The sequence below is a fragment of the Mustela lutreola genome, chromosome 12 (assembly GCF_030435805.1).
Source record: "Mustela lutreola isolate mMusLut2 chromosome 12, mMusLut2.pri, whole genome shotgun sequence".
In the NCBI taxonomy this organism is placed as follows: Eukaryota; Metazoa; Chordata; class Mammalia; order Carnivora; family Mustelidae; genus Mustela; species Mustela lutreola.
The window spans coordinates 57,770,177-57,842,265 of record NC_081301.1 but is presented as its reverse complement, the minus strand read 5'-3'; the positions used below and the strand labels follow the sequence as shown (position 1 = coordinate 57,842,265).

The window sequence follows — 72,089 nt, the reverse complement described above, 5'->3', positions numbered from 1 at the left end:
ATTTATGGAGCTCCATTATGCTGGAGATTGTAATCAGGTTGCAGCAAAGAATCTTCCAGATTTTGAAAACATTATAGTTCTGATAAAAAAAAACAAAAAAACAAAAAAACAAAACAAAACAAAACAAACAAACAAACGAAACACCCAGATAAAAGAGGGATAGGAAGGCTTCCATCTAAGACAAGACAGTAAATAATAACTTTAAATAGTATTAGGTATTTGGAATCTGCATTTTCTTACACATTAGAAAATATATGCTCAGAATAAGATAATTTATAAGCAATATTAGAGTCGTACTTACTCCAAAGAAAAAACCATTTCTTTTTTCTTTTTTTTTTAAATTCTGTTTATTTATTTGACAGACAGAGATCACAAGTAGGCAGAGAGGCAGGCAGAGAGAGAGAGGAGGAGGAAGGCTCCCTGCTGAGCAGAGAGCCCGATGCGGGGCTCGATCCCAGGACCCTGAGACCATGACCTGAGCTGAAGGCAGAGGCTTTAACCCACTGAGCCACCCAGGTGCCCCAAAGAAACCATTTCTTCACTTGAATAAATTCACTTGAATTTATTGTATAATAAATTGTAGTTACCAGGTAGGAGCACTTACTATAAGGACACACAATACACCAGAGAAGTAGTTGTTGATATCATTACCTTCATTCGTTCACAAGAAAACTAAATCTCAGGGACATCTGGATGGCTCAGTCTGTTAGGCATCTGCCTTCAGCTCAGGTCATGATCCCCAGGTCCTCAGATCAAGTCCCACATTGTCTCCTTTCTCAGTGGGGAGACTGCTTCTCCCTCCACCTGACACTCCCCACTGTATGTGCTCTCTTGCTCTCTCTCTCTCTATCAAATAAATAAATAAAACCTTTTAAAAAATAAAAGAAAAGAAAAGTAAAGTAAAGAAAAGAAAAGTAAAAAATCTAAAGCTTAGCAGGACCAACTAATTTGCCCAAGTAAAACCTGGTCTTAGGCTTCACAGTAAGTGTGTTTAATTGCAATGTAAATGTTCTTACTACTGTTTTTTTTTTTTTAAATAGTATTCTAACACTGCCTATTTATCAATATCTAAATAGAACTATAATCTGTATATTCATTTTTTACTCATATATGCAAAAACTATGTTGAATATATTTGATCTAATTTGATACTGTTTGTTCTTCTTTCGATTATTTATACAGAAAATGTAAATATAACAAAATGTGCAGTTGCCTTTTTTCTACAATACTGTACTTTATAAATACATTATAGATAATTATGACTAGTGAAATGTTATTTAAAATAGTTAAAGGTGACAAATAATTCAGACCCTTGTCCAAAAATTGGTGTGGAGTAGATCCAGTGACGACATGAAGTAAGTTAGGATGGTGACATATGGACTGGGACAAAGCCAGATAACCACCACACACTCCAATATGATTGAATGAAGGTGACAGTCATTACATAGCTTGGTGATTGAAGAGGGGAGGAGACAACAGCTACTGAGGATTGATCCGATTCCATTTCAACCAGTTCCCTCTTTCAAAAACTTAGAGTAGTGAGAATCTGACAGACATTGATTTCTATATAGTTGTACTTATGTACACACACACAATGTATAAGGATGAACATATATTCAAATGTTGAAAGGAAAGGTATTGAAATAAGCAATCATTAAAACACTGTCAGTCCTCTGACTAATTACTCTCCTTGGTAAACATTCAAATACATTTCACTATGCAATTAAAATTAACAACAAAACTTTCTCCAGACTGTGTAGTATTGGAAAGAACATGGGATGTAGTAATAGTAAAGCTGGTTGACTGCTTGGCATGCATGCACATTGATTCTTCTGTAAAACCAAAAGGATCACATCAAATATACTGTATCATGTAACTACAAAATGGGATCCAATTAGACTAATTGAATCTAGATCCAGCTGTTAATCAATATTACCTTGGATGCAATTTCATATTCTTTGCTTCTAAATTGGCAATAATTGTTGTTCATCTTCCACAGGCAGGTATAAGTTTAAGTGAGACAATTTGTTATACACTGAACACATGACTGGCCTATATTAAGTATTCAATAAACATCAACAAATGTTATTATAATTTTGTGATTACCATTCTAAAGAACCAAGACAAATAAACAAACAAAAACAAACCCCAAAACAATAATTACCCTTAGATATATTTGGAAATTTTTAACCAAGGAGAAAAAATATGAAAAGAAGCTTAACACCTTATTTTTGACCAGTATTGTCATTTATACTAAGGTCATTAGTATTTACACACTGCATAGAACATGTGTTGAAATCTAAATCATATTAATAGATATATGCATATTTAATATATAAATAGATATGTATTAGTATTGCTGAGCCTTTATAAGAGCTATTAAACAATGCACCTAATTTTCAAGAATATTCAGTCAAGGGGCACCTGGGTGGCTCACTCGGTTAAGTGTCTGCCTTCAGCTCAGGTCATCATCTGAGGGTACTAGGATTGAGCCCTGTATTGGGCTTCCTGCTCAGGGGGAGCCTGCTTCTCCCTTTCCTGCTCACCCTGCTTATGCTCTCTTCCTCTCACTTTCTGTCAAATAAATAAATAAAATCTTAAAAAAAGAATAATCAGCCAAAAAGCATCAAGGGTTTTCATAAAAAGAGTTTAGTTCATTTGTTTGCATGAAAGAAAAGAAAAGATGAAATGTATCTCTTCAAAAATCAAATATAGTTCCAAAGAGCATCTAAATATGGAGAAGCTTATCTTACCTGAACTTTCGAACCTGTTGAAAAATTCCTCCTGAGAATCTTTGTTTCTCTATTTCTCAATCTTTGAAATATTGGTACTTGCGATCCTCGTTTTCTTTCATTTTATTTCATCAAGGATTGCATACTTCATTTTTCTCTTATACGAACTTCAAATATATCTGCTATTTATTCTTCAATAGCATGGCTCATCTGCTTAACTATAGTGACAGGAAGCCTGCAGAATTACTGAAGAGATAGGCCCTAGTTCAAAACAAAATGAGCTTTTCACCCATAAGCCACTGATTATATCTCTCCTGATTTAAAAAAAAAATTTTTTTTTTTTTGCTCTTATCCACTTTAATGAAGTACATTTGCCCTTGGAATACCTTCTTACCTTTTTTCATTACCTTTGCTACATATGAAATACGGTAGCTGGAATCTAAATTGACTAAGGAAACAAAATACAGCAGGTGGAAAAATAATTATGTTATTAAATCACTTTATCAATTTGTTTCATAAAATTCTGTCCCTTCAACTTTCCTTAAAATTGTTCAGTGATTATTGGGAAGGTAGAAAACAGAGGTTGGTGGAAGGAATTAATAGCCTTTTAAATACATGCTAAAACCTTGCTTACTGTATATTTGAATCAAATGGAAAAGTTTCTAAATGAAGGGACTGATTCTGCTGTTGCCCGAGTGGGCAGGTGGACCCTTCTCTCCCACGTTTATAGATCTGTCTGCTCAATTGAAAATGCCTATCTTCTCTGATTGAAAAAAATAAAATACAAGACAGAAAACATCATTTATATCAATAGATGAGACCAATTCAATTAGTCCTATTCCTTTATAAAATAGCTTAATAAGTTGAGGAGTCTCTACCTATGTTTCTAACATTGTGCTCAGACATTTTCAATGAGAGAACTAAGCTAGAAAATGACACAATCTGTGTGATCTTAAATAAGTTTTTTAACTTTTTTGGAAGTTGTTATCTTCAGTATTGTATGGGTTTCTCTTTGTCCCCAATTTGAGATTATAAAATAAAAACCTGGGTATGTTCATTATAAGTGAAGTAAGTATGGTTGAGTTTAATTTTTCATCTTTGAATAAACAGCATAAAATTCACCACTTAAAATATATTAAGATGCTTTAATAATAAGCATCCCACTCATCTAGCTGTTAGCTCTGTTACTAAAATACTCTCCCTATAGCTGTAGGGATTTTTTAAAAGATTTACTTATTTATTTTACTTGAGAGAGATAGTAAGAGGGGCAGAAGGAGATGGAGAGAATCTCAAGCAGACTCCATGCTGAGCAGAGCTTGATCTCCCAACCACAGTGCCTGAGCAGAATACCTGAGCGGAAACCAAGAGTTGCACACCCAACTGACTGATAAACAGAGGTATCCCTCTTTAGCTGAATTGTTAAGTATTTGGTAGATCCCACTGAAATTAAGATCCCCTTCACAATGCCTGCCATTGTTTAAAACTTACGAAATACACAGCATTGTGCTAATTGCTACAGGTAAGTTAGTACTAAAGAAGGAAACTCCTTGTAAAAGGGTGACTATGTAATTTACCATCCAAGTCTGTATATTTCTAATAACAAAAAGAGCATTATTAATAATCATACTAGGAAAACAAGTTTCATCCGAGATTATCCTGGGCAAATCAGGGCATAAGTTCACCTGTATTTATGTTGTAAATATTTGTATGAAAAAGGAGTAAAAGATGTCTGGACAGGTAGGGAGACATGAATACCCATTTTTAGGTGGAATTAAAAACAGTGGTGGAAAGAAAATCACAAGCTTATCATTGGTTACAATAGAATAAATTCACTTATTTTCAAATTTGAAGTAACTTAAAAAATTTTTAAAAGGCAGTGATTTTAAAATGTTTCCCAACAATCTTAAGATGTAAATAGTAAATGTTTCACTTCTCAATGAGAACATTGAAGTGAAAATGTTGAAATAAACATTGTCCAAAGACACACAGTAAGTAAGATACAAAGCCAGAACCAATTATTTGCACCACACTGTCTTCTGATTAAATTTCCTAAGGAAAGAGTTCTTGTGTGAGCATCATGGGAATTCATGCTCCTCCATTATAGTTAGGGCTCTCTTGACAATTTCAATTATCAGAATCGTGCCCCTAAGGAATTCATAAATTAAGTAAGAAGAGCATTCTACACACCCATTACTAGAACAATCCTTTTTGGCATCAGTCTCATAAATATTGTGCAACTGCTCTTCCCAGTTGGAAAAGAACAATATCTAGTATGTGAAAATGATAAATATTTTACCAGGTTGGAGTCCATGGTTTTCACTGAAGCTCATAGAAATATGATATTAATATATATTTAAGTGGACATAAAATGAGAAAAATGTATGTGAACTACCAATTATTCCTAAACTATGATTGATATCATCTTTGTGATCAAGAGATGGTTTGTGACCATGTAAAAATGGTAGTATATTGTATGATAAATGGTGAATCAGAGTGAGTTTTCTCTCTTCCTTATTGTATGTTTGGATAATACATACAAATTTAGAAGAAAATCTAAAAGTAGCAATTATTACAATATCTTATGATATAGATATTCAATAAATTGGTCAATCTAATATCAGATCATTAATCATGGTTGACCATGTTGAGTAATACAAGCGCAACCCAGTTACTCATAGTTATTAGGTTTCATCTGTTATTTAAAATATCACTATTGTTGGGATGACTGCATGGCTCAGTCAGTTGAGCATTTAACACTTGATTTCTGCTCAGATTATTATCTCAGGGTCATAAGATCAAGGCAGGTTTCCCATTCTAAACTCAGCAGGAAGTCTGCTTGAGATTCTCTCTCTCTTTCTCCCATTGCCTGCTCCCCCTGCTCCCACTCTCTTCCTTTCTCTCTAAAATAAGTAAATAAATCTTAAAAGAATTTTTTTAAAAATACACTATTGTTTTTGAAGTTGTTTCCAAAATAATTTCTAGAAATACCATGTATTGGCCAAGTACAATGCGTCACATGTTCTAAATATGGAGAAATATGTTTACTGGCTAGGTATGTAAAATAATAAACTAGAAACACAATACTAGGCAATCATTTGTTCATTTAGCCCATCATCAAATATTTGTCTAGTTCCTATTATGTTCTAGGCATTTTATTAAGCACTAGAATACAGTAGGAAATAAAATAAGTTTTTTTTTCTTTATAGGGCTTAAATTTTCTTGAGAAGTTAAATATTTAATAATTAACATGTTTTATGAAAAAAAGTATGGGGAGTAAAGGGATATGTAACCTTTTACTATGTAACAAAGTTATGAGTTGTGACTGAGTGTGAGAGGTCAGGGAAAGTGTTTTAAGATTTCAGAAGTTCCTGGAAATTAACCAATCAGCATTAAGAGTCTGCTTGGCAAACAAAAAAGTAAAAAGTGAAAAAGCTATGCAAATATCCTGAGATAAAAACTGGCCTTTAAGAGAAACTGAATTAATGTCAATGTGGGTGGCACTATTTTGTTTCCAAAAATTTCCACATTGCAGATCTTTAGGTGGCAGCAGTCTGGTTGAAGGATAACCTGCAGCCAAGGATGTTTCTTGATACTTCATTAACACAAGAAGCACATTGCTTTTAACCATACTGTGTATTGAGAGTATCACTGGGGGTAAAATTCCTCCAAGTCAGCTTTTTTTTTGCTGAATTAGTAGAGAAAAATAAGAAGAGAGTGGTGAGCAGTTTGTGAACAAAATTTTAAGAGCTCACGACTTAATGTAGCATTTTTTGGAGGGTAAATAGTAAGGTATTGAATTACTCTTTCAACTTTAACATTTTTCTGCATCGTTACACATGAGTGTATGGTTTTAGGAATTAGCTATTCCAGAAAAGTGTCTCTTATTTTATTAAGAATTCAAGTATACAATTAGAATGCTATAAGCAGGAGCAACACCATGGGTTACAGAGAGGCACATGCTGTCTGGATATCTCCCTGTTAGGGACCGCATTACTGACTGTTGGCTGGGAGGGTCACGGTCTTATCCTTCTGTTGTAAATTATACGTTCATTTTAATATCAAGCAAAGAATTTAAACTTTGAAACTATGGAATCAGGAGAATATACATTTTGCCCAATGATTAATCCAAAATTAAAGAAAATACGTTTCCTCAGACTAAAATACTCATAAGGCTCCAAGCAGGGCTTAAAAAATAAAGATATACTTTTGTCCATATTAATGAGACTCCAGACCATCAAACATTAAAAAAAAGAAAGAAAAATCTTGAAAAAGAAATAGGAAAAGAGAAGGAAAGACACAATGGGACAGAAAGTATTTTAACAGCCAAATTCTCATCAGATTCAATTGACCCCAGAAGAAAGTAAAGTAGTATCTTATGAATTTTTATGAAAAATAACTTATCAATGTAAAATTGCATAACATCTAAGATGTCATTTAAGAGTGAGGGCAAAATAAATGTTATCATCCATATGTTTCAATGACAGAAAAACTTATGTATACTATTCATTAGAAATGTTACTGAAACTACAACAGAAAACACAAAACTAAGTTATAGTTTGGACTTTTGTAAGAATGAGAGGAAGCTATCTTTCCACTTAAAGTCAAATGGAAAGTGACCCTTTGAAACTGAGACAGAGTGACTCAGCAGAGAGGGCCCCCGGACCAGCACTGTTACTTTTGGTGGATGGACTAAACTGGTCCTTGGCATCTCTGCAGAGAGGGAACTAGAAAACAAATACTGTGACCTTAATTTCCTTACTCCAAGTTGGAGGACTTAAGAACTCACTGAGGGAGTCCACATAGTTCAACAATAAGGGACAAAGAAGGGATGAAAATGGTTGAGAGTGAATATTCAGGGATGCCAAACAAAAATAACAAATATCCTAATAGCATAGCCTTGCTTTTGATATGCAGTTCTAATATTTATGTGTCCAATAACATCTATTACTCAAGGTCTTTGTGAATATGCATTCACACATACTGTTCCATCTATCAAAAGGTAAAAACAAACAAACAAAAAAACCCATCTAAATAGTTGGAGAACTCAAAGAGAAAATAGAAAAAAAAAACAAAAAACAAAAAACAAAAAACAACAACAACAAAAAACAAAACCAAGGAAAAGCAAGTGCATATGAAACAACTTTCAACTTCTCCCACTGAGATGTATTTGTGAATAAGATTTTAAAAATTAAGTGGACATGTATCTTAGAAAATTCAAACACATGTGAAATAATTGTCAAATTCATTATTAGCAAATTATTCTAAGTAACAATTAGATACTATTTTATTTCAAAGAATTAAACTGTTAGGTGCTTAAACTTAATGCTGCTCAGTTTGCAGTATTAGTAGCCATATTACACACGTCTCTTAAGTATACATGAGACAGAAATAACATGGAAACTACATAGACAGCCACACAAAATCAGTAACTCTTCAAGGAAACTAAAGGAATCTATAAAGAATGGTCACTTATATATAAACATTCACTGTTTGTTGTACTGTTAGTAAGGTGAACAAGAGTAGAAGACAAATACCAAATGATTTCATTCATATGCAGAATTTAAGAAACAAAACAGATGAACAGGGGAAAGAAAAAAAAAGATAGGGAAGCACATTGTAAGAAACTCTTAACAATGGAGAACAACTAAGGGTTGATGGAGGGAGGTGGGTTGAGGATGAGCTAAATGGGTGATGAGCACTGGATGTTACATGTAAGTGATGAGTCACTAAACTCTACACCTGAAACCAATTTCACCATATATGTTAACAACTAGAATTCAAATTAAAAAATTGAAATTTAAAAAAATGAACAATAGTAAAGTATGAAATCTTCCCAATAAAGGAATTTTGCTAACAAAAATTATTAAATGAAATGTAAAAATTCATATGTAATGTATAAAGAACAAAATTAAAAAGTAACCATTATGCAGAGAAGAGAGGAAACATAGCAGAGGGTTATAGTGGTTGAAGTAATCAGATAAGAGAAAATCAGTCAAATCTGTCCAGTCAGAAGGTCTACCTAGATGTCTGGACTAAAGTTTTTGAAAATACACATAAACACACATATATAGTCAAAACTTATGTATGTAAATGTACAGTATAGAAAATCTCCAGCAGTGCAAAAAAAAAAGAAAAGAAAGAAAATGAGCTTGTTCATTTATAGTCACACCTTGGATGTGTGTGTGCCTATGTTCATAAGTATATGTGCAACTTTGTGTTCTTCTATGTTAAGGAGTTTATATTACCTATATGACATTTTATATGGTGTCAATTTTTCTTATGTCATTCAGAAAGTGCTTGGAATTTTGTTTGCATTTTTTTCTTTAATGATCAAACTAAACTTCATGAACAGAGAAACAGACATTTTCCCCTGTAATATGGAAAAAAAAATAGTTTTCCCTCATGTGTTGAATCTCTTTTTAAAAATCCATTACAAGCCAAAATACCATTAGGTAACAGTTCCATTGTTAAGAACATCTGATTCTTGTGGTGGACATGGTATAATGATGACTAGGAAACCATCCATCTTCTTGACAGGTGACCTATTTTAGAATCAGAAAGGCCATCATCCAAAAGACCCATGTTTGCTACTTTAATTGTGACTTAAAATCTACCTGGATGGTTTGTAGGACAAGGGCTATTTTATTTTCCTTTTCTAATTATATTCACATACTTGGAGATATATTATTATTTTTGTTAAGAGAAGATGGAGAGGAGAAGTGAGTTGGGGGAAATCGGAGGGGGAGACAAACCATGAGAAACTGTGGACTCTGAGAAACAAACAGGGTTTTGGAGGAGAGGGAGTTGGCAGTTGGGTGAGCCTGGTGATTGGTATTAAGGAGAGCATGGAGCATGGGGTGAGATGCATAAACAATGAATTTTGGAACACTGAAAAAATTAAACTAAATTTAAAAAATAACCAATTTGGGCAGTATAATAAGCAGATAGTAAATTCAATGAATTCATCAGCATATATTATTTTCTGTAATTTTATTTTTATTTAGAGGCTATCAATGTTATGTTTTTGTTTGAAGTTCACATGTGCAAAACACTAGAAAGGAGAGATATATTTTAAAAATACCTAGTCACTTGTTAAAACCTTCAACTGCTTTATTTTCTATTTGTTATCCACAAAGTTTCTAAAAATTTTCATCAATCTGTTTCATGATAAATGATTAGTCAGCAAACCATTCTCTTTTGAGATCTATATTTACATTAATTGCCACAAAACAAATGTAATTGCACATCACAAGGGTCCTTGGTGTTCTGTTATTGATGTCTTAACTCTAACATAAAGGTTAATTTAGCATCACGCTATAAATAGGAAAATATAGGGGATAACATCTTGTGTTTTTAATATTACCTTCAGGGTAAAGTATGACATAACCTAATTACAGTGGTGGAGATTTCACTGTAGGGGAAATTATTATTTCATTTGACAATCAAGTAATTAGCTTCTCTACTGGATGGTTTATTGTATGTCTAATTAAGCTATCCACTGGAATAAGAGTTTACTTAAAAATTAGTGAAGACACTGCTGTTATATCATTAAAGAAGATAACACAATACAAGACAAATTCATATTATGTGATTTTTATCAACTAAATATGTTTACATTTCCTTCTCTAGGAAAAGTTGCAACACGTTCACATGGGATTTCTTTTTTTTCCCCCCACATGGCATTTCAAGGAAGAGCCTAAATCATCCCAAGAACTACATGTGTTGTAAGTTATTGAGTATGAGGAAAAAATAGTTTTTTTAACCTTTGTGTTTTAAACATGAAGATAAATTTCTAATATTTGTCAAAATGCTAAATTTATTAATACCAAAGAGTTCCTTGGCAGTGACTACTTAATAACATTAAATCCCATATTTTTTTATATTCTTTTAACTAATAAAATTCGGTGAACAATTTAATATATTAATATAAGGCAAATGATCTAAGAGTATTCTGATTTATAGGTTTGGGGGTTAAAACTCTAATTCTTCAGAATGCCAAGAATGATTTTGCAACTAGCAACTATAGCAAACACCTGAACATCTTATAATTTATTGTGTCATGAACTGTGGAACCAGTGACCATGATTCTTGGTATGGAGCTCTCATATATCTACAGTGAAAGACAGACAACAAACCAAGTATTAAAGTTCATTGCATGACTTTCATAAGTATAAGTTACACAAAGGAGGGTGTGCAATGGGGGGTGAGCAATCGGGATGTGATACGGTTTTGGTGGTGTCAGGAAGGAGCTTCTCTCTTCTAGGGCTTTGTAATCTGAGAACTGAAGAATGAGAATGAGTTAGTAAATGTGGGAGGAAGGGAGCATCCCTGCAGAAAGAACAGCAGGTGCTGAGGTCTAGAGGGAGGATACAATATGGGACACATGAACTAAAAAGAAGAAAAAAAAAAACAGTATGACTTAGTAGATGGTGAGAATCATTCTAATCATTCACCACTTACTATCATGTGACCCTGAGCTAGTCACTGAAGCTTTCTGAGTGAAATTTTCTTTTTGAGAAACTTGAAAGTTGCCCTAGAATTTGTTATTAAATGTCTTCTTAAGTTGAACCACTTAAATTACCCTTTATGTAAGTTAAAAAAAAAAGTCAAATGTCAACCAATTAATATAGCTGAATGTGATATAATTTTAAAAGACATACTACCAATTTTATAGCCATGAAAAGGTATTGAATTTCTGTAACTGAACCAGATCAGCAACAGTTAAAAAGTGTTTAAAACATGAATTCTCTACTGAATAGAGTGGTTTTAGAATCACATTTTTAAGCACTGCATTGTAAAACAGACGTTGCCCCTCAGAGTCACTTGTCTGACGATGTCTGTATATAAAGCTGTGGGTAACTGACTACTGCTGTTTTTAGGACTGCTTTGGCTGTCTAAATCAAGTCAAGACAAATTATACCTGGGCTGTATTGGCAATAGTTGGAGCACTTTAGTGAACCATCCTTTTGATAGTTAGATTATACTTGTCTTGCTACCTTCGGTGTAAATGTAATTTGAGAGGCTTGTTGCTTGTTTCTGGTAAGTGTTGTGACTTGAAGATGAAAATATGTCACACTGGCTTGTTGGCTCTATTTGGGAAAGACATAGAACTGTCAGCAGCAAGAAGGAAGAAAATGTTTCATCATCTACATTAAACTCTAAGGACATACAATATCTGCTGTGTAAACAAAGTTGAAGTACTTTTTGATCACAAAGTTCTTGCAACTCCAAAATAGGAGATTCTCTGGGTCCCATTTTTTTTTTCATAGCTATTGAAGATTATTGTTTTAGAGAAAAAAAAATGCCCCCAGAAAAAATGACTTATCACTTTTAAGATATATCAGGAAAAATGGCAAAACAACAATTTCATTTGGCAAATAAATGATGGGCAATATTCACTATGGGAATATTGAAACTTTATCCTCTGAAAATACATGTCACTTGAAATGATGTACTTATATTTTTGGAAGAGTATGGCTCTGCACCCAGAAAATAGGAAAGACGTAACAGTAATACAAAGACAGAAATCACATCCAAAGATCTGTTATTAGGCTTTAAGATATATGTACACCAATTAAGTGGTGACACTGGTAAAAGAAAGTTTTGTTTCACTTTCAGTTCCATAGCCATTTAAACTATGGGTTTAGAGAATATACATTTTATATTCCTTGCAAAATATTGTTTATTGTGTATATATTATTATACCTCAAGATATCAATAAATATGTGTGCCAACTATGAGACCGATATTTTCATTTCTTCACTTAATATTAAAAAACAATAGCAAATACCATCACTGGTGTAGGTATTCAAATAGACATAAAGTATGATATTTATCATAAATTAATAAGATGAGATTAGAATGTACTGCAGGCTAAAATCTGGAAGGATTATTATTTTGGGGGTGAGTTCTTATTCTTGATATTGCTTTTCCCCTCGCCAATTTTTCCCATTTCATTTCTATCTCTATTTCAGATTTTGGTACTGGTTTTTGTGCCAGACATAGTGTTTGTCAATGATGTGAATTTTCATTTCCTTCTGAGCCTTCATGAGTATTTTAGTGAGAAGTTGGGGGAGGTTGTATTGACAGATATATGCAAATGCAAATTTTAATCAGATTTCATATAAAATCTTTAAGTTATATTTAGATATAAAAATTCTGTGACTCTAGGAATGGATGACTTAAAGATAAAAGGAATAGAATAAGTCATAGGCAAGAGGCAACAATGATGTCACATTTACAGACAGAAAGTTTGTAAGTTTAATGTATTAGGAAAGATTTATAGAATAATATAAAGAGAAGGGAGAAGAGAAATGACATACCATGACGTAGAGAAGGAAGGAAGAAATGAATTCATGACAGTGCATTAATTTTCTTTGTAAAATATTTCAGATTACATATGCTTATACGGCTCTAGGCCAGACTGACCAGGGAGAATATATTTGAAGTATGTCATATTTTTTCATTTTGTGATTTTCTCTAAAAGTGCTCTTTGGACCAGGAACTGGAGTGTACAACTGATAGATGAAGTTGTTTCCTGACTGAATACAGGATGATGTTTCAATAAAACAACCAGATGGCAGTTTCAGTAAAACATCTGGACACAATAGAATTTTAATAAAAGGAAATCATTAAAATGATTAAAAAAGGAGTCAAGATCATGGAGAAGTAGCAGGCTACTTCAGCTAGCCGGAGATCAGCTAGATAGCTTATCTAAAGATTGCAAACACCTGAAAATCCATCGGCAGATTGAAGAGAAGAAGAACAGCAATTCTGGAAACAGAAAAACAACCACTTTCTGAAAGGTAGGACCAGCGGAGAAGTGAATCCAAAGCGACGGGAAGATAGACCCCGGGGGGAGGGGCCGGGTCACGGCAAGCGGCAGAGCAACGGCGCACAAAATCAGGACTTTTAAAAGTCTGTTCCGCTGAGGGACATCGCTCCAGAGGCTAAACCGGGGCGAAGCCCACGCAGGGTCAGCGTGGCACCAGGTCCCGCAGATTCACAGAAGGATCGAGGGTGTCTGAGTGTCACAGAGCTTGCGGGTATTGGAACAGGAAAGCCGGCTACAGAGACAGAGCCGACAGTAAGCTCACAGCTCGGTGTTACCTTGAATCAGCCATAGGCTCAGTGAGCTCGGAGCGCGGCCGGAGGTCAGGCAGACGGGAGTAACTGGGCGCTGTTCTCTGAGGGCGCACTGAGGAGTGGGGCCCTGGGCTCTCGGATTCTCCGGGCCGGAGACCAGGAGGCCACCATTTGTATTCCCGTCCTCCAGAACTCTATGGAAAGCGCTCAGGGAACAAAAGCTCCTGAAAGCAAACCCCAGCGGATTACTCACCCCGGCCCCTGATAAGGGCGGTGCAATTGCGCCTGGGGCAAAAACACTTGAGAATCACTACAACAGGCCCCTCCCCCAGAAGATCAACAAGAAATCCAGCCAAGACCAAGTTCACCTACCAAGGAGTGCGGTTTCAATACCAAGGAGAGCGGCAGAATTCCAGAGGAGGAGAAAGCAAAGCACGGAACTCATGGCTTTTTCCCTGTGATTATTTTTTTAGTCTTCCAGTTAATTTAATTTGTTTCTTTTTCATTTTTTGTTTTTTATCTCGCCTTCTGGTTAAATTTTTTTTTAACTTTTACCTTTTTCTTTTTTAACGTTTTTTAACTACTTTATCTAATATATATATTTATTCTTTTTTATATTTTTCTTATTTGTTTTCTTTTTTAAAATTCTTTTCTTTCCTTTTTCTTTTTCTTTTTTCTTTTTTTTTTCTTTCTTCCTTTTTGAACCTATTTTTATACCCTTTCTCCCCCCTCACGATTTGGGATCTCTTCTAATTTGGTTAAAGCATATTTTCTTGGGGTTGTTGCCACCCTTTTAGTATTTTACTTGCTCCTTCATATACTCTTATCTGGACAAAATGACAAGACAGAAAAATTCAACACAAAAAAAAGAACAAGAGGCAGTAACGAAGGCTAGGGACCTAATCAACACGGACATTGTTAATATGTCAGATCTAGAGTTCAGAATGACAATTCTCAAGGTTCTAGCCGGGCTCGAAAAAGGCATGGAAGATATTAGAGAAACCCTCTCAAGAGATATAAAAGCCCTTTCTGGAGAAATAAAAGAACTAAAATCTAACCAAGTTGAAATAAAAAACGCTATTAATGAGGTGCATTCAAAAATGGAGGCTCTCACTGCTAGGATAAATGAAGCAGAAGAAAGAATTAGTGATATAGAAGACTAAATGACAGAGAATAAAGAAGCTGAGCAAAAGAGGGACAAACAGCTACTGGACCACGAGGGGAGAATTCGAGAGATAAGTGGCACCATAAGACGAAACAACATTAGAATAATTGGGATTCCAGAAGAAGAAGAAAGAGAGAGGGGAGCAGAAGTTATACTGGAGAGAATTATTGGGGAGAATTTCCACAATATGGCTAAGGGAACGAGCATCAAAATTCAGGAGGTCCAGAGAACGCCCCTCAAAATCAATAAGAATAGGCTCACACCCCGTCACCTAATAGTAAAATTTACAAGTCTCAGTGACAAAGAGAAAATCCTGAAAGCAGCCCGGGAAAAGAAGTCTGTAACATACAATGGTAAAAATATTAGATTGGCAGCTGACTTATCCACAGAGACCTGGCAGGCCAGAAAGAGCTGGCATGATATTTTCAGAGCACTAAACGAGAAAAACATGCAGCCAAGAATACTATATCCAGCTAGGCTATCATTGAAAATAGAAGGAGAGATTAAAAGCTTCCAGGACAAACAACAACTGAAAGAATTTGCAAACACCAAACCAGCTCTACAGGAAATCTTGAAAGGGGTCCTCTAAGCAAAGAGAGAGCCTACAAGCGGTAGATCAGAAAGGAACAGAGACCATATACAGTAACAGTCACCTTACAGGCAATACAATGGCACTAAATTCATATCTCTCAATAGTTACCCTGAATGTTAATGGGCTAAATGCCCCTGTCAAAAGACACAGGTTATCAGAATGGATAAAAAAACAAAACCCATCTATATGTTGCCTACAAGAAACTCATTTTAAGCGCGAAGACACCTCCAGATTTAAAGTGAGGGGGTGGAAAAGAATTTACCATGCTAATGGACATCCCAAGAAAGCAGGAGTGGCAATCCTTATATCAGATCAATTAGATTTTAAGACATAGACTATAATAAGAGATGAGGAAGGACACTATATCATACTCAAAGGGTCTATCCAACAAGAAGATTTAACAATTTTAAATATCTATGCCCCCAACGTGGAAGCAGCCAACTATATAAACCTATTAATAACAAAATCAAAGAAACACATCCACAATAATACAATAATAGTAGGGGACTTTAACACTCCCCTCACTGAAATGGACAGATCATCCAAGCAAAAGATCAGCAAGGAAAAAGGCCTTAAACAACACACTGGACCAGATGGACATCACAGATATATTCAGAACATTTCATCCCAAAGCAAAAGAATACACATTCTTCTCTAGTGCACATGGAACATTCTCCAGAATAGATCACATCCTCGGTCCTAAATCAGGACTCAACCGGTATCAAAAGATTGGGATCATTCCCTGCATATTTTCAGACCACAATGCTCTAAAGCTAGAACTCAACCACAAAAGGAAGTTTGAAAAGAACCAAAATACATGGAGACTAAACAGCATCCTTCTAAAGAATGAATGGGTCAACCGGGAAATTAAAGAGGAATTGAAAAAAATCATGGAAACAAATGATAATGAAAATACAATGGTTCAAAATCTGTGGGACACAACAAAGGCAGTCCTGAGAGGAAAATATAAAGCGGTACAAGCCTTTCTCAAGAAACAAGAAAGGTCTCAGGTACACAACCTCACCCTACACCTAAAGGAGCTGGAGAAAGAACAAGAAAGAAACCCTAAACCCAGCAGGAGAAGAGAAATCATAAAGATCAGAGCAGAAATCAATGAAATAGAAACCAAAAAAACAATAGAACAAATCAACGAAACTAGGAGCTGGTTCTTTGAAAGAATTAATAAAATTGATAAACCCCTGGCCCGACGTATCAAAAAGAAAAGAAAAAAGATCCAAATAAATAAAATCATGAATGAAAGAGGAGAGATCACAACTAACACCAAAGAAATACAAACTATTATAAGAACATACTATGAGCAACTCTACGCCAACAAATTTGACAATCTGGAAGAAATGGATGCATTCCTAGAAACATATAAACTACCACAACTGAACCAGGAAGAAATAGAAAGCCTGAACAGACCCATCACCAGTAAGGAGATTGAAACAGTCATTAAAAATCTCCAAACAAACAAAAGCCCAGGGCCAGACGGCTTCCCAGGGGAATTCTACCAAACATTTAAAGAAGAACTAATTCCTATTCTCCTGAAACTGTTCCAAAAAATAGAAATGGAAGGAAAACTTCCAAACTCATTTTATGAGGCCAGCATCACCTTGATCCCAAAACCAGACAAGGATCCCACCAAAAAAGAGAGCTATAGACCAATATCCTTGATGAACACAGATGCGAAAATACTCAACAAAATACTAGCCAATAGGATTCAACAGTATATTAAAAGGATTATTCACCATGACCAAGTGGGATTTATTCCAGGGCTGCAAGGTTGGTTCAACATCCGCAAATCAGTCAATGTGATACAACACATCAATAAAAGAAAGAACTAGAACCATATGATACTCTCAATAGATGCCTAAAAAGCATTTGACAAAGTACAGCATCCCTTCCTGATCAAAACTCTTCAAAGTGTAGGGATAGAGGGCACATACCTCAATATCATCAAAGCCATCTATGAAAAACCCACCGCAAATATCATTCTCAATGGAGAAAAACTGAAAGCTTTTCTGCTAAGGTCAGGAACACGGCAGGAATGTCCATTATCACCACTGCTATTCAACATAGTACTAGAGGTCCTAGCCTCATCAATCAGACAACAAAAGGAAATTAAAGGCATCCAAATCGGCAAAGAAGAAGTCAAAATATCACTCTTCGCAGATGATATGATACTATATTGGAAAACCCAAAAGTCTCCACTCCAAAACTGCTAGAACTTGTACAGGAATTCAGTAAAGTGTCAGGATATAAAATCAATGCACAGAAATCAGTTGCATTTCTCTACACCAACAGCAAGACAGAAGAAAGAGATATTAAGGAGTCAATCCCATTTACAATTGCATCCAAAAACCTAAGATACCTAGGAATGAACCTAACCAAAGAGGCACAGAATCTATACTCAGAAAACTATAAAGTACTCATGAAAGAAATTGAGGAAGACACAAAGAAATGGAAAAATGTTCCATGCTCCTGGATTGGAAGAATAAACATTGTGAAAATGTCTATGCTACCTAAAGCAATCTACACATTTAATGCAATTCCTATCAAAGTACCATCCATCTTTTTCAAAGAAATGGAACAAATAATGCTAAAATTTATATGGAACCAGAAAAGACCTCGAATAGCCAAAGGGATATTCAAAAAGAAAGCCAACGTTGGTGGCATCACAATTCCGGACTTCAAGCTCTATTACAAAGCTGTCATCATCAAGACAGCATGGTACTGGCACAAAACCAGACACATAGATCAATGGAACAGAATAGAGAGCCCAGAAATAGACCCTCAACTCTACAGTCAACTAATCTTCGACAAAGCAGGAAAGAATGTCCAATGGAAAAAAGACAGCCTCTTCAATAAATGGTGCTGGGAAAATTGGACAGCCACATGCAGAAAAATGAAATTGGACCATTTCCTTACACCACACACAAAAATAGACTCAAAATGGATGAAGGACCTCAATGTGCGAAAGGAATCCATCAAAATCCTTGAGGAGAACACGGGCAGCAACCTCTTCGACCTCAGCCGCAGCAACATCTTCCTAGGAACAACGCCAAAGGCAAGGGAAGCAAGGGCAAAAATGAACTATTTTGATTTCATCAAGATCAAAAGCTTTTGCACAGCAAAGGAAACAGTGAACAAAAGCAAAAGACAACTGACAGAATGGGAGAAGATATTTGCAAACGACATATCAGATAAAGGACTAGTGTCCAGAATCTATAAAGAACTTAGCAAACTCAACACCCAAAGAACAAATAATCCAATCAAGAAATGGGCAGAGGACATGAACAGACATTTCTGCAAAGAAGACATCCAGATGGCCAACAGACACATGAAAAAGTGCTCCATATCACTCGGCATCAAGGAAATACATCAAAACCACAATGAGATATCACCTCACACCAGTCAGAATGGCTAAAATCAACAAGTCAGGAAATGACAGATGCTGGCGAGGTTGCAAAGAAAGGGGAACCCTCCTATACTGTTGGTGGGAATGCAAGCTGATGCAGCCACTCTGGAAAACAGCATGGAGGTTCCTCAAATTGTTGAAAATAGAACTGCCCTATGACCCAGCAATTGCACTATTGGGTATTTACCCTAAAGATACAAACGTAGTGATCCAAAGAGGCACATGCACCCAAATGTTTATTGCACAATAGCCAAACTATGGAAAGAACCTAGATGTCCATCAACAGATGAATGGATCAAGAAGATGTGGTATATATACACAATGGAATACTATGCAGCCATCAAAAGAAATGAAATCTTGCCATTTGCGACAACATGGATGGAACTAGAGCGTATCATGCTTAGCAAAATAAGTCAAGCAGAGAAAGACAACTATCATATGATCTCCCTGATATGAGGAAGTGGTGATGCAACATGGGGGCTTAAGTGGGTAGGAGAAGAATAAATGAAACAAGATGGGATTGGGAGGGAGACAGACTATATGTGACTCTTAATCTCACAAAACAAACTGAGGGTTGCTGGGGGGAGGGGGTTTGGGAGAAGGGGGTGGGATTATGGACATTGGGGAGGGTATGTGCTTTGGTGAGTGCTGTGAGGTGTGTAAACCTGGTGATTCACAGACCTGTACCCCTGGGGATAAAAATATATGTTTATAAAAGATAAAAAATTTTAAAAAATGATTAAAAAAGTAAAATAAGTTTGAAATGGAGTTAAGTGAATCAAGAAAGACTGGGAAGAGTTCCAAAGAAAAAGAAGGTTAAAGAGCAGTTTTATTTGTGATTGTACAAGTGTTTTATGGTGCAGTGAGATTTTGGTGGGAGTGGCACTACACTTGATAAAGAGGGTGTTTGTTGATAAGCCCTTAAGGTGACTCAAAGAGAGCTAAAAATGAATGAAAAAAAAAAAAGGAGGATAAGAAACAGATCAATATCTTAGATGGGACTTTGACTTGGATATTAACAATGTTAAGAATAAAAATAACCAGTGTTGCCAAAAAGAGACTCAGGTATTGCCTATGCTTAGGAAGTTGTAAATGGGTCATTGGGATAAAAAATTGTGATTAAATGATTTGTAAAGGGAGGCAAAATTGAACAGCATTCTTCCCACCATCCTTCCCACTGTACAAGACCTAAAGTTCTGAAACTTTGTTTTATACATCCAAATATTCCCAATACCTACCTCAGGACTTTGAGTATATCTTCAATGAAATTTAGTTTAATGAATGCATGAAAGCCTTTACAATAGTTGGAATAAATAGTGCATATTATGGGTTATCAGTCAACGAACAATAGATTTTATATGTGGCCATTAGTGCTTTTCACCAAGCATTTACAAATCTTCATCTCATAACGTGTCAGGAATGCATTCTCCCACATTTTATAGTTAGACATACTACTATATGATTACTATTGCCAAAATAATGTAAGAAATCTTTAGGAGTCAATGTTTTTCATTGTCTTTCATTTTTTCCTTCAGCACAGCTATTATCCATATCTGAGTTGATGGCAACACCATACACTTGTTTCTCTGACTAAGGACAACATACAATCAAGCTACTAGTTGCTGTGCAATGATGAAAGCTCTTTTGTCATTCCATAAGCTTGTAAGAATGGAGCCCTCAGTCAGCTGACAATAGACAAATAGTGTGAAAGGGAATTACATCTTATTGTTATAAATTACTGACATTCTGGGGTTAAATGTTACTGTTACTTAACTTAACCTATCTTAACACATATTTAATGGAGTATCTGCTTAAAAAGGTGGGTATCAAAACCCTCACTGTTATAAATCAGCATGCTGAGATTCAAAGAGATTAAGGAACAGAGAAGGAAGTTTTGAGGTGCTATGCTATCCTTTGGAGCCTGAAACGTTGGCCACCTTGATGAAACAGCAGTCCCAACATTGTTGTGGAATTTGGAAACATTTATTCCAAGAATTCCTATAATCTAGCTAGAATACATAAAAGTGATTATAGCCTTAGTAGAGGTTCAGTATTACAAAATCTTAGTTGTTGTTTTTTTTTAACCAGAATGTTTTGAAATTTCTTTTTCTCCTTCCTCTCCTTCTCCTCCTCCCCCTCCTCTTTCTCCTCCTTCTCCTCCTCCTCGTCCTCCTCCTCCTTCTCCCTCTTCTCTTTCCTCTTCTTTTTCCTCTCCTCCTCCCCCTCCTCCTCCGTCTCCTCCTCCCCCTCCTCCTCCATCTCCTCCTCCTCCTTCTTTTTCTTTTGATTTGAAATTTCTAAATGATCTTAATGGACTAAGACCACTATATATGGGCAGTATGTGTAGATCCATTGATAACTAATTACCCAAGATGATTAGAGGAAAATGGAAGGGAATATTCAGAAAACAGAGTGCCTAACATTGGATATCATATTTTAATTGTTTTGTCCAGTGTTTAGAAAAGAAAAAAAGGTCCACGTCTAATCTACTCATTACATTAAACAAAATAATTGTAACCTTGAAAATAAGATTTTAAAAGTTCTAAAGAAAACTTATGCCTACATTTGATTCACTTCATGTTAAAAATTGAAATTTAAAATATTGAATTAGACTTTTATTTTAGATTTTAGACAGTATATACTCTAATATATGGCATTTACATAATTCTTGCTACTCCCTCACAGATTATTTACATGTCAGACAATTCCATATGAATCCTTGTACTTTAAAAATATAGGTATAGGAGTAGATATGAGATGAATTCACAATGATTAGGATAGAAAGAATAGATATTAAGGATGGATGTTAGACTGGATGTTGAAAACAAGGCTATGAGAACATAAAACACGTACTTCATTTTTTTTCATAAAGTTATTGTATTCTCTGATGAGCAATTTCAATTAGTGACTATTCAACCAAATCCAAGTTACTCAGATGTTATGGGTTCTTAACTTAAAATTGACACTAGTAATGGGATTTCAATCTCCAAATGATTAATTTGAGGTCATCATTATGCCATACTCCAAGCCAAGGCTCAATAAATAGATGTCAAATAACATGGGAAAATGAAACTAACTTTTGTAATTTGGAGAAATTCTCCCTTTTTTCATACGTTTCCTAACATTGTAAATTAAGTGAATTTTCATTTGAAATGTTGAGAGTACATTAGTTTCCGGTAAAAAGACTGTACCCTTCCTTAATTTTTTTTTTCTACAACCCTCAGAAACCAATACCTGGAAGGTGCTAGAAACAAAACTCAGCAATTGGAATTTTCTTTGCAAAGTGTCTCCCAACCAAGCCAGGGTTCTTTATGCTGGAGGTGACTCTGAATGCTGATACTGATTGCCATCTAAGGGGATCCTTAAGGAGATTTCACAAATTCAAGCTTCTTTTCATAACACCTCAACATAGTTGTTAGAATTTCTGCTTCACAGTATATGTAGTAAAATTTAATATAAGAAACTATAAGAATATGAGAATAATATAAATATTTTTCAATAATATTTTAAAATCTTCTTTTGGTCTAGTGGTCATATAAAAAATACTTTTGTACTTTCTTAGCTGGCTTAATGGTACTAAAACACAAGCACAGTTAAACGTTTAAACAATAGAAGAGTTCACTATCCATCATACCCAAAAAAACACCATGTAATGGTAAAGAAAAATATCAACTTAAAAAGGCGGAATGATTTTCATCTTTGTGCATTAAAAAACCTAGTTTTGGAAAATTAACAAAGTGCCATGAAGCAAGATAATAGTATATTGATCTTTATTAATGTCCAGAACAGTAGTGGAAATAAGGCTGAAAGAAATAGGGATAGAAATATCTAACTATTGAAAAAATGCATTGGTGTTCTTTTTTGTTGTTGTTGTTTGTTTTTTAAGCACATAGATTTTATAATGGCTATCATTTGGTCATGTTTCTAAGAGCACAAAAATTGCTTGTGGTAAGATCAGTTTTAAAAAAAGCAAGCTTTCTTACAGTTTGCCTATTCTAAAAGCAATTAAATCAAGCATCTCATAATTATGTATCAAATTTTTTATATTTTTAAATCCATAACATTACCTAGTGTAATGAAATTCAAAATGCTATCAAATAGTGAGGTCTGGTAAAATAACATCACCTTATCTGTTTGACCTACTTTGCTCATTGTTCTCACATCTTTGATATCAGTTAGATTACAAAGATTTTTCCTGTAGAAATTATTGAAGATAAAGTAAACATAAACTAATAATATTTAAAGTGTGGAAGACAAGAATATATGTATCCTGGTTAATTGATATCTGTACCTGCAGATGAGCTAGGCCTCTTGTTGAATTAGCTCTTTATTCAGTTATCTCCATTACATTGCTTCCCTCAATCATTATTATTATTATCTTTCTAAGGTTTAAAATTCAAGGAGAGAGAGACAGAGAGAGAATACTGTAGATTGTATCAGGACAAATCAGTGTTGCAAGTTAAGGGAAAAGAAAGAAGTTAGGAAGAAATCAGTGGTATAAAATTGTATCCCAGTTACCAACAATACTTTTTTTTTTTTTTTTTTCCTTTGCAGCTACATCACTGAAGTGAACATTGCCAGGGGGAGAAGGGGATAAAGAACATTGACCTAGATGAGATGCTTGACTCTTTTGCCTCATTTATTTATGTACTTGTTAATCATTTAGAGAAAACCTAATAATAATTGCTAGTGGTTGTTGAGACTTACTATGTGCCTGATGCTTTATCTCTAAGTGTTATGATTACTAAGAATGACTGCTACTGTCAGTCCCATTTAAGTGATAAAGAACTGAGGTTTATAGACAGGAAGTTACTTGTCCCTGTTCTGACAGTTTGTATGTGCTGCAACTAAGGTTTGGGTGTCGGTTTGTCTGATTTTGATTCTATACTTTTTCTTACTGTGTTGTGCTAGGCAGTAGGGATAAGGGAATTTTGCTCAAATTCTAATGGGAAGGAAAGCACAAAATGTTATTTTTAAAAACTGTATTGGTATGGAAAAGAAGCAAAGACCTCTTAAATCTGGGGTGTAAATCTTGGGGACTCAATATTAGATATGATTCTCATGTTATACTCAACTTCATCATACTGTGATAAGTATTCAAAATTCTAGTTCAACTTCACAGATATATGCATAAGGAGAGATTCAAAGCAATGGATCACTCTATACATGAATCAAAATCTCTCAATCAATCAAAGTAGAAAGAAGTAATCCAGAGTAATGATTTCTGGTCATTTTTACCACTACTGAAACATTTATATCTCAAAAAGAATAACTGGTGGTTATTTCTGAAACTGTACTCACTGATCCAAAAAATGCTTTGTTTCTCCTTTATTCAGTTGTTAATCTCTTATATGTCCTAATACAAGTTTAAATATTCTAATGGAGGTGGCAGTGACCTTGATTCTGAGCAGGTGACTTTATGTTCATTACTATAAATCCTGGAATTACAAGGAAGGAGAAATAAGGCAGTATATATGTTTTCTATTCCATGCTTATGTTAAAAAGATAGTCCTATTTTATTTTTATTTGCAGAAGTTGAGGCACAGTTAATTAACTTTGTTGAGACAAAGTTAATGATATACCTAAGGTCATGTAACTATTAAATGTCTGAAGCTAGGTCTAAGTCCATATATACCAGACCAAAAAGAATAAGCCATTTTTACTGCACTGTAGAGCCCCATCAAAGGGAATATATACTCTACTCCTTCAATAAGAGTGAAAAAATAAACAAAAAAGAATAGAGAGATAGGGAGGGAAAGAAAAAAGAAAGATATGACAGATCACTTTCCTCTCCTCTTTTGTGGTCCTCTCTGGATCTCTATGTCTGTTCTGTGAAATCCAGCATCAGAGGTCATTGTCAGCAGCACAAGATACAGTTTAAATAATATTGATTTAAATTAGCTTAAAGAATTTCACAAAGAATTTGTAAGTGTGACTGCAAAAAAATTTCCCAGTGTAAGAAAGGAATGGGTCTATTTTGAAGATATCTTTGGTTGCTTTTTAAAATAGCCATTTATTCTTAAAAAAAAAAAGCCAACTATTTGCAAAAAAAAAAGTCACCAAAATATGCATTTTTTAATGTAGTGTTTTTCATTAAAATTTATTGTATTTGTCCATTTTTAAGCATGGGTTCTAGGGAAGAAAAAGAATATATTTTCTATTTTGTGTTAACTTCCTTGACAGTAGACAAGAAATAAAATTTCCATTTTGTCCTGATCACTAGGAATCTTAAAACTAACTTTTGGGCTTTTGTCTTTTAGTATCCTTGTTTGTGTGTGTTTAAATAGGTGTATATAGTTTTATTCTAATGTACCACAAATGATTTTTAGCACTTAGTTTGGTTCAAACAAACATCCAAAATGAAGATGTGAGAAATATTTTCATTTTATAACAGATGCTCATTTTTAAAACTCTTTGTATAAAAGTTGGGTATTCACCCTTTTTGATGGAAGCATAGTATTCCATTGCATATATGGACCATATCTTCCTTATCCATTCGTCTGTTGAAAGGCATCTTAGCTCTTTTCAGAATTTGGCAACTGTGGCCATTGCTGTTATGAACATTGGGGTACAGATGGCACTTCTTTTCACTGCATCTGTATCTTTGGGGTAAATACCCAGTAGTGCAATTGCAGGGTCATAGTGAAGCTCTATTTTCAATTTCTTAAGGAATCGCCACACTGTTTTTCAAAGAGGCTGCACCAACTTGGATTCCTGCCAACAGTGTGAGAGGGTTCCCCTTTCTCCACATCCCCCCAACACTAGCTGTTCACTGTCTTGTTGATTTTGGCCATTCTAACTGGTATAAGGTAGATTCTCAATGTGGTTTTAATTTGAATCTTCCTGATGGCTAACGATGATGAACATTTTTTCAGGTGTTTGTTAGCCATTTGTATGTCTTCTTTGAAGAAGTGTCTGTTCATATCTTCTACCCACTTTTTGATGTGATTATCTTTTTTGTGTGTGTTGAGTTTGAGGAGTTCTTTATAGATCCTGGATATCAACCTTTTGTCTGTACTGTCATTTGCAAACATCTTCTCCCATTCCATGGGTTGCACTTTGTTTTGTTGACTGTTTCCTTTGCTGTGCAGAAGCTTTTGATCTTGTTGAAGTTCCAAAAATTCATTTTTGCTTTTGTTTCCTTTGCCTTTGGAGGCATATCTTGAAAGAAGTTGTTGTGGCCAGTGTCAAAGGGGTAACTGCCTATGTCCTCCTCTAGGACTTTGATAGATTCCTGCCTCATGTTGAGGTCTTTTATGCATTTTGAGTTCATCTTTTATACGGGTAAGAGAATGGTCAAGTTTCATTCTTCTATACACACCTGTCCACTTTTCCCAGAACCATTTATTGAAGAGACTTTTCCCCCATTGTATATTTTTTCCTGCTTTGTCAAAGATTATCTGAATATAGAGTTGTGGGTTCACATCTGGTCTGTTCCACTGGTCTATGTGTCTGTTTTTGTGTTTGTACCAGGCTGTATTGGTGATCACAGCTTTGTAGTAAAACTTGAAATCAGGCAACGTGATGCCCCCGGTTTTTGTTTTTTGTTTTTCTTTTTTAACATTTCATTAGCAATTTGGGGTTTTTTCTGGTTCCATACAAATTTTAGGATTGTATGTTCAAACTCTTTGAAAAATACCAGTGGAATTTTGATTGTGATGGCATTGAAACTATAGATTGTTCTAGGCACTATAGACATTTTAACAATGTTTATTTGTGACTGGGGGAAACTATGCTGAGTGAAAAAAATCAAGCAGAGCGAGTCAATTATCATATGGTTTCACTTACTTGTGGAGCCTCCTTACACGGAGGATTTTGGGAAATGGGGCGGAAAAGTGAGTTGGGGGAAATTGGATGGGGAAACAAACCATGAGATACTGTGGACTCTGAGAAATAAACGGAAGGTTTTGGAGGGGAGAGAAGTAGGGGGTTGGGTGAGCCTGGGGATGGGTATTAAGGAGGGTATGTATTGCATAGAGCACTGGGTGTGGTGCATAAACAATGAATCTTGGAAAACCAAAAAAAATAAAATAAAATAAAATTACAAAAAATAAATATTCTTTGTTAATATATTTCACTAAAAACCCCTTAAGATAGTTCTCTTTTTCAACTCCTGGCAATTGATATGATTAACTCAAGGTTATGTCAATTTCTCTTTATATTATTTTTTCTTCTTTCTCCTTTTAAGAAACTTTCTCCTCGGAGGAGACAAGATGGCGAGGAAGTAGGAGGAGGAGCGATTTCAACCTGTATGCTAAAGTGAGCTGATTACCTACCAAAGAACTCCGATCACCCATGAAATCATCCTGAGATCAGAATTATACACATCTGGATCTCTATAGGGGCAGAAGATGCCAGTGGGCAGGTAAAGTGGAGTGGGAATGTAGGACTGATATCAGAAGGTAAACAAAAGAGGGAGGGAGCCACCAGAGGTGACTGATTGGAAAGTAATACCCCAATACGAGAGTGCCCTGCATGTGGGTATTAAGTAGGAGTCTGGCAGGGGTGCCTGGGTGGCTCAGCGAGTTAAGCCGCTGCCTTCGGCTCAGGTCATGAACTCCGAGTCCTTGGATCGAGCCCCGCAATGCGCTCTTTGCTTAGCGGGGAGCCTGCTTCCTCCTCTCTCTCTGCCTGCCTCTCTGCCTGCTTGTGATCTCTCTCAATAAATCTCTCTCAAATAAATAAATAAAATCTTAAAAAAAAAATAGTAGGAGTCTGGTTGAAAGCACTCAAAAAGAGCAAAGGATTGTGGGGGGAAATTGTGGGAATCAGGGCGGTTAGGGACAGGGGCTTAAGTCCCCAGACCCAGGACAGCCTCCCTTGGTGCTGAGCCAGAGAAAGTCCGGTGGAGAAACAAGGTCTTGGTCCCTGAGCTGCCAGCATGCTGGAGAACGCGTGGGGTCCCGCTCCTGTGAGGGACTGGGTGCCTCATCAGGTGACAGAATGCTGCACCTTACTATCAGAGCCTGAGACGTGCGCGCCCCACACCCTCCCCTGTGAGAAGTGTGCACAGGTGCCGGCCCAGTGCTCTTAGACCCAGAAAGACCAGGCACTCCCAGCCCCGGCCAGCAAGAAAATCTCAGTGTGCAATCGCTGCTTGGAACCTCTCTGGCGGTCTGGAGCTGCCCAGATAGCCGTTGCTGCTGTGGTCTTGGGTACAAGCAGAAGATCCTGCATCCCCAGGGACTGCGACTTGGAACATGCTCTGCCAGTGGCCAAGGGGAAATTTATATGGGCTGTGTCGCACCAACAGGGGAGTAGACTGAGGTTTCTCTCTGAGAGGGAGGTCGGGGTGCAATTTGCTTTCTTCTAAACCTCCAAAAACCATCAAAAGCTGTCAAGGCGGGAGAAAACAAACAAACAAACCAAAAAAACCCGAACAAACAAACATAAAAACCTCCAGAGAACAAAAGCCTGAAAAACCAGTTTCCTCAGAGCCCACCCCTTTGAGGGGGGCGGGAGGACTTAACTCAGGGAACATCATTGACTGAAAACCCACCCACGTGGCAGGCCCCTCCCCCAGAAAACCGACCAGGAAAGAAAAAAGAAAAAAAAAAGATGACAAGAGAACAACCACCACTACTTCATAGATACAACTTTTATTTTTAACTCGTTCCCACTATTCTGGTTCATTTTTTAAAAATATATGTAGATAATTTTTTAACCTATTTCACATCACAGTGAGAAGTCCAGTACATCAAATTTCATAATAACCTTCTAGCCTGAACTTTTTGATACATACACCTGTGTTTTTCTATTGCTTTTCTATTTTTTAAAATTTTTTTAAATTTTAACTTAATTTAGTCTAGTTTATTCTTTTTTTATTTTTATTTTCTAATATTCATAAAGAGTTAAACTTCAAGGTAACCCCTTTTCCCCAATCAGTGCTACTCCTATAGGTAAATCAATTTTTAATCCCCCTTTATCTTAGGCAAGTTGAGTCCTTTAACAAAGATATCAAGATATACCCAGGAAGAATCAAAATAAACTTCCTTGTCCACACTGAGAATTTATAACCACTCTTCCATCTTTTTCTTCTGCCATTGTTTCTGTGTATTTGTGTTTGTCCTGATAGTATATAAATCTTATACTTAAGGTTCTTTTTGACGAGGTTCTTCCTTTTTTTTGCATATATATATATATATATATATATATATAATATAATATAATATAAAGAGAGAGAGAGAGAGGGAAAAAAGGGAAGATAAAAGAGAAGGCTCAGCCCAAATGGGCCCCAAGATAAGATTTGTGAAGTATACAAACAGAAACAGACAAACAAAAGGACTGATAAAAGTATACGACCAGAGAAAAAAATATATATATTTTATATATATTATATATATATATTTTATGTATGACAAGAGAACAAATATATATATTTAATAAAAAATATATATAAAATATATTTATATATATAAATAAATATAAATATAAATATAAATTAATATTATAATATTTATAATAATAACAATATTATAATATAATAATGGCATATAATAATAAATATTATTATATTATAATATTGTTATTATTATAAATATTATAATATTAATTTATATTTATATTTATATTTATTTATATTTATATTAATTTATATTTATTTATAAATAATATTTATAATATTTATATATATTTATAAATATATTTATATAATATATATAATATATTATATATATAAATTTATATATATAAATATTATAAAATATATATATTTTTCTCTTGTCATATATAAAGTATATATATATAAAATATATATATAATATATATATAAAAAATATATAAAATATTTATATAAAAAATATATATTTTTTTCTCTTGTCATATAAAATATATATATAAAATATATATATATTTTTCTCTTGTCATATACTTTTATCAGTCCTTTTGTTTGTCTGTTTCTGTTTGTATATTTCATAAATCTTATCTTGGGGCCCATTTGGGCTGAGCCTTCTCTTTTATCTTCCCTTTTTTCCCTCTCTCTCTCTCTCTTTTTTTTTTTTTCTTTTTTTTTATTCTCTCAGTTGGGGAATCGTGATTGCTCAGAAGCATTCCAGAGTGCACCTTGACTGCACCACAGTTGATACATCCAGCTACATTCATTCAGTTAACTCTCACGAAAATGACTAGGAGGAGGAATGCCCAACAGAAGAAAAATTCAGAGGATGGGCCTTCTGCAACAGAGCTAATGGCTATTAACATAGACAATATGTCAGAAAGGGAATTTAGGCTATCAATTATCCAGGCAATAGCTACGTTAGAGAAATTCATGGATGACCAAACAGAATTGATTAGGGCAGAACTGAAAGCCACCAGGGATGATGTTAACAATGCTCTCAATGAGTTCCAATATAATCTAAATTCCCTAAAAGCTAGGGTAACTGAGACAGAAGATAGAATTAGTGATCTGGAGGACAAACACATAGAGAGAAAGGATCAGGAGGAAGCCTGGAACAAACAGCTTAGAAGCCACGAAAACAGAATCAGGGAAATAAATGATGCCATGAAACATTACAATGTCAGAATTCTTGGAATCCCTGAAGGGGAGGAGAAAGAAAGAAGTCTAAAAGATATAGTGGAACAAGTTGTTCATGAAAATTTTCCCAATCTCATGAATGGAACCGGCGTTCATGTACTAGAGACAGAATGGTTTCCCCCCAAGATTATAGATTCTTAAAAGTCCTCGAGACACCTAATAGTAAGAATGAAGAATTAAAATTGTAGGCAGACCCTCTAGAAAGCATCCAGGACAAAGAAGCTCCTTACATACAGAGGAAAGCCCATCAGAATAATGTCAGACCTGTCCACAGAGACCTGGCAAGCCAGAAAGGACTGGTAAGATATATTCAGGGCACTAAATGAGAAGAACATACAGCCAAGAATACTTTATACAGAAAGACTGACATTTAAAATGGATGGAGAGATAAAGAGTTTCCAAGACTGGCAAGGCTTAAAGACCATGCAACCACCAAGATGATACTGCAGAAAATATTAAGGGGGGGGTTCTATAAAAGAGATAAAATCCTAAAAATATCATTGAACAGAAATATAGAGACAATCTACAGAAAGAAAGACCTCAAAGGTAACACGATGTCAATAAATACATATCTATCAATAATCACTCTCTGTGAATGGCATAAAAGTGCCCATAAAATGACACAAGGTTGCAGATTGGATAAAATGACAGGACCCATCTACATGTTGTCTACAAGAGACCCATTTTGAACCTATAGATACACCCAGACTGAAAGTGAAGGGATGGAGAAGCATCTTTCATGCCAATGGGCCTCAAAAGAAGGCTAGCGTAGTGATTCTCATATCAGATAAATTAGATTTTAAACTAAAAACTAGTCAGAGATACAGAAGTATCTGTAGTCAGAGATACAGAAGGACACCACATAATTCTTTTTTTTTTTTTTTGACACTACATAATTCTTAAAGGGACTATCCACCAAGACAATCTAACAATTGTAAATATCAATGCCCCCAATATGGGAGCATCCAATTAAAACTATTAATCAAGATAAAGAGTCATATTGATGTGAATACATTAATAGTAGGAGATCTTAACATGCCCCTCTCAGTAATATACAGATCATCCAAGCAGAAAATCAATAAAGAAACAAGAAAATCAGTAAAGAAACAGAAAATCAATAAAGAAAAAAGATGGACCTCATAGATATATATAGAACATTCCACCCTAAACAACAGAATACTCATTCTTCTCAAGTGTACATGGAACCTCCTCTAGAATAAACCACATACTGGGTCACAAATCAAGACTCCACTGATACCAAAAAGACTGACATTATTCCCTGCATATTCTTAGATCACAGCGCTTTGAAACTGGAGCTCAATCACAAGGAAAAATTCAGAAGGAACTCAAACACCTGGAAGCTAAAGACTGCCTTGCTTAAGAATGCTTGGATCAACCAGGAGATCAAAGAATATCTTAAACAATTCATGAAAACCAATGAGAATGAAGACACTTTGGTCCAAAACCTAGAGGATACAGCAAAGGTGGTCCTAAGGGGGAAATATATAGCCATTCAAGACTCCCTCAAAAAAATTGAAAAATCCAGTATACACCAGCTGTCTCTACACCTTAAAGAGCTAGAGAACCAACAACAAATCAAACCAACTCCACACATAAGAAGGGAAATAATCAAGATTAGAGCAGAGATCAATGAGATTAGACCAGAGATACAGTAGAATGTATCAATGAATCTAGAAGATGTTTTATTTTTAAAGAATCAATAAGATCAATAAACCATTGGCCACACTAATCCAAAAGAAAAGAGAGAAAGCCCAAATTAATAAAATTATGAATGGAAAGGGAGAGATTACAACTAACACCAAGGAAGTAGAAACAATCATCAGAAGTTATTATCAACAGTTATATGCCAATAAGCTAAGCAACTTAGATGAAATGGATGCATTCCTGAAAAACTATAAACTCTCAAAATTGAACCAGGAAGAAATTGACAACCTGAATAGACCAATATCTAGTAACAAGATTTAAGCTGTGATCAAAACCCTCCCAAAAAACAAGATCCCAGGACCTGATGGATTGCCTAGGGAATTCTACCAAACTTTCAAAGAAGAAATAACACCTATTCTCTTGAAGCTGTTTCAAAAAATTGAAGCAGAAGGAAAACTTCCAGACTCTTTTTATGAAGCCAGCATTACGCTGAATCCCAAACCAGGCAAAGACCCTACCAAAAAGGAGAATTTCAAACCAATATTACTGATGAATATGGATGCTAATATTCTCAACAAGATCCTAGCAAACAGGATCCAACAGCACATTAAAAAGATTAATTACCATGACCAGGTGGGATTTATCCTTGGGTTACAAGGATGGTTCAACATTCGTAAATCAATCAATGTGATAGAACAAATCAATAAGAGAAGAGAGAATAACCACATGGTCCTCTCAATTAATGCAGAAAAAGCATTTGACAACATCCAGCATTCATTCCTGATTAAAATGCTTCAAAGTATAGGGATAGAGGGAACATTCCTCAACTACATAAAATCTATCTAAGAAAGACCCAGGGCAAATATCATCCTCAATGGGAAAAAGCTTGCAGCCTTCCCGTTGAGATCAGGAGCACAACAAGGATGCCCACTCGCACCACTCTTATTCAACATAGTATTAGAAGTCCTACCAACAGCAATCAAACAACAAAGAGAAATAAAAGGTATCCAAATTGGCAATGAAGAAGTCAAACTCTCTTCACAGATGACATGTTTCTTTATATGGAAAACACAAAAGACTCCACCCCCAAGCTACTAGAACTCATACAGCAATTCAGTAATGTGGCAGGATACAAAGTCAATGTACAGAAATCAGTTGCTTTCTTATACACTAATAATGAAAATACAGAAAGGGAAATTAGAGAATCGGTTCCATTTACTATAGCACCAAGAACCATAAGATACCTGGGAATAAACCTAACCAAAGAGGTAAAGGATCTGTACTCGAGGAACTACAGAACACTCATGAAAGAAATTGAAGAAGACACAAAAAGATGGAAGACCATCCCATGCTCTTGGATTGGAAGAATAAACATTGTTAAAATGTCTATACTGCCTAGAGCAATCTATACTTTTAATGCCATTCCAATCAAAATTCCACCGGTATCTTGCAAAGAGCTGGAGCAAATAATCCTAAAATTTGTATGGAATCAGAAGAGACCCCGAATCACTAAGGAAATATTGAAAAACAAAAATAAAACTGAGGGCATCATGTTACCTGATTTCAAGCTTTACTACAAAGCTGTGATCACCAATACAGCATGGTACTGGCATAAAAACAGACACATAGACCAGTGGAACAGAGTAGAGAGCCCAGATATGGACCCTCAACTCTATGGTCAAATAATCTTTGGCAAAACAGGAAAAAATGTACAGTGGAAAAAAGACAGTCTCTTCAATAAGTGGTGCTGGGAAAACTGGACAGCTATATGTAGAAGAATGAAACTTGACCATTCTCTTAGACCATACACAAAGATAAACTCAAAATGGATAAAAGACCTCAACATGAGACAGAAATCCATCAGAATCCTAGAGGAGAACATAGGCAGTAACCTCTTCGATATCAGCCACAGCAACTTCTTTCAAGATATGTCTCCAAAGGCAAAGGAAACAAAAGCGAAAATGAACTTTTGGGACTTCATCAAGGTCAAAAGCTTCTGCACAGCAAAGGAAACAGTCAACAGAACAAAGAGCCAACCCACAGAATGGGAGAAGATATTTGCAAATGACAGTACAGACAAAAGGTTGATATCCAGGATCTATAAAGAACTCCTCAAACTCAACACACACAAAAAAGATAATCACATCAAAAAGTGGCCAGAAGATATGAACAGACACTTCTCCAATGAAGACATACAAATGGCTATCAGACATATGAGAAAATGTTCATCATCACTAGCCATCAGGGAGATTTCAAATTAAAACCACATTGAGATAGCACCTTATACCAGTTAGAATGGCAAAATTAGCAAGACAAGAAACAACACGTTTTGGAGAGGTTGTGGAGAAAGGGGAACCCTCTTGCACTGTTGGTGGGAGTGCAGGTTGGTGCAGCCACTTTGGAGAACAGTGTGGAGATTCCTCAAGAAATTAAAAATAGAGCTTCCCTATGACCTTGTAATTGCACTACTGTGTATTTACCCCAAAGATACAGATGTAGTGAAATGAAGGGCCATCTGTACCCCAATGTTTATAGCAGCAATGGCCACAGTCACCACACTGTGGAAAGAACCAAGATGCCCTTCAACGGACGAATGGATAAGGAAGATGTGGTCCATATACACTATGGAGTATTATGCCTCTATCAGAAAGGATGAATACCCACCTTTTGTAGCAACATGGATGGGACTGGAAGAGATTATGCTGTGTGAAATAAGTCAAGCAGAGAGAGTCAGTTATTATATCGTTTCACTTATTTGTGGAGCATAACAAATAACATGGAGGACATGGAGAGATGAAGAGGAGAAGGGAGTTGTTGGAAATTGGAAGGGGAGGTGAACCATGAGGGACTATGGACTCTGAAAAACTACTTGAGGGTCTTGAAGGGGTGGGGTGTGGGAGGCTGGGGGAAAAAGGTGGTGGGAATTAGGGAGGACACGAATTGCATGGAGCATTTGGTGTGCTGCAAACACGATGAATACTGTTAAGCTGAAAAAAAAAAAGAATAAAGAAACTTTCTCCTCTTTAGAAACTATGTTTATTTATTTATTTTTTAAAATGGAGATATTTTACAATGTCAGCCTAAGGGATATTTTAGCACCATAACTAACAATGAACTAAGTTTGCATGCCTTGCTGAGGCACCATAGTAATAATTAATCTTAAATTGAATGTATATGGTAGTTTCAGTTTAATTCTTAATAGGTCATACTGTACATAATAAAATTACCACAGAGAATTGATGAGTAACATTTAATCAGCAAATGACAACCTAATCTCAAAGACTATCTAATTTCTCAAAGACATACTAATTCTTAAGAAAAATATACAAAGCTTAGGAGAAATATAGAACAGTATACTTACTTAGACTATTTAAGCACAGAACACAAGAGCAAATGGAGGGGAGGCTATTGACCTTGGAAGTATTCCCGGATAGTAGTAGTTAAGAACCAAATAAGGGTCTGGCTGCCTGGTCTCAACTCTTGTCTTTTCTATTTTAGCTGAATTGGTCACATAGCAGAACCTGAAACAATTTTTCAGCTCCATCCACCACGTCACTCAAAAACAGAAGTGAGGGAAATGAGAACTAAAAGGGGGAGAACAAATATAAGAATGGTTTACTAATCTAGCCATCACTTAATGTCAAGATGATTCAAACTTATGATATAATCATCCAAAAGATAAACTTTGATCAGGACATTTATTTTCAGGTTTGGAGTAGAATTTATCTTCTGGCTCCCATCTTTTAAGGACCAAATTTCACCTACCTGATTGTGATTTCTTGGATGCACTTGTGGTGGCCCTGAATATACCTACATCTCATTCTTCCAGGAAGAGGAGAGTGCCAGAGGAGGAGATTTCAGAATATCCATGGGATAAGACACAATTGGATTACACCTGATGAAGGCTGCTGAAGTCGACACACTGTAGGTTATCAGAATAGTGGCTTAGTCGGCTGCCAAGAGTCAAGGTTGGCAGAGATAGGGAGGTTGAGATAATCTCCAGTAGCAACTGAGAAGTGTCTGTCGGACCAGTCCTCTACTGATGCTTTCCTTAGTATGCAGCTACTGAATACAGCACGGTGCCTCCATATTTGTAGGATGTCCTCACTTCTTTTCCTGGAGTTGAGGTACATTTTCAATGAGTCATAAAGTTTCATTTAGGGGCATCATCTCCTTTAAGCCAGTTCATTTGTGAAGCAGTCCTAATTTTATTTGTTGATCAAAGGCCACAGATATGACCTTGAAGGAGAATGTCAATGCAATTGAGGTTAATGATATGGGAGTTCTGGCCACGTGTTCATCTGTTTTTCTCATGCTTTCTAGATCTGCTGAGATTAAATCCCATATACCATTTGTATTGTATGATGGGTTACTGCTTTACACTCCCAAATTTTAACTCAGCAAGTCTAATAATACATAAGTTAGGAAGAGGAAGTGTGGTTACATGGATATCTGGCATCCTGTGGTCAGGATCTTTCCACACTTGGACCTAGTGGAATACTAGACGTTACTTTTTTCAATGAAAATTAAATTGTCGGCTATAGAAAGCTTGACTTTCCTCTACAGTCTATGATTCTACACGTCATTTTTTCTTCTGGAGGCTTGCCAGAGATTCAATATAGCATTTTAAATATACCATAGATATCTCTAGCACTATCAGATCTTCTGAGTCACATATTTTGAGTGATAGAGCAGCTTGCACTACAGTCTTGACTTTGCAGAATACTTTCTTGCTGTAAGTCCTGCTAAAAAGTGTCATTTTATGAGTCATTCAATAAATGGATCATAACAGTATTTTAAGGAATGTTATATGCTGCCTCAAAAAATCCAAAGAGCCTCATCAAGTACTCTAAGTAAGAAATACATTAAATTTGTATTCATCTTAGAAAAAAAAATGTTCTGATATGCTCTAGTTGACTTGAATCCCTAAAGTGTTCCCTGATATGGAAGGCTTCTACATCTTGAACAGAATTTTTCTTCACTCTCTGACATCCTGATATCTTCCTAGGGCTTATAGAACACTTGGTAGTTTCTGATTATTGTGTCCCATTAGTGCGATACATAATTATAGAAACCTGGCATGATGTTTTGCAGAATAATAGGATCAGTGTTCTTGCAGAACATATCATGAGCATGAGAATTATTTAACATAGCCCTCTGACAACGAGTGAATGCTGTCCCCATTGTGCTATTCCTATTATGTGATGGCAAACTAGTTCTGGTCCTCCTTTCTGTTGGAATCAAGAGGAATGTAATTTCCAAATAAATTCATGTGTGTTAAGTGCCAGGGGAATGTAGTATTGCATCAGTAAATATAACATATTAAGCATGCGATTGCACTTGGGACTATATCATAGGTAAGTGTAAAGTAGTCATTCTTTTTTTTTTTTTAAAGTAGTCATTCTATAGCCATCTATCAGTTAGGACCAATTAAAAAAAAGATTTTTATTACTTATGTATTTGAGAGAGAGAGAGAGCACGGAAGAGTCAGCACAAGAAAGAGGAGGCGCAGAAGGAGAAGCAGGCTTCTTGCTGAGCAGAGAACCCATTAGGGGGCTCCAACCTAGGATCCCAGGATTGAGACCTGAGCCAAAGGCAGATACTTATGTCACCCAGGTGCCCGTGGGATCAGTTTTTCTTTTCTTACTGACTTTTTTCTAACAGCTTAGCAGATGAATTACATGTGAATATCATAGGAAACACTTCTCCTGTTTTCCTTAAGTATTTGATGGTGATGCTTATCATTGTAATTCCTGCAATGTGGTATTGCTTTTATATATTCTTCAGGATAGAGGAGAGCTTCTAGTTGGGTTTTATGGGGATTTTTGCTTGTTTTTTAATATGGAACTCTTCAGGAGTTTGCGTATCATTCTTGAGTAGGGTGTGTGCTAATCTCTGCATCATTCCAATATTAATATATGTGCTGCAGAAGCAAGTACAGGGTGGGTTGTTTGTTGATTTTTTTTTTTTCCTACCAAAATTGTTCTTACGCCACAGATCATAGGTATATGTGAGGATTCTGTCAGGTGTTGAGTATATCAGTATTCAATTATCCACCTGGGGACCAGAGAAATAACTGTGTGTTAGTTGTATGGACACATTAGATACATTGCATTGTGACACAGTCTTGGGGTAAAACTCTACCTATCATCAGGCATCCAAGGCCTCTATTCTATATCAGTTCCTACATTATCAGTCTCGGTTCAGAATCTTTGTTTATCAATCCTTAATTCCTGTTTCCAACTCTACAGTTATACCAGTATTCGCCACAAGTCCATTTTGAAAAAGATCAGGGAAGTATTTATCTAATTTACTTGCAGTAATATGGCTGAGTTCACTCTCAGAGAGACCTGGATTCCCCTTCAACCAATGGCTTTTTGGTCTGTGAACTAAGATAAGTTTGGAATTTTTGCGAGGAAGCACAACTTTCCATTTTGATGGATAACCCCAGTTATCAATTCAAAAGCTATCAACTTATCTATTTTTTGTTATATAGGTCAAGAAACACTCTACTCCACTTATCTATCTTTGCTTGAGGACATTATGATCTATTTGCTATCACCATAGATATGCATATCAAGACACCCTGATTTCCATTATAGCCATGTTAGCTATTAGAGTAATTAAATCTATCTTGCCTCTGAACATTAAGTGCTTCCACCTATACTTTTCCATTTCAAAATCTAATTACTCCTCCTTACCCTGGAGAACACATTTTCATGGCATCACCTTCCACTGCCATTCAATCCTACAGAGAACAGGAAACATTAAGTTGGTTTCTCCTTCATGCCCTAGCAATGTTTCCATATTGCATTACCCCAGTGAAGGAAATGGCCTCTTGGAATACTATGGGAAAATAATTTGACGGTACATTCTCAAGTTTATATCACAATCCATCCTAACATCTCTATTTCTTTAAGCATTTCTTTTTACCTTCATATTTTGGCAAGGAATTACTGACATTCCCACTCCATTTCCTATAGGCTAAGACTGTGTCCAGGCTTCAAAAAATCACCTCAGCAGATTCTGAGAGATTGCCTCTAATTCATGCATTGACTCTAATTTTAGGAATGAATGGCTTAAATTCAATAAATTCTCCCATATTATTGTGTTTGCTGTGATGTGCTTCCCAATTCTGTATTCAGGACTGAGGTATGGTTTTTCCCTTTGCCCAATCCTGTTCTCCTCCCCAGTGACCCAAGTGATATTTCCAAGAGTGCTCTTTAGTAAAAGCTTGCATGCAAATCTCCATCTCAGAGGCCATTTCCCAGGGAAGTTTACCCATACCAAACTTAACAAGCAGTTTTTTGAGAGGCATCTGTGTCTGAGGCCTTCATATGTGCTCCATGCTAGAAAAACTGCTCTCTTCTTTCAAGGGGGACAAACTGTTTAAAGATCTCAGTTCTGTCCAAAAAAAGCCTCCATCTCCATTTTCAAAATCTTGCTCTTTTCCAACTACAATCTTAAACTAAATAGATGAGATCTCTCAAGGCAACATATTTGGCTTCCTTTGTATTTCTTTCACATTTAAAATTAAATCTTGGGTCTGATTTTCTGCAAAGTGCCCTGTACCCATAGATGTTGAGGCTCTGCATAAATGAAGCCATACAGGATCTGTGGCTTTCAGAGTGCCTCAAGTTGTCAATTGACTGCTCTAAGCCTATAATTTTCTCTTTCAAAGATTCCAGTATCATTAACAAAAGACAGCCCAGTCTCCAGTCCCTATAATTATCATTGTCCCACACCATATAAGCATACCACCACTGCATATCTTAAGGTCTTATCTTCCACCTGCACCTTATCCCAATTAACCACAAGGGAAAGCCTTAGTAATTGTGATGTCATGCTATGCCAGAGGTAATCATCAGCCCCTGGAACACTAGCAAAGGGATCCCTATTGCAAATAAAACTGGTCAGTAACGCAGCTTTAAAAAATTATCCTAAGGGTCCACTTTCTAGGGCCATTGCTGATATCAGCTGTCTTAAACTGTTTCTTAGAAACAGAGCCTGAAGCAAAGACTTATGCATTAATGCCTTCTCCAAGAAGTTTTGGGAACAGGGATGAGAGCGAAGGAGATTGAGACAGGCAAAAATGGAGAGCTGATACAGGGGTGCAATCCCTAACTAACCACTGTGTAGTATTCGGTATGATTGATTGATTGCTTTATTCTCATAGGACTATCTCCCTAGAGGTCTTATTAATGACTGTTTCTCAGGACAGGGTATGCATGGAAAGGAATGGAGAAGAATTTATTCTCTTCTTGCTGTAATCTCCTGTTGGTCAAAGTTTTACCTTCAGTGTTTTATAATTTCTTCCAACTTCTAGCTTGCTTTGATGTAGGCACTGGATGCACCCATGCAGTCTTATGCCTTAACATTAACAGGAAGTCTGGGGAAAGGGCAAAAATTGTACATAGGCTCGATAAGCAGAAGAACAGTAATGTTGTAGCCTTTTGAATTTGGCCAGAATCCACACAAAGGGGATTTCGATGGCTGTGCCTGAGGCTGCAAAATTACCCAAAGATAGGAAGGGACATTTAAATGTCATCTGATAAGACTACTTAACTAACTTTGTGATTTTTTACTTTGTCCCTTTGACTCCATTGTTTCCTCTTTAACATGGAACTGATAATTGCAGGATCTTAACTGGTTGCTCTTTGAATTATAAGATATCTTATTTGTAAATATTTTTTACAGTTCTTAAACCATACATTGTTAACCATTGTTGCCATTTCGGTGAAGGAAAATTCTGGCAACCTAAATGAAAATTTGAACTATCTCTAGTTATTATTTAATCGTTTTGTAAAACACTGTGCATATAGAGTATCAGAAAAATATTTGCTAGAGGAATTTGGGTTATTTTATGACATTAAGCAGTGAGGGAAATAGTCATTAAATTCTGGGCCTGAATTGGTTTCTCATTTTTACTTAAAAACAGAGATAATCAGCTTGAAGATAACTGATATAAAGGAAAAGAACATCTTTTCCTTTCTTTTACCATTTCCATAGAAGTAGAAAAACCCAACCATAACTTTTCCTAGATTCAATTTATAGTAAATATGATTGTAGACTAGTATGTCTGGAGACTCTTTCAAGGTTAAGACACCTACTCATATGCACATTGTAGTAGAGATCAGATGGTTTTGCCTTCTTGATATGCAGTATGTATTCTTCTCCTATCAGAAACTTAATTTACTCTTGAGAAACATCTGTCCCATCACTGGGTTAAGTTATTTAGGAAAGCTAACCTAATTCTTGGATCCAGGGGTGGATGTGATGCTGGTCTTGCCAATCCACATGTTCAATTTCTCATGGTGATTGTCTATCACTTCTCTGCCTCTTGGCTGAGACCAAGTGTAGTCTCATAGTGACTGACTCAGAAAGGATCCCATGACCTGAAGCAGTCCAATGAAGACCATCTCAATATTTGTGGGAGACATGAGTATCAAGATTACTGAGAATGTAAATGTGAGCTTGAAGCTCCTATGCTCATACTTCCTCTATGTTGGGAATTTTTGTCTGAATGATGCTAATGAAGTGAATGCAGAATGAAATTATGGCAAAAAGGAAAAAAAAAATGAGGGGTTGATTTTTACGACAATGTTTAAAGCCTAGTTCCAAGTACTCCCAAAACTTGCATTATCCTCAGACCATTCAATTATCACCTCCATTACTATTAATACACTCATACTACTTTGATTTAGTGTTCTGTGATCTATAATAAAATGTATATTGGTTCATTACTTATATATTTTGGTTCATTAGTTGTAACAAATATAACTGTTGTTATAGAGAATATTAACTCAGGAGACATTAGGTGTGGGTATATAGGAACTCTCTGCACTATCTCTACAACTTTTCCATATCTAAAACTATTATAAAACAGAAAGTTTATTTTTAAATGTATCCTGCATAATTCAAATATGGTTTGTTATGTCATAACTACCCAAAGGTAAGTGGATCCTCTTGCTAATAAATCTGCACTTAAGTCAAGAAGGCGAAGGACATGCTTTTCTGTGATATTCACACTGGGGGAATCCGTGCTCCCTGAACCTATAGAGAGAAAAATTTCAAAACACATTCTATATGGTCAGTTTTGGGCAAATAAATTTCAATGAAGAAGAGATGAAAGAGAAGGAAAAACATGGCATTTCAATCAGTCATTCTGATACAGGGTCTAGTAAAAAATGGTTAACATTCTATCTTGCTTTTCTAGTCATTTTAATGCCTGCTCTATTTACACTATAGAACACTATAACTAGACGTAGGCTCTTTATTTTGTTTTCTCTGTCAATCTTGTATCAATCATAGCTCTATTTTCAATGTGGCATTTTCTTATTTGTATTGCAAATTTATATACTTTTTCCCTCAGAGTAGTCTCTTCAAACTATTGTATATTTAAGTCACAAAATAATACCTCATCCTTAAATAACAGACAGTAAACAGTGTTTTAAATTGTTGTTAATACAGTTATGTACTTGCTAAGATGCCATTAGGATATAACCTGAAGGTGTTAAAAAACTTCCATTTTCAAAACAAAACCAGTGTCACTAAACAGAATACATTTAATTAAAAAATCCTAGCTCCTAATCTTACATCTTGTGTAGTGTGGCTTTTACTTTAACTTCTTTGATCTCTTTTTAAATACATTTTAAAATAAAATGGATCTGGTTGATTTTATATTGGAGTAGGAAGCGTATCTCAAAAATTTGTGAGACTTTCTCCATGCCTTCAGAGCACCTCCCATGAAACTTTTTTTTAACAATATCAATGTCGTTCAGAAGGAATACAAAGAAAAGAGAGGTAATGTTTATAAACTGATACTTATTTATTTATTTTAAAGATTTTATTTATTTATTTGACAGACAGAGATCACAAGCAGGCTGAGAGGCAGGCAGAAAGAGAGGAGGAAGTAGGCTCCCCGAAGAGCAGAGAGCCCGATCCCAGGACCCTGGGATTATGACCTGAGCCAAAGGCAGAGGCTTTAACTCACTGAGCCACCCAGGCGCCCCTAAAAACTGATATTTAAAATAAAATGTTGAAGTTTATGTATTTAAAACTAGGCATTGCCATTAAAGAAAAGACTGCCTTTCCATGCTTCCATTGCAAATATTATTTTCTGGGTTTGAGTGCTTAAATGATAGAGTTTGATGTAGTAGAAGTTGTAGGAAAAGAAGTAGCAGAAATAGATGAAAATCTCATCACTTCTATTTTCACAAGATTTTAGAAGAAAAAAGTAGAGATACAAGGAGACTGAAGAGGTATAGATCAGAACATCTATATGCCCTTATTTTTCAGCCCGAATTGCAAATTGCAAGGTATGTAGAGGTTGGAGAGTAAAGATTTGGGTTGAGTTTGAGGCCAGTTCTGTGTGGGATTTTCCCAGCCAATGATTTGGGATGCAGGGAAGAGACTCTTGTCCAGAGTGCCCCTGAGCTAATATTGGAGACCTTCACTTAAATGGGAGGTGGAACAGTGGTGTCAGGCAAAAAGAAGGCCTTTATTATATTCCCAAACATTTCCCTGTTTCTGTGTGTCACTAACACTCAGAGGATCAGATGGCAATATCATTAAGGGCAAGGTAATTTCATAGTAGATGCTACCATTAGACCATGGCCCAGATGGGAAAAGCAATAAAAATTAGAAAGGTCTATTCAACCTGGAGGATCCCTAGAAACTAAGGAAAAAAAGAAAAAAAGAAATCATTTGTTGCAGAAATCAGCAGCTATTGTCAACAGAATTGAGCAAAACAGCAGCTCAGGTAAACTACACTTCAACATACTGAAGATACAGATACATTTGACACTTTCGCCAGTGTCACAAAATCACGTCATAAGCATGACTATACTCTTATGTCCCCAGATGATATCTTAGGGAATACGAGAAGATTGATGCACTTGAGTCACCTAGAAAGATATTTTCTGATGCAAAATTGTAGACTAGCAAATAAAAGTAAGCTTCATTTTCCTTTCCTGATACCTAGCCATTGGATGGGGTGAGATATGTGGGGTAGTTATAGAAAAAGTACGGAATCTACATTTCTTTGCACAGCTGAATGTAACCTGAGTCATTCAGCAACATTGAGAAACACCTGTTTTTTGACTTCTCAATTTCAAACTACTTTATCTTCAGGTCAGCTAAGCTTCTCTTAACCTTCAGTTCGCAGTCAGTTTCTAGGGGCAATCACCAAATTCAGATTGAATTTTGGCACCAAATCTAACCATTTTTTCCTGTTGCTATGCTACAGACATCTTGAAACAGTCTCGGATAGTCATTGTCCTCGAACCTGTCATTCTAGTTGCTATATCATACTGGTTCTATCATGATTGAGATTTTAACTCAAACTTATTTTCATAAAGTTTCTTTCCAACAACTTCCTCAAAATCATTCTTGCAACTTTTCTTGCTTTTCCCCATTATTTCCCACCATATTTCTCATTGCTGGACTCCAAACCACACTTGATACTGAGATACATCACATTTTTCCATCTCCTTTCAATCAACTTTTGCTCATTACAAAACTGGCATTCCTGAGACTCGTGTATATACATACTAAAATAACTTTCCTACATCCAAGAGGCACAGATGGAAGATATATAAAATTAACTGGGAAAGTGCTTATTAATTACCAGGAAACACATCCAGAGCCAACAACACAAATTTAAATGCAGGAGCCAATTAACTAATGATTAGGACGCTAAAAGGTCTGAAAAGTGCCATACCTTCTGATCTCCCTTAGGTCAAAAGCAATCACTCCCACCTACTTGTTCTCAAGACACATTAATTGCACTTCCACCATACATATACTTCATACTTCCACCAGTTACTGCTAGTGGTTCGTCTTCTTTTTCAACATTCCTATGTTTTATTCATCTTTTTCTAGCCTATTTTTAGGGCACCACTTTACAAGATATAGATACTGAATACTGTTTGAGGAATTGAATGGTAACACGTATAGTAAGAAAAGCTTCATATATTAAGTTCCTATAAAATGACCACGTTAGCTCTATACTTCCTGTGAAGACAGAAAGAAGCAAAAAGAAAGGAACAAGATATCTACCCAGATAGGAAAAGACAAGAGATAGTTTATTCATTTCCTGAAGTCTCAGGCTAAGTCACGTATGTGACATTGGCCTCTTGAGAGAGACACCATTTGGCCAACAGAGGATTCCCTGAATGTCATAACTCTGTGGGTTTTGGGAAGTGTTTGAAATGAATGGTAAGCCTGACCTGAAACCTTTACCTTTACAGGAAGGAGATGGCAAACAAACATTTAGTGTTAGCCTAGGATGTGTCAAGTGTGTGAAGGGTGTGCCACTAACATCCCTCCCCCTCCCAGGGAGGCATGACAGTCTGTATACCAACTGAAACATCAATATATTTTACCTGAAACATCACTACATTTTACCAAAATAATCACTCAAGTAGCTATTTATTTCCTTCACAGCAGTGGTTTTGCAACAGTGTTTGATTTGTAACCATGAGCTCTGTAGATTCCAAATATTTTTTCAATTATTTATCCTCTGGTCCATAGCTTATTCCAGTTTTCCCCTTTTAGTCTTCAAATTAAGAATCCCTGGTTTCCTTAAATATGTGTTTTTTGTTGCTTTTGGTTTTGTTTTATTTTATTTTTTTTTTCAGGTCTTCCTCTTTTTGACTTCTAATTGATGGTAATTCATTGTGCCTCTGAAAAGGCTTTTTCCATTGCAGAGATTTCTTTACAAACTAAACCTCTTCTCAGCATGCTCTCTTTACCTCCTTGAAAGCCAATTTAACCAAACATCAATGCTAATTAAAACTCCTGTTTTGCAATAGCATGAGTTATACACATTTTACAAGGCAGCATAGAGAATCAGGTATTGTTATTCCAGGTGTAGGATTTTATTTAATTCTGTTGTGAATCCAAGTTTTGTTCTATGTATTCATTTACTGTACTGCAAACTGGATGGCTCCTGAAGATATAAAGACAGCACAGGAGAGCTCAAAGCATGATAAGGGAGTCAGATAAGACTGGAGCACAGTGGCTTGTGCTAGGAGAGGGGCTTCTAACAAATATTTTGGGACACGCAACGCAGATGAACTAATGAACTAATCCTGCTATGGGGCTACAGTGGGTGCTGGGATATACCACCCAAAACTTTTATATCTGAAGCCTTCATTTCCCTCTCTGTCAGGCTGCAATAGATCTCTATGAAATCCTTCTTCAGGAATTGATCTCAACTAAAGAGATCCACTTTGTCCAAGGTTATGCTTCTTTCCCTTATTCAATACTGTTCTACGATCTCTTTTCCTTTCCTCCTGTAAAGACATCTTTGAATGTTTTTCCTGGCTGTAGATCACCCAGTTGGATAGGTGGAGGATTCTGTTGCAACTGTATCACGTTCAACCTCTCTGACCAATGCTTCTTTGTTTCTTACATGGATTGTTGCTGAAGGCATCCCCAGTAAGTCTCCTACAAAGAATTCTCAGTCATGGAGTGACAAAGAATCAAACCTACAATAGGGTTAGATCAGGGAAAGTCTGTAAGTCACTTTGAGAACAGTCCAAACAAACAGTAATGACATGACATGACATTGCGTATAACGGGTAGTTAAAGGTTTGCTATAGCAGCAGAAAACATATGGAGTCTATTTATATGGTTGGATTAAGGCATGAGGGAGTGAGGTAATGTGAGGGGTGGCTAGCATTGAGGTTCAAGGTGCAGGAAGACTCTTACTGTGAAGAGTCACAGAAGCTAGCTAAGGAGTTAGTAGAGGCATCAAAGCAGAGGAGTGACATATGCATATCTTTCTAAGGAGGTAATTGTAATAACTGTATGGAAAGAATTGAAGGCAGAGAGATTTTGTGATGGAGAGTCAGACTGACAGCTTTTAAGGTAGGCCACACTGAAAGAAAAGAAAAAAAAAATAACTAGAAGAATGGCAATTATAGTAAGAATGATTTCGAGAAGATTTCTACAGGATTTGATGACTTATTAGGTGAAAGGGCTAAAAGGATTAATGTCAAAATAATTTTAGAAATTCCAGCTTGTGATATTTGACAAGGAAGAAGTAGAGAATTAGGATTATATCCTTACATAATTTTTTTTCTACCATCTTTAGGACCCAATGCTAAAAATGCAGGAAAACAAAATCCAGGGAATCATAAAAATAAAATAAAATAATTGTATATGAAAGCTTTAGAACAATGCCTGGTACTACATTTAGTAGTTCGATAACTAGGTGGGTCTTCACCCTACAATTTATGGATGGACAGGCATGCTACACTCTTCTAATTGTCCCATCTCTCTTAGAGAAGTTTGAAAATGTCTTACAAATAAATCTTTGACCTATTTTGTGAGCTAACACCCAAACAAACAAAAATTTCAAAAGCAATTTTACCTTATATTTTATTTTTAAACCATTGTTACCTACACTCTTCTTTGCAGGGGCTTGTGCCATACTTGTGAAATCAATAGCAAAAAGCAAGTACTTCAGTAAGCAGAAAATCAAGGACAGCCTCTAATTCGGCTCTACAAAGTGTCTAGTGCTCTAGAGGCACTTAAACATAAAATGATGTTTTTACTTTTCCTAAGCCTAAAAATATTTAAAGTTTTTAAGTATCATCATCAACACTTGGATCTTTAGTACATGTATGTTGTTTTAAGGAATAGTAGCCATTTTTCACTGAATGCCCCATGTGTGCTAGGCATTAAGTGGAAGATTATTATATTTTTTAGGTGAAAGACTTTATAAACATTGTCTCTAATCTTATTAGTAATCCTAAAGGGTTTTTATTCATGTCTTTGATTTCCACCTCAGGCTTTGGGATGTTGAGTAATTGGCTTGAAGTCAACGTAGATCTCAGCCTGCAGAGTAGGCTTCCACCTGGGGTTCTAAGCCTTTGCAGCTGACTAGCAAAGTCCTTCCTGAAAATTATCCTGTCAGTCAAGATGCAGGATAAATGGGGGTGATGTCTCCAGATTTTGGTTGTTAATTCACTGTACTGCTTTGAGGTTTACACAAGAACAGTGAAAAGTAAGTGAGGGAGATAGAAGCAGCAGTTTTTAGGTTCATAACAAAAGACTCTACTTATAAGAACCAGAGCATGGTCTGTAATAACTAGTTATATTTCTCTATGCAGACCAAGAAAAGGAGAGGGATGCTGTTAGACTTGAAATCAGTGGGATCTAAAAGGAATAAGGCAGAATAATTTAAGAAAGGAAAATCATCATCCCTTTGTAGATAATTCATTCTATCTCCTGTGTGTGTATGTGTGTGTGTGTTATAGTCAAAGCATCTGATATTTTTACTTCATTTTATCTCAGATTTTTAGTACTTTTTCCTCTCACACCCAGAAGAAAGTGTGTTAGATTTAGTATGATTGATTTAAATGTGGCTGCTACTGCTGTACCTGTCATTTAACTGTTAACAAAAGTGCAGTCATGCAACATTTCTGCTGGGCCTTTCACCTCTCTTCATATAAGAACTGTCTTTCAAGTATGACAATGGTGGCCAGTATGAACTAGAAAAGAACTTTGAATGTCAACTTCCTACTCATGATGGTTATATTGAGCCATACCAATTTTCATAACCTTTCACAGGTATCAGATAATTAAAGGTAATCAGGAAACAGCATCATAGCTTTGAGAGATACGATGTAAATTTGAAATATTTATTAAGAGTGATAATTTTCATTTTATCAATAAAATATTGCTAGTGGAATTTCTTTGCCATATAGATAAAAATCAATAGATGTAGAATAAATTATAATGGTATCTATGTATGCCACACTCTTTTGATGCACTTTTATAACAGGAAAATATTTTAAAAGATGAGCAAAAATAAAAATAATCAGCTATAACACTTCTATTAGATATAACGAAGGGTAGTGATTTTCAGATATATTCTTTAAGACTTAGTTTCCACTAAACCCACATAAATAAAAATAATTTAAAAACTTTAAAAAGATATTTAAACTTAGGGTCCATAAGGAGATATTTATTTTTATCAGGTGCTCTATTTTTATTACTTCCATATACATTCATGTTGTATTTATGTTAACATGATAAAGTTCAGCTACTGAATGATTTTGAAATCAATCACACCAACATAAGTTATCTCTTATTATGATTCAGTAATTATCTACTAGTCAATTATAGAAAAACTCAGAAAAAGTCCATGATTATCATCATTATTAATTTTATAGACCAAGTTAAGTTGAACTTATAATTTCTTACCAAAAAAATAATAATAGCAAGAATATAGGAAACATAGGGAAAAATGACTTTTTCAGTCATATTGCATGCTTTTCAATCTACCCGAGAAGTATGTGAATACTATGACATTCTTTTATTTACAGCTTTGCAGAATAAAGTGGATTTTGTTGCTAAGGAGATCAAAATGACAGTTGTCTTTCTAATCCATTAGCAAAATGTAAAATGCAATGCTGAATATCACTATTGCCCTCTTAAACTGTAGTAAGTATGGTTTTAATATTGATTCTTGCACATGTCTTATACATTCCCCAGTGTTCAGTACTTTTGATGACAAGATGTAGTACAAATCACTCATATCTTTCATCCTGATCTTTAGATATACATTTTTTATACATTTTTATTATATTGCCTGTCTTCCCTCAATCAGGATTTCAAATGAATTTTACATTTTGGAAAAAGATATCTTTATTGGAGTAATGCACCAGGAGATATAGAAAGAATGAAAAGAGAAACGGTAAGGAATATAGCTATCTTGTGGCCTAAAGTGCAAGTATTAAAACAAAATGATAATAATAAGAGGAGAAAAAAGCCATACCTGAAATAGAACCCATTAAAGTGATTTCAGAAACAATAATAACACCTTAAAATTGTATAGCAGCTTAGTTTCAAACTACTTTTACGTACATTGTCTCATTTGGTCCTTAGAACCACCATGTGATATCAAAAGAGGAATTATTATTTCCTCCTCTTCAAACCCAGTCACCGACCAGTAATTATGAGAGATTATGTGACTTATCCTGGGTAGTAGGGCTAGTAAATGATGGAGTCAAGGTGTGAAAGACAGTTCTGACTCCTGACTCAGTGATTTTACCTTACATTCCACTGAGGATATCTTCTGTTCATGGTAAATATAAAAGTTAAAAAAAAAAATCCATGATCCAAGAAATGTACCCAACACCTCGGTTCTCATTCTTTTTTCTCTGGTATTCTGTAGGAAAATGTCCCAATAAAATGTGTGTCTGAAAGAATGCTTAGTATTCATGAGAACTCATTCAGTGTTCTTGAATAAATAGAAAAATAAGGAATAAATGAATACACACTCTTGAATATAGTGCCTAAAGAATTTCTGATTCCAGGTTATTCACATGAACACTTGAAACTAGTTTATTTTTGCTTTCCCTGTCACAGTAATTATAGTGTTTTGTTTACATGTAAGGTATTACAGTGATTGGTTATATCATAATTTGACCTTGCACATTACAGTTTATACTAAATAGTGCAAAATGAATATTCAATGAAAATAATATGGCTTTATCATATTGATAGCTAGGACATTTTATTTTTCTTCTTGATTTTAATTCCTTCTACTAAGAAATAATAGCCATTAGAGATTATATTTATTTCGATTTAGATGAAAAGAGGATTTGAGCCATTGTTCTTATAATTCTGATCTGGACACTAGTAATGCCCATCAGATTGACCCATGAGTCATACACTATCTACTAAATATGACTATTTCTACCCAGTAGGATACCTTAAAATCAAATGACATAGGATTATATGGGCTATATAAGTCATTTATCTAATTTTGTATAAAAACTGGATTAGTCTGATATGTGTCAATATTTCTGAAATGAATATGCATAATCAATTATCAAAAACCATGCACAGCTTAATAAAATTGGTAAAATGTGTGCAGTATTTTGCAGCACATATTGATTTTTTTTTTTTAATCCTGATACCAATCTCTAAAAACTTGGTATAAGAGTTTTGTAGGTGTGTGTGTGTGTGTGTGTGTGTGTGTGGTAAAATTGGCAAGATGCTCAACAAACTAATTTCATATTTCTGCATCTATGGAAAGACCATAATTCCCATCTGTACATGCAGTGATTTTGTTAAGTAAGGCCATATAAGTGACTCTATTGAAATGTGGGTAGAATGGTGTCTTTGTCTTTATATAAGGGTTGTTCTACAACTTTCCAATTCCTATCTTTTTTACTTTAATCATGATCACAGCGCTTATATTGAAGGTAGTAACATTTAATAATGCAAGCTTAGTTTGTAATTAAGTCCCTAAATTTTAATTCCAATATAGTTAGCATAGAGCATTATACTAGTTTCAGGTGTATGATATAGTGATTCAACAATTCTATAGATTACTCTATAATCTACCATAATGAACCATGTTCATCACGGTAAGTGCACTCTTTAATCCTCATCATTGCCCCTCTGGTAACCATCAGTTTGTTCTCTATAGCTAAAAGTCTGAGAAACAGCTTAGTTTTTAAGTTATTTTTAGAAGGAAACCTACATGCTTCTATCATCAGACAATCTCTGACACACATAAGATTTAAATGGATGAGGAAAAGAACCACAAGATACCTGGGAATAAACCTAACCAAAGAGGTAAAGGATCTGTACTCAAGGAACTACAGAACACTCATGAAAGAAATTGAAGAAGACACAAAAAGATGGAAGACCATTCCATGCTCTTGGATCGGAAGAATAAACATTGTTAAGATGTCTATACTGCCTAGAGCAATCTATACTTTTAATGCCATTCCACCGGTATTTTTCAAAGAGCTGGAGCAAATAATCCTAAAATTTGTATGGAATCAGAAGAGACCCCGAATCACTAAGGAAATGTTGAAAAACAAAAATAAACCTGGGGGCATAATGTTACCTGATTTCAAGCTTTACTACAAAGCTGTGATCACCAATACAGCATGGTACTGGCATAAAAACAGACACATGGACCAGTGGAACAGGGTAGAGAGCCCAGATATGGACCCTCAACTCTATGGCCAAATAATCTTTGGCAAAAGAGGAAAAAATATACAGTGTAAAAAAGACAGTCTCTTCAATAAGTGGTGCTGGGAAAACTGGACAGCTATATGTAGAAGAATGAAACTTGACCATTCTCTTAGACCATACACAAAGATAAACTCAAAATGGATAAAAGACCTCAACATGAGACAGAAATCCATCAGAATCCTAGAGGAGAACATAGGCAGTAACCTCTTCGATATCAGCCACAGCAACTTCTTTCAAGATATGTCTCCAAAGGCAAAGGAAACAAAAGCGAAAATGAACTTTTGGGACTTCATCAAGGTCAAAAGCTTCTGCACAGCAAAGGAAACAGTCAACAGAACAAAGAGCCAACCCACAGAATGGGAGAAGATATTTGCAAATGACAGTACAGACAAAAGGTTGATACCCAGGATCTATAAAGAACTCCTCAAACTCAACACACACAAAAAAGATAATCACATCAAAAAGTGGCCAGAAGATATAAACAGACACTTCTCCAATGAAGACATACAAATGGCTATCAGACACATGAGAAATGTTCACCATCACTAGCCATCAGGGAGATTTCAAATTAAAACCACATTGAGATAGCACCTTATACCAGTTAGAATGGCCAAAATTAGCAAGACAGGAAACAACATGTGTTGGAACGGATGTGGAGAAAGGGAAACCCTCTGTTACTGCTGGTGGGAATGCAAGTTGGTGCAGCCACTTTGGAGAACAGTGTGGAGATTCCTCAAGAAATTAAAAACAGAAATTCCCTAAGACCCTGCAATTGTACTACTGAGTATTTACCCCAAAGATACAGATGTAGTGAAATGAAGGGCCATCTGTACCCCAATGTTTATAGCAGCAATGGCCACAGTCACCAAACTGTGGAAAGAACCAAGATGCCCTTCAACGGACAAATGGATAAGGAAGATGTGGTCCATATGCACTATGGAGTATTATGCCTCCATCAGAAAGGATGAATACCCAACTTTTGTAGCAACATGGACGGGACTGGAAGAGATTATGCTGAGTGAAATAAGTCAAGCAGAGAGAGTCAATTATCACTTGGTTTCACTTATTTTTGGAGCATAACTAATAGCATGGAGGACATAACTAATAGCATGGAGGACATGAGTTAGAGAGGAGAAGGGAGTTGAGGGAAATTGGAAGGGGAGTTGAACCATGAGAGACTATGGACTCTGAAAAACAATCTGAGGGTTTTGAAGGGGCAGGGGTGGGAGGTTTTATCTAGTTCAAATAAGTAAATAAAATCTGAAAAACAAAACAACAAAAAACAAAAACAAAAACATGGACAAGAGAGTTCCTCCGTAGAACAGATACAGAGATTATCAAAACTCAAAGTAATCCTGGCACCTTTTTTTCCCTCCAAAGGTTTTATTTATTTATTTGGCAGAGAGAGATCACAAGTAGGCAACGAGGCAGGCAGAGAGACAGGAGGAAGCAGGCTCCATTCCGAGCAGAGAGTCCGACATGGGGCTCGATCCCAGGACTCTGAGATCATGACTGGAGCCGAAGGCAGAGGCTTAACCCACTGAGCCACCCAGGTGCCCCAATCCTGGCATTTCTAAAATAGAAGGATTGTACAATGCTAGTTAGGTGGGGTTTCAAAATTGCTATAGAGCAATGACTGGAAAGTCTCTTCTCAAATGGAAGTATTTATTCTGGTTATCCAGTCACAACTCCACACATTGTGTGTGGGTGTATGTGTCTACAATCAAATAACTTTGTGGTCAAGAGGCAGGACCACTGAGACTTCTAGATCAAACTGGTCACTGGGATCCCAGGGATAGAGGTATTCATGGCTAATGATCATGGACTTTGACCTGGATACAATAATTGGATGGGACTCTGGATTGTCCCTTTTTAGGGAGGAAAAGTGTGTTCTAAGTGTAGAAAGAAAAGTGACCTATATTTGGTGAATAGGAAGGAGGATGATGTCATTCAATGCACACATATCCAATAAATCTTTTCTGGATACCATGATTTGAGACTGTTGTAATTAGTTTGACATTTTATGATTAGATAATGGCCATGTGACTGGTTTTGTCAGTGCGGGGACAGTGATGTGTGTCAATCCCAAGCCTGGATATGAAACTCCTTGCACAAACTTTCACATTGTCTTCTGCTATTGTGACAACCAGGAAGGCCACTTAAGAGATGGTATTATAAGATACTTGCTGGTAACCTGGTTCACTTGACTACTGCTTAGAGGCCAGTCACAAAAAACAAAAACAAAAACAAAACAAAACAAACAAACAAAAACACCAAACTCCAACCTGAAATACACTCTCTGCATCCTAGAAGTAAAATTTGTTGCATGAATCTACTAACATTGTTACCTGAGCTTAGCATAGCCTGCCCAATCTAATGAATATGTCTCCCTCAGCCAAAAGATTAGACAGTGTTTCACACAATTTTGTGTCTTGAGCACCTAGCAGAGTTCTTGGCACATAACAATAAGCAATTTGTGTTCAAAAGTTGTTTGTTTTAAGAGACTGGTCATCAATTTTGTGAACAAGATATCACAGAAATTATTTTATAGAGAAAAAAAGATCACGTATGTACATGGTAATTTGAATTATTGCTCCTAATTCTTCACTACCCTATATAGCAGGATATTTTCCATGGACAACTTTTGACCTGTTATTTTTAGTGAGGAGTCTCTTTGAGGTCAAAATATATTTGTCTACCCCATTGATAATTGGGTGTGCCATGTGACTTGCTTTAGGATACATGTGTAAATCACAGCATTGTAGTTTCCAACTGAGAAGTTACAAAGCAGTCAGGTTTCCACTTGCTACCAGGGCTTCTTTAAGGCCATGAAAATAGTGCACCAAGGGAGCTGCTTGTCTCAGAAGATGTATGGGAGGATATGAAATCATCGGCAGTCTGGAGGCCAGACCAGTTGAATCCTTTTACTCCAGCTAAGATTGGTTAAATCTCAGAAACTCAAAGAAATGTGAGCTATGAAAGAAAGAAAGAAAGAAAAGGAAGGAGAGAGAAAGAAGGAAAGGAAGGAAGGAAGCAAAGGAAGGAGAGAAGGAAGGAGACAAGTTGCTGTTGTAGGGCAATGAGATTCTGAGTTTGCTTTCTATAAAGCAAAAATTGATGTTACGATAAGTTCCATTGCTGGAAACAGAATTCAGTGTTCCGACTTCACAGGAGGAAAGATTCATTTTGAACTTAAACAGTAATTTAAATAAGAGTAATTCTTTTATTTAGTCTCTACTAAATTTTTAATTTAGAACATGTCTTTAGTTTTTAAACTATTTTATTTTTCTTTGTTGATATTTATATTCCTCTTAAACTTTATTATTTAAAAAAGGAAATTTTAACTTTTCATCTTCACTCAAAAGCAATTTGTTTACACAATTATAAAAATTGACAAAAAAAAAGAAAAAAATTACAAAATGGTCATTTTCAAGTATGCTATTTTTCTTTTCTTATGAAAATATGCAACTCTAATGGATTTTGTTAATGCATCTCGGGTCCTCTATGGCATTTAAGAAATAACATTCACTGGAATTTATACTTTAGCAAAGTACTTATTGTTCCATATTCAATGTGTCACATGAAAGAATGTTAATCTATGTTTAATTTTTTAAGGTTTGCTTCATATATTCTGTAACAATCTATTTAATAGCAAGGCCAAGGAGACCCCTAATTACTTGAATTTATATTTAGCACTTTCCTCACTAAGTTAAACATTGGGGGAAAAAAAGCTTTAATAATTTTTCCATTGAGTATCACTATTATGCTGTTGTCCCTTTAATAGCCCTTCTTTTTTGTCTGCTTTATTGTTTATTTTACAGTCAATCTTTTAACATACAAATTTCATTTCCTCCTTTACTCTGAGTTAGATTTAAGACCTCTTCCTTCAAGTGACCGTTCGTTCTTTCAATTCAGTCAAAAAATAATAAAAAGTCTTGGCAGGAAGAATGAATTTACTACTCAATTAAACTTACTGGCAAATGCAGGCATGATAACTATACTAGTTGTACGTTTAGACACAACCCCTGTGGTTTTAAACTTTATTGTTTCATACACTGTGGCTAAGATTAGGAGACACTCTAAATTACATATTCTTCATATCTTGTAGTATAGATGATGTGTTGGTATAGAAAAGACGTTAGTGCTGGAAGTGTTAGATAGTCTAACTATCTGTGAAACCACTAATGCAATTATTTTTTTTTAAAGAATTTTTTTTTTTTAAAGATTTTATTTACTTATTTGACAGAGAGAAATCACAAGTAGATGGAGAGGCAGGCAGAGAGAGAGAGAGAGAGGGAAGCAGGCTCCCTGCTGAGCAGAGAGCCCGATGCAGGACTCGATCCCAGGACCCTGAGATCATGACCTGAGCCGAAGGCAGCGGCTTAACCCACTGAGCCACCCAGGCGCCCCAATGTAATTATTTTTTATAAGATCTATTTCCTACTATGTATTTCCTAATCCTTTAATAATAATTAAGAAAATATGAAAATATTATCAAAGAGTATACATTAAATAATAGGATATTGATGTTTATAAATGCTTTTTGATTATTTTTCCCTGTATTTTTCCATTTAGGTGATTTTTTCTAGCAAATATAGGTGTGAAATGGTTCTGACAACACATACACTATTCAGTGGGAACATATGTCTTATGAGAAAAAAAAATGTCTTTAATCTTTCCATCTTGTCTTCATAACCCTATATTTAATTTACCTTAAAAGTCAGAAGGGAGTTTCGCTTTTCATGGTTGTGAAAATGAATGTCAGACAATGGTTTTCAAGTTTATTCAGCAAGGAAAACTTCCCACATTTTTACAAGTTTCCCATTTAAAAGCCTCCTTTTCTTTTTCTTTCAACTTGTGCTAGTGAGTTAGCATGACAGATTTTATTCATTCTGAAATGGTAGAGGAAACTCTGATGTTATCTGCCAGAATATTGGAGACTGTTCCCAAATTACTGTATTTTAAGTTCGAGTTGAAATGAACAGTGTCAAAGCAGTTCAACTATAAAGAAGGAACAGGAAATAGGATAACATGATCCTAAATTTTTACCCTGACCTGATTTTATCAATACCTGTTAACCTATGCAACAAAGTTCTTATGGCCTGGGACCTTGTATTACCTCTGTATCATGAGTACAGGTTTTCTCCATCTCGGTACTATTGACATTAAGAACTAAATAATCATTTGTCCAAGAGGTTGTCTTGTCCATTATAGTATGTTTAACAGTGTGAATGGCCTCCCCCCCCCAAAATGTCTCTGATTTAATGCATATTAAACAGGAAGATGGTACTTCATTCTTGCAGGATATTGCTGCAAAGCTGGTATGTTAGCTTTCCCTTCAGCGTGCCATTCTAACAGTTTGTCAGATCAGCATCAACTGTGTGATACATTATGTATTACAACAGCCAGTGAATCCTGTGGTCAGAAGCTGCCTGGGGATTACATGTCTGCAGATCAGGCATCCTGTAAGCTCCTGGACAGAGGAGCTGGCTGAGGCCCAGTAGAAAACAAAGTCAATCCCTGACTTAGACTAGATGTCTATTCCAGTGTAAGCAGACCACATACCTTATATAAGAGAAGGACCTAACAGAGTCAACTTGGAGCCAAGTGGCCATTTGGTCTACTCAAGGAATAATGCCATATTGGACTTAAGCACCGGCCTTTGTTATAGGCATTGAGGAGATTAAGAGATAGTGGTAATAATACTTGGACTAGTCTAAGTAGGTAGGAATCTATGCATTGCTTTTGTCCTTGTCATCCTAGCCTCATCTTTTATAATAGTGACACATAGCTCCTGATAGTTTTGCATCAACTAACATCAATTTGTTGAGCACCACTGCCATTTGGAAGTTTAGTGCCTTTCTCTAGTGCATCTTTTCTGGTAAGCATTCACACTTTGTGCTCATTCTCATATCTCCATCCACATACCTTTCCTCCAGACCTCCTTGTAACTAATCTTCCAATCTTCTTCCTTCCAAGTCTTTGACCAGCTAACCTAATTTGTTGCTGCCTATTAATCTGTATATATTATGACCACAGGTTAACTCCCTTTCTATGCAAAGTAAACATCCAAGTGTTCATGCATCATGACTATGATTAAGTCTAATCTCGGCTGAGACTCTAATAGGGCTATCATTGCTTTTTAGCTTTCCACATAACATCCTGACAATATGTAAAAGAAGCTTTGGAATTTTACTCTTTTTTTTCCCTGGATTCTTGTATTCAAAAAATTTTTTTTATTAACATAAAATGTATTATTTGATCCAGGGGTTCAGGTCTATGAATCATCAGGCTTATGCATTTCACAGCACTCACCATAGCACATACCCTCCTCAATATCCATGTTTAGAGCTGTTGGTACATGATTTCAACATATAGTCGTAGGAATGAGCTGAAGGAGGAGAACAGGTGCAACTGTAGTTGGGGAATTAGGCGCATGGGTTACTTTCTCATGAAGTTTGTTCTACCGTCTGACCCCTTCCCTGATTGCTCCTGGATATATTCTTTCTATCTTAACAATGATTTCTTCTGAGTACAGAGAACTTCATGATTTGGTGCATCTGACAGTAAGTACCAACTTCATGATGGACAGTTACAGATAGTCAAACCTTTTTTCTGTCAGTGCTCAGTGGAACTCCACGGGAATAAGAACTGTTTCTGATCCTATGTTTTAACTGAAAAACAAAATATATATATATATATATATATTTAGTTTAAGGGAACGAGAACTGTTTCTGATCCTATGTCTTAACTGATATTTACTAAATCAGTGGACACACACAATGTGATCTATATCTATACATGGTATCTATACACATACTAGGACACATACCTGAGGTCTATTAATGTGCCTTACAGAAGATACTATAACTGGCACAAGCTGCTGCTGGAGATGCTGGTTGGATAAGTCCACCCTGGTCTACTGGCACTTGCTGGGATTCAGGCTCCATCTAGTGTCTGTGGGGCCAGGCTGATAAATTAAAGAAAGATAATGATGGAGGCCACTAATTATACATCTTTTAGTTCCTTCAGTGTGACACCTACCTTGGTTATTGCCTCTAGTATATGATAGTTAATGTTTTGTTTTGTTTTTTTAATTGCCTTAGCTGGAAGAGCAGTGGTAGTTTCAGAAACTTCATGACCTTCCACTGGGATTTTTCTTATCCCACAGGTGAAAGTCACAAATTCAACTGTCATTTCAATGGTCAAATATGTCAATGCCAAATATACATTCAGCTATGACGGGGACTTCTACTGGGTGGGTGGGTGGGTGGACTCAGTGGGCAATTTTAAGTTGGATTTTAGTCAGGAATTGATAACCTGATCCAACATGACTCTACTTGAACAGGGGGAACCATAAGGTCACTTTAGTTCTGCAGATATTAGTTTCAATTTAACCTCTGTGTCCACTGTCCGCAAAGTGTCTTGTAGGTACTTTTCCCTAGTGCATAGTAAATGGTGGATAAGTAATGGCTCAAGCAAGTGGCCATAGGTCTTTTTGAAAGGCCTGGAGAAAACATTAAAATATATTGAAAGATGGCAACATCTTTCAATACAGGACCCAGTCACCTCTTAAATTAATTAATGGTTTCTGTATCTGAAACAGCTTCACATAATATCTACTTCCATAAGCCTTTGCGTTCTATCCTCTATTGTCTGTCCTGGTGATTCAAGCATATTAAACCTGAAGGAGTGTTAATATGACTGTGACTTAACTCTGATTATAGCACTAAAAGGTTAGGAGAGGAGGTGGCTCTCCTAAACTTCTGTCTTATGGGATAAATCTCTTTGTATTATTTTCTGATATTAGAGGAGTGCTGTTTTAATGGGATAAGATTGACCATTTCTGAAGGTTCAGAAAGTTAAGAAAATTCTGGGGAGACTAAATCTTTTAATGGGATAAGATTGACCATTTCTGAAGGTTCAGAAAGTTAAGAAAAAAAAAGTTAAGAAAAAAAGTTAAGAAAATTCTGGGGAGACTAAATCTTCTAGGGCTTCTTCCCAGATGTCCCTATCCTAAATCAGATTCTCACAGTTTCTTAACTAGGACCCTGTGCTTGGTATTAAAGATCTGTTATGGTAGAACTTTCAGGGGTGACTGGGTGGCTCAGTCGGTTAAATATCTGACTATGGCCCAGGCCCTGATTGCAGGGCTCTGGTGTAGAGCCTGGAAACAAGATCTCCACTCAGTTCAGGGTCTGCTTGTCGCTCTGCCTGCCGCTTGCCCAGCCCACTCCTCTCTGCTCCTGCTCCTACTCTCCCTTTCTCACAGGAAATAAATAAATAAAATATTTTAAGCAAACATTCAAAGATCTTTGAAAATCAGCACCTTGTTTTTCAAAAACTGTGCTTTATCGTAGCTTCATCTATTTGCTCAGAGCAAGATAAGTGAGTTTCTTTATAAGTTACTCTTTGGCTTTCAGATGGTTTTAAATTGTTTGTTAATAGTCCTCAGCTTTGGGGTGCCTGGGTGGCTCAGTTGGTTAAGCTTCTGCCTTTGACTCAGGTCATGATCCCAAGGTCCGGAGATCGAGCTCCATGTCTGGCTCTCTGCTCTGCAGGGAGCCTCCTTCCTCTTCTCTCTCTCTGCCTGCCTCTCTGCCTACTTGTGACCTCTGTCAAAAAAAAAAAAAAAAAAAAAGTCCTCAGCTTTTCATTACTGATCTCATCAAGGTAATAACCATCCAGTTTTGTTATCCTTATATTTATACTTCTCCCCCCAATGATATTTTTCAAATGTCTTAATCATGACATTATATTCACCTTTGCTCACAAACCATCCCATTTCATCATGGATAATAATTAAAAAAATTGAACGGCCACCACGTTTCAGGAGCTCTCAACACATTACTCATCCTTAGGCACAGGCTCCTCACTACCAACTACGTGGTGATTAAGCAGTTCTGGAAAAACTCCATCACAGCACCAGCTTTCTCAGTGTACTCCAACTATCACAGATTGATTTTTGGGAACGAGATATTAAGATGAAGTTAAAAGTGCAAAGCTGATTTGGGAAAAGTAGCAGTTAAAAAAAAAATGGTGGGTAGCAGGAAGGTCAGGGTGAGCTCTTAGACCATGCCATGCTTTGACAAATCTTTGCCAGCCAAATGGCAAACTCCAGAGCAAATGTTGTCTATTAGAGGTATCCTACCTTACTTGAAAATGGCTAGCTTGTATTATGTAACACCATTATTCACCTTGCTAAGTTTTTGGCTTCCTAAGAGGACGAGATCTCAGCTAGGATGCTAGGGGACCCTGAAGACACTAAAAGCTAAAGGCTGTGAGCTATCGATACTCATGATAACTGGAAAGCTGGAGATTTCTTGAGGGAGAATCTAAGTAGTGCATTTTTGCATCTGCCATACCCTCCAAGTGTGAAACTTTAGACTCTCTCAACTAGTTGTCAAGTTGATTTTGTGGACAAACAGGAATAAAGATAACCTGTTTGTGTAGTGAAACTGGAAACTTTTTAATTAGTTTCTTGTGAATAGCAAATGACTGGAAAGAAAGAGAAAAGAGAAAGGGAAGAGGGGCAGTAGACATGTCTAAGAACCCTGAACATAGGAGAAAAAAAACCAAGAATATCTGATGTTCAGTTTTTGACCTTTTAACTGGTACAGCACGAAATCTGTTTCATCTTTCGAAACCCTCATAAAGTTTGGTGCAAAATAAAGGTCAGTGCTGGGACACCTGGGTGGCTCAGTTGGATAAGGGTGCAAGTCTTGATTTTGGCTCAGATCATGATCTCAGGTTCATGAGATAGAGCTCCACATTGTGCTCTGTGCAGCATAGAGTCCGCTTGAGATTCTCTCCCTCTCCTGCCCTCCCCCGACTCATGCGCTCTCTCTCTCTCTCTCATAAATAAAAATAAATACATGACATATTAAAATAGCAAAGATTAATGTTTTATTTTGGTCAAAGTCAAGTAAATACCTTCACTTCCACATCTATGGTAAACACTGAAGAGCAAAAGAACCACAAGTTGTTATTGAGATAATCCATCCATAATGTTTACCCTTCCACAGAAGATCCTGAAATATACTGATCTCTTAGCAGAGCCAAGATTCAAATCTTAAATCTGTGGACTGTACTGTGTACCCATCTAGGCTTATGAAATGACAAAGATCCTTTTAACTATATATATGCATATGTATAAAGATATATATATTTTCCAGAAATAAAACATTAGGATTATCTTTCACTCGCTTTATTTTTATTCTTCATTATGTATATCCAATCAGTTGATAAGGAGTCTTTATTTACAGGAATTTTTCATCATTTTCCTTTCACTCAGTCCCTACTTGCCACTACTGATGTCCAGACCCACAGTGCATCAATCCCAAATTTTTGGAACTAGCCTCTTAAATTTCCTCTTTGAATTACCTCTTTGAATTTTGTGTTTCTAAAACTCAACTGTTACCTTCTGATTTTAATATTCAAAAGTATTCAGAGGTTTCTAATGCCTTATAATTTTTTTTTTCAAATATTTTTGTTCGGTTAGTAGATGTCAGTAACTGTGCTAGGTGTTGGAATACAATGGTGAACAAAACACAGTCCTTGTGCTTGAGAACATCATATAGTTGAGCAGAGTTTAAGGTACAGATCTGCACAGAGTGGGAGAAGTCATATGGAAAGGGAGACATGTAATGATGATGTAAGTTCCAGACTCTTCTACTTGGCTTTCAAGGTGGAGGCTATGTGGTATGCTCTCTCTACCCAAATTTGTCCAGTCACTGCCCAAACACAAATTCCCTGGTCCTATGTGAAAAATATTTTAATTCAAACTCCAGACACAAAGCTCTTGTTCACCTCTTTATCTTTGTTTATTTTTTCTGCCTAAAATGGCTTTCAACAGCTCTGGCTGCTTATCCACATTCTTTTTTCACAAAGTCCACACAGTTTCTTTTCCTCTCAAAATCCATTCTGCACGTAACTCTTTGCATCCCTCTCTCGGAATTTCTCTCTATTATTTAATTCAGCATGAGACTATCATCTTTAAAAGTAGCTTATTTATTCATGAAGGACTTACTTCATTCTAAGCAGCACGATTAAACAGACCCTTATTCCTGCTATTCACGTCATAGAGAAGTGGACCTGATGGATGATTTAGCCAGTCTTTGAAACAACTACTTTCAGGACTTCTACCTTTTGTCAGATATAGTGGTGAATATGGCAAAAAAAAAAAAAAAAATGCTTGTCTTCATGAAGCTTCAAAGATAATAAAAATAGATATACTGTAAACAAATAATAAATTAATAAAACCTGTAGTTACAGATTTTCTAATAATGGAAATGATATGTTAAGGAAAAATATGACTAAGAGCTCCTGAGAGGATCAAAGTAGCCTGAAAATGATTTACCAGAGTAGCAGATTATTTGATATTTATTATATCAATTTCTTGATATATGTTAAGGAGAAAATATGACTAAGAGCTCCTGAGAGGATCAAAGTAGCCTAAAAATGATTTACCAGAGTAGCAGATTATTTGATATTTATTATATCAATTTCTTCTTCAGATGGCAAAAATCTAGTCATATGACAAATATAAGAAGGAGCATTTCAGGCAGAAAAAAGAAAAAGAAAGAAAGAAGAAAGAGAATGAGAGAGGAAAAAAGGAAAGAAAGAAAGAAGGAAGGAAGGAAAGAAAGAAAGAAAGAAAGAAAGAAAGAGGCTAACACAAAAGGCCTGACTAGAGCACAGTGAATCAGCGGGGTGTTACAAGATGAGGAAGAAAAAGGTAGGCTGTTTTGGAAAGAAAATGGTGTCGTTCTGTTCGAACGCCTTTCTCACTGATTCTCTCCCAGCAGAATGCTTTCATACTCCCTTTGTACTTTGCTGGCCCTTGGTTTTTTTGACTGATTTATACACATGTCAATTGAAAATCAGGATCAGAGTTATTTATTGAATAATGCCTTCTGAAAAATTATGTCAAATCTTCCCCAAGTGGTTTTTAAGCCTAGTATTCCTCACATTTTGCTTAGTATCAAAAATAAGTCATTGATACTATTCTGGCACTTTTTGAGAGCAAATTGATTCCTGAATTAAGTTGTTGGTGGGACCCATTTCAAGCATTTAAACATTGCGAAAAGTAAACCCACGTAGTTAATATGGAACAAAATGCAATTAATCTATTTGCTATAGTTCTAGCCCTGATGTGTTCAGGTGACCTAGAATTGAAAGAATCCATCCTCTGAGTAAACTAATTTTTTTTTCAAGTTTAATTAAATTAATCTATTCCCTGGAGTTCTCCCTTCTATTAGAAATAGCCCCCGAGGTAATATGGAAATTTTCCAGTTGTGAGGGTAGTTTAATTAATGCAATAATTACAATACAGTGAATACAAGAATAACTAATATTTACTATACATTTAGCATGCACCAGACATTTTTGTTCTGTATCTTAGATGCATTTTTTCATTTAATTCTCTCAAAACTCTAAGAAAGAGGTCTTATGATTATTCTTATTTATAAGATTCCTAAGCAGTGGTGAAGAAAGTGAGAGTAACTTGCCTTGTGTTCCACAATTAGTAAATGGCAGAACCTGGATTTGAATCCAGGCAGATTGAATCCTGAGTTTCCATTTAACCACTACTCTTTCAGACCAAACTAAATCAAACTATACCAAACCAACAAACAAAATAAAAATGTACTTGGAAATCTGCATTATTTGTATTTTCAATCTCCAACAATCAAATTCAATAGAAAATTATAAAGTCGCCACATCACTCTTTGTTGTGTTTTAACAACAGGAGACCTATTCAAAAAGAAGAATGAAGGGTCTCAAAGTAGTATATAACAGACTATATAAGTTCTGAACAATGTAGAGATAAGGAATATAAATTGGTGATATAAATATGGCTTCATAATTAGCATGGCAAGAAAAGTTCTTAATTTTGTTGCTTCAAATAATTGTCCTATAAAGTCAGTGTAACTTCATCGGTGCTCTGAGCTTCTGCATATATTATAAAGAAAAAAAATGTCCTCCCAAATACCTAAAAACATGTCAATTAATGTATGTTTTCTATGTGCATAATTATGGGGGATGCTTAACAAAAAAGGATGCTCAACAATGAACCTGCTATTGTGCACAAGATTTTCGGCCTTCAGAGAATCATGTATGTGCTTCCTCTGTCACACAATTATGTGTTAATTATTCCAGAATTATTTTCTGATGTGCTGATCTAAAATAAAACATGTTTACTATAACTATTGGAGGACATTTCAATTAAGAAGAGTTATAAGAAAATAAAATTTAAACATACTTTTTTTTTTTTAATTTAAGATTTCATTTATTTGAGAGAGATGGAGACAGTGACAGAGAGCATGAGCAGAAGTAGAACCTACAGAAGTAGGTTCCCCATGGAGAGCCTATATTGGGGCTCAATCCCAGGACCCTGGGATCATGACATGAGCCCAAGGCAGTGGCTTAACCAACATACATTGCTTTTACTCTTGTGTACCAATCCAGTATATTTAGGATCATTTTCAATCTTTTTATTCTTTTGCAGTCTTTCATATTCCCTAGCCTTCCCTTGATTTCATTTAGTCTTCTTTATATACCATGTTTGTGTTTGTGATTGTGTGACATCATGTGACATATTCCCCCCCATTTTCTCTTTTTCTTGCTTGTTTTCTAGTCTCTTTTCTTTTTAGCAAAGGTATACATCTCAGGGATCAGAAGGTAATATAAAGATATACATTTTATCAGGGAGTTGTACGTACCTATGCTTGTCCAGCAATGAGAACTTGGCCAACAAGAAGGACACTCTACACTATCTAGATTATGCAGGTCAGCCCAATATTGAACAATATCTGATTTAAAAATGTTTGAATTCCATATTTTTAAAATGTCGATCACTAATTTAAAATTAAAAATAAAAAAAAAAAATCTATGCCAAATATGTGCACAGCCTCTCATTTGTAGCTACAAAGTGGAATGAGATTGATTGATCTAAACTCTGAAGTTTGGGGGCGCCTGGGTGGCTCAGTGGGTTAAAGCCTCTGCCTTTGGCTCAGGTCATGATCTCAGGGTCCAGGGATTGAGCCGCTGCATCAGGCTCCCTGCTCAGCAGGAAGCCTGCTTCCTCCTCTCTCTCTGCCTGCCTCTCTGCCTACTTGTGATCTCTGTCTGTCAAATAAATAATAAAATCTTTAAAAATAAAATAATATAAACTCTGAAGTTTGCTAACAGAGTGACCATGTGAATTACTTTTGTTATCCGAGTGTCCAATGTTCTCACATAAAAAATAGAAACAATACTATATTACACAGTTGTTTTGAACATTAAAAGATATAATGCAGTTGAAAATTCTTAGCACATTTTTTGACACAAAGAAAGATTTAGCTAAATTGTAATCAGCTTCCTTTTATGTCTTTTCCGCCTCTTGTCATATCTATCTATCTATCTATCCATCTATCTATTTTTTTTTTGCTAAGTATTACTTATCTGTTCCACAAATCTTCCCTGACCACTTCTTTCTCCTCATATTTGTCCAGGCTTTATTAATTGCTTATTGTTATTTTATGACAGATTATTGTCACTAAATATATCCCCACCTAAAAAAATTGTGGTTTCTAGCTTTGCTTTGCTGCTACTGTCATTCCAACATTGAAAACAAATGTGGAGAATATTTTGTTCTGATCTGAAACTACATGTGATCACAGCAGTTCGCTGAAAACTGGATCTTCTTAACTTGCATTTGAAGAAAGGAACTGTATCAATTCAATGTGTTATTAATGAAAACTATTGATTGTATGTGTTTGGCAGATTCTTTTGAAAGCCTGTCCTGCCAAGCCTTGCAGGGAAAGAGTGTGAGGTGAAGGCAGACATTCAACAGTCATGGAAATAATTCCTGACTTTCCTATTGGATCTAAATGCATTTTGCTACATCTTTTGCCATTCTCAACATCAGCCCTCACTTGCTCCTAATACTTCCAGACCTATTATTGCCTTTGTAGGCACCAAACTTTTTCTTTGTTTCCTAGATTAAAATCATTGTCTCTCCATCTGACTTACAATATCTGTAGTTGACATGGCCAGAGGTTCTTTAGCATTTTGTACTGTTGTATGTTCTTACATTAGATACACAGTCTTTGGGCAATGAAAAATAAAAGCTAATCCATATCTTAGAGAAAAAAGAAACATTAACAAATAAATTTACTATCTCTATATGGTTATTTTCACAATTCTGTACTAAAATATATGCTTAATGTGCAATACTTTCATGAAAAAGGGGTATTTCATAGTTTTAATGAAAGAATTAATAAATATGTGGTTATGTAGAACTTCAACTGAAATATTTTGTATAGCTCATTATCACAAACTCAGATAATACACAGTCCTTATGATTTGTATGCACATAAGTGAATGGACTTTTACAACCTAATATACTCAGAAATATGTTTCTCTAAATGTGTTACTAAGATCCCTGTATAGTTCTATGCTAAGTGTGACATTGGGGAAGACACATGCTTTATTATCTTCTTTTATTTTTACTTAATGAAGTCTGTCTTGTACACACAGACTCAGTTCTACTTTTTCTTAAATGTAGTTGAAATATATTTTTTTTCATTTTTATAAAGAGATGTAAACGCAGAAAACATTTCCAAATGAACTGAGGTATCTCACACTTCAGGTGAGACTATTTCATAAACACTCTATATTATAAAATCGTTTCCCCATATAACAATGATCTGTTCTCTGCTGCTAAATTTCAAACAACATATTAAAACAATCTATTTTGAAAATTGTTCTCATTTTACAGTTTCACTTCTCTGATATCACCTATAAAAATTGATATTAGAAACTGAAATACACCTCACAAAAAATTATTTTACCAACTAATTTCATTTATAAACATGTATTAAACACTTAACTGATTAGAAACATATAAGTCTTTTCCCCTCAGCCTGCATCAGCCCACACAGGCACAGCCCAGAAAAAAAAAAAAATTAAAAGCATATAAAATTAATCAATAAGGGGCGCCTGGGTGGCTCAGTGGGTTAAAGCCTCTGCCTTCGGCTCAGGTCATGATCTTAGGGTCCTGGGATCGAGCCCCACCTCAGGCTCTCTCCTCGGCAGAGAGCCTGCTTCCTCCTCTCTCTCTGCCTGCCTCTCTGCCTACTTGTGATCTCTGTCAAATAAATAAATACAAATCTTTAAAAAAAATTAATCAATAAAAATAAAAAAGATAGTTTAATATTAGGATTCCTATCAACACAATGCATCATATCAGTTGGTTAAAGGAGAAAAACTATATGGTCAAACTGAGAGATGTCTAGAAAACAAGAGTCAACATGCATTCCTAACTTTAAAAATCTTAGTTAACTAAGAATAAAAGGGTAAAAAATAAATATATATTACAAAGGAGAAGTTGCTAATATACTTAGTGATCAAACACTAGGAGCAAATTAAATGAGAAACAAAGCTGAAATAATTTAAGGGAAATAGCAAAAACAGCAATGACATGATGAAATCACTTGTGTACTTTTTTTTAACACAATGTGTTCTTCTCTAGGCTAAAGTAATCCTGTATCAAATAGCTGGACTCTAGAGATATTTCCACTAAACTTTGAGGAAGACAAATTGGTCATCATGACAATTATTTTTAACATTCTTCTGGAACTTTTAATAGAATTATTCAGGAAAAAAATTGAAAAAAAAAGCATACCTTTAAAATTAAAAGAGGAAAAGTAAGTATTAGTTGCTGATGATGTGATTTTCTACTTTGGAAACCCGAAAGAATTAAATAAAAACTGATATATAGAACTAATCTGTACACCTGCAACTTGGATTGAAAATAATAGTGAAAACTTCCTTATGTATTAATGATCAAATGTTAAAATAAAATTGATAATAAAGATCCACGTATGGTAACAAGAAAAAAGTTCTATTTTTAATTTTTTAAAGCTTTATTTATTTATTTTTATTTTAGAAACAGAGAGCAGCAAGGAATGGGCAGATGGAGAGGGAAGGAGGTCTCCATCTCCTGAGATCATGACCTCAGCTGAAATCAAAACCAAGGCACCCCAAGGAAAAAAGTTCTAAACAATGACCTACAATAAATTTTCCAGACCTTTGTGAGATAAACTACATACATATTCTATGGAATTTAAAAGAAAGGTGAAAGTGAAGAAACATACTTCGTTTTTCAACAGAAAGACTTAGAGAAAAATATCTCCTAAATTAATATTCACGTATAAGATCATTTTTACCCAAAGGTTAACTTTGGGAAAGCATGGAAAGCTTGATAAAGTAAGTCTAAATATCATTTGGATACACACTTAGAATAGAAATAGCAAACATGGGAGCAGCTTTCTCTTACAATGATTAAAAAGTTAATAAACATACCATTAGTAGAACAGTTTAACAACAGCAAAAGAGAATATGGATAGGTCAACACAAAAATCATGAAAGGTCAGAAGCAAAGAGAATTAGATATAATTACTTAGTTAATGAATCTTAAATCTTTATTTTAAATCAGTAGGATGACCAAGGGGATTAATCAATAAATGGCAGAATAATTAGCTAACAATATACATACACACATCCCTACATCATATTTTACAGCCAAATAAATCCCCAGCAGGTTAAAGATCTTTGGTTATTTTCATTTTACTTAATTTTAAATTTTTTTTAAAGATTTTATTTTATTTATTTGACATACAGAGATCACAAGTAGACAGAGAGGCAGGCAGAGAGAGGAGGAAGCAGGCTTCCCGCTGAAGAGAACCCAATGTGGGGCTTGATCCCTGGACCCTGGGATCATGACCTGAGCCAAAGACAGAGGCTTTAACCCACTGAGCCACACAGGTGCCCCTTAATTTTTAATCTTTAGGGATTATTTTCTTATATCCAGTGTTGGTGAGGCCACTTCAATACACTGTCAGTTGAGTGTGAGTGCTTGTGTTTTTTAAGTTTTTTTAAAGATTTCATTTTTAAGTAATCTCTATACCCAGTATGGGGCTTGAAATTACCACCCTGAAATCAAAAGTTGTGTGCTCTACTGAGTCAGCCAGGTACTCCCTGAGTGTGAATTCTTACAAAATTTCTGGAAAACAATTTGGCAATAAGTGTCAAGTATCTCAAAAACATTCAGAATATGTGACTTAGCAAACTCATAGTTCAAAATTAGTTTTAAATATTTTAAAAAGGTCTTTATTATTATATGATAATAATAGTAAAGATTGGCAAACACTGAAAGTATTTGTTAATATAGGATTGATTAAATTAGAAAGTATTCAAAATTGATTTGTGGTCATTAAAATAAGAACATAATTTATGTAGAAAGAGATATTCAAAATTCTTTTTCTGTGTCTTTCTTTGCTTCTTTTTATTATGTGCACATATGTATATATGCACATATACATACACATGCATATGCCCACACACACAAATTGAAAGTATATATATAATGAGGCCAATAAGTGTTAGCAGCAATATCTATTAATATGTGTTTTTGTTTTACTTGCCTTTTCTCTTCTTTTCCTCTTCACTATGGATTACTCATAAAATATGTTATCATATATATGTGTATATATGCATTCTATATATATACATGCTATAGAATGATTGTAATTATAATTATGTTGGTGAATAATGTTTATAATCATGCTTGTTTTGATTGCTAACTAATTTTACGTAAAGGTATCTGTGGTCTTAATTAGACTATAAAATGTCTTACACATATTTATATTTCCCAATGTGCCTATAATTTTGATTTAATAAATATTGGCTGTATTACTGTTACCTTAAAATCATTGTCTTAGTGATGAATATAAGAGATTAGCAAATCTACATAAACGTTCTCTGCCTTTAAAAATCACCTCAAACATATTTTTTAACAGACAAAATAACAGATACAGAATCGATTAATGTGGTAAGAGTAAGCAAACTGTGCTAGGGATAGAAGGCCATGCATGGTTTTCTGGAGGAAAGAGTATCAGAACTTCAGTGTAATGAAGACTTAAGACTTCACCCAGTGAAGAAACTTTGAGAAGTGGGTCTGTTACTGAGATGAGGCAGGATGTGAAAAGGCCTAGAGAAAGAAAAATCCACCTTAAAATTTTCTTTGAAAAGTTGATTTATTGGATGCAAGTTGGAGTGAGGATTTCTAAGGGATAAGTGTGAAATAGTAGAGGGAGCTAGATCTTTAAGAGCCTTCAATGATGAACTAAGAAAATTAAATTAGTGTAAGTTTTTTTTTTTTTTTTTTTTTTTTGTGTAAGCTTTTGATATAAATTAAAAAATTATTAAAGGAGGAAATGGGGCACCTGGGTGGCTCTGTCGTTAAGTGGCTGCCTTCAGCTCAGGTCATAATCCCAGGGTCCTGGGATGGAGTCCTGCATGGGGCTCCCTGCTCAGCAGGGAGTCTGGTTCTTCCTGGCCCTCTGCCTTTCTCTCTCTCTGTCTCTCATTAATAAATAAATTAAACATTCAAAAATATTAAAAAAAATAAAAAATAAAAAGAGAAAATGTTCACATGGTATTAAAAAGCATTTTAAGATATACTCCATGTGCCCAAGATGTGGTAGTTCTTGGGAAACTTTGATAATATACTCTTAACTTATGGTGTACTAGAGGTTTGAAGTTGATAAAAATCTAACTCATTTTAAGTGACATATAGTATTTTAAATGACATATAATCATTTTAAGTGACATATAGTATCCCATGAATATATGGAGATATATATATATATGGATTTATTATATTTTTTTCAAAGAGACAGAGATACCAAATAGAAATTTTTTGTTGTTTTTTTTGCCCTTCATAAATTGTTCTCTAATGCACTTTGACTCTCTGTCATTCAATACACATTAGCTTTAAAGCATATTTTATATACAAAAGACAAAATTTAAAAGATATGTATTAAAAAGGACCAAGTAATA

At 35.5% G+C, this 72,089-nt stretch overlaps 1 non-coding gene across 1 annotated transcript; it reads right to left on the bottom strand.

Annotated features, from left to right (window-relative positions):
• Positions 1 to 38,027: 38,027 nt before the first annotated feature.
• LOC131813376 (U6 spliceosomal RNA) lies at positions 38,028 to 38,131 on the bottom strand. The gene has a single exon (XR_009346782.1). It is a non-coding gene; the product is annotated as a U6 spliceosomal RNA (small nuclear RNA).
• Positions 38,132 to 72,089: the final 33,958 nt, after the last annotated feature.